General features: G+C 38.1%; 1 long non-coding RNA gene and 1 pseudogene across 2 annotated transcripts; one reads left to right on the top strand and one right to left on the bottom strand.

The window, feature by feature from the left end:
* Positions 1-38,523: 38,523 nt before the first annotated feature.
* Positions 38,524-39,739, bottom strand: LOC149154640 (uncharacterized). The gene is made up of 4 exons (XR_016263167.1): positions 39,337-39,739; positions 39,019-39,089; positions 38,670-38,764; positions 38,524-38,549 (listed from the first exon to the last, which is right to left on the bottom strand). It is a non-coding gene; the product is annotated as an uncharacterized LOC149154640 (long non-coding RNA).
* A 726-nt stretch (positions 39,740-40,465) lies between these two features.
* Positions 40,466-41,367, top strand: LOC149154639 (peroxygenase pseudogene; annotated as a pseudogene). The gene is made up of 2 exons (XR_016263355.1): positions 40,466-40,704; positions 40,881-41,367. The product of XR_016263355.1 is annotated as a peroxygenase pseudogene (transcript).
* Positions 41,368-72,089: the final 30,722 nt, after the last annotated feature.

Here is a 72,089-nt window from a genome sequence, read left to right as displayed (position 1 = left end):
TGTATGGTTTAGAGCTGTCACCATACAAACTGCCCAAATATTTTCCAAGGAGAATATTTTCCTTGGAATACACTAGGCAAATAATTCATTCAGATAACATCCATTTTGTGGTAGCTAAGAAGAAATCACAGTTCTGGATCAAGACACAAGTTAGGCCCTTCATCTGCAACAATAGAGCAACAGGAGAGGAAGCAGACCTCTTGCTGAAACAAGTGAACTTTCCTCTCAGTTTCACTTGGTCTTATGACCCATTTGGGGTAATTTCCAAGTTGGGAGTGGAACAAAAAGCTACACCATATGTGCACACTCAGAGGCCTGAAATAGAAAAGTATATGAACCAACACACTTGGGTGGAAAACACATTGCAGGAGGTCGAGGAGAAGGTACTTTCCAGGACAGCTTCAGAGACTCCAATACCCAAAGAGAAAATAGATAAGAGAGCAAGAGAGGATGATTCTCCAGTCACCGAAGTCTCAACTAAGGAATTTAAAATATATACTAAGAAGCTTAAAGTAGGCTTCGGTTCTAAAATAGAATTTCCATCACTGGAGGATACACAAGGCACTATTGTGCTCTTAGGTTTGAAGACTTTCAAGATGGACAGTGGTACTACATAATATCCATCATCTTCCTCAGTTACAAAATATATTCTAGCTACTGTCCCTCAAACACCAAAAACATCTATAGAGCAGAGACAGGTGGAATTTTTTTAGAGATATAAGGAAATCAAGCAGAGGAATGAGGCCATTCATGATAACATATCAACTCAGTTAAGAAAGAAATCCTCCTCCATTCAGCACATACTCATCTCAACATATGATATAGAGAAGGGAAGAATGCATATGACATTCTTACAGGCCCAGGTCTCTCAACCAAAGTCAGCAACAGATTTCAAACATACCACTTTTGAATTTGAGAAAAAGGATGTCCATCCTTTGGATCAAATAGATATGCACAGGCAAGAAGGAGAGATCATCGTTTTCTGATAGAGTACTGGAAGCGACTAGATTTGAATTTGAAGGAGAGAATAATTTGCAGATTTGGATACTGTCGGTTCCTCTTCAAGCTGTAGTTGAGGTTTAGGTGCTATCAATTCCTCTTCAACAACCCTCTAGGCTCATATACTGCATGAATTAAGTCCTGGTAGTGTAATTTACACACATCTTCAATCTCAACTTCCTTAATTGGTTGTGCACTGCAGAACAATGTTTTCAAACCATGAATTTGTTGATCGTGCACCGCAGAACAGGGTTTTCAAAGCACGAATTTGTGTGCACCACAGAACAGGGTTTTCAAAGCACGAATTTGTTGATCGTGCACCGCATAACTGGGTTTTGGAGAGAGCTAAGCAATAATGCCACCAAACCATAACTCGATTTCGGAGAGAGTTAAGCCAAACCATAACTAGGTTTTGGAGAGAGTGTCAAACAACAAAAGATATAGCCAGATGTCGAGTAAGAAACCATATGCCAGATGTCAATAAGAGAATGAAAGTGTTGACGACTGAACTCATTCAAAAGGAAGGCCTATCGGCCTAATTATATGAGTTTTGCAAATTAAAAGTTGGGTCAATTGGTACATGGCCATTGTATCGATTTTTCCATGGAGTGAGTGAGACATTTGAACCTTGTACCTACATATTTGAATTTAATGTAAAGAGTAAATATAGCCATAATTATATTAGTAAATGTGATTTATGTGTATTATTTTTCTCTTAATATTTGATCTTTCGATGATTGGTAGATCCAAAGTTAAGATGGATTTTTGTTGGTTTAATTATTAATTATAATTATAATATTAATTTATTGGTTTAATTACCCCTTTACAACATCTCTACCATACTAGCTAGAGAGCACCTCTCAACACAATGAGTTTTTTGTTTTATAAACCTACTTATCCATACAATGTTATTTGTTACTTCATAATTTGCATGGTAATTTCATAATTGTATTAGGTAAATGTGAAATGGTAAATGTAGATTTAAAGATGCAAGGTAGTTAATATTTGAAATTTCATTGTTGATGTAGAGGAGACGATGAAAATATGCCAACATCTTTTGTTTATGACCATAAGATAGAGATTTGGATTGTAGAGGAGACGATGTTAATATGCCAACGTCTTTCATTTATGACTATAAGATAGATATTCAGATTAAATGAAAGATTAATTTGCACACGTTTAATGGGGGACACCTATCAATGTAATTTTCCCTTAATGTGATAGCATTTTCAAGGAGCAGGAGAAGTAATCATTCATTCTTTCTTTCTCCCTATCTTCCTAACAATGCCTCATTTAAACCCTTCTAAGGGTTTCACCCACTCCTCTTTCAAAGCCTTCAAAGATGTTATCCACAAAACATAAGGCAATTGTCAATGGCTCAATAGAGCAAGGAGGTGATTGAGTTGGGGAGGATAGAGGGTTTGTGATACCTGTGAGAGATCTCTTAGTATGTTATTGTGTATATGTTGTGGTTTAGTGCAAGGATTTCTAGTTTACCATGGAATATGTTCGTTCTTTGTGCTTTTGGCAGCGATTTGATCTCCCATATCTTCGCTAGAAGTGTCTTCTCCTACATGATTTCATAGATTTTATGTTGATGGCAATGAATTTTTGATATTGTGGGGCTCACTTAAAGCCCTTGGAGCTCATTGCTTGTGTCGATGGTCGTTCTTTCCATATGGATAATGTCCTATGTGTTATGTGTAACGCCCCATTTTGGTCCTCATGATTACTATAATTAATTTTGTTGCTATCAAATGTATCAACATTTATGTGTTGTCGTTATGATGAATCAAACTAGATAACCTAGAAATAATTTGTATGTAATTAATTTCTTGTTAAAATGTTGAACAATTGATAGGAATGCAAGCACCAAAACGAACTATGATACCATAAGTGGGAACTGGCAAGGGCGTTGTGGGAATTAATCTTGCTTGCAGTTTACAAAATCCTCACCCAAAGCCATGTACCAAAAGTTTGAATTAAAAATGTTATCTTAGCTTCACACCCCCCCCCCCCCCCCCCCCCCCAACCTATGTCTCATTGAATGAGGAACCTAGTAGTTGATGTAACCAACTGCCACAAGTATGGAGATTGGATGGTAATTGAAAAGTTATTTCAAACTTCAATGAGTAGCATGGGCAAATACCCATCTCGAAATTCAAGGGTTGACACAATTTGTGCGGGGGAATGGGAAAAAATCATGGGGAAAAGTCAAGCATCCAATCATTTGTCCATATATAGATAGGAGGGGGATTCTCAAGCCTAGAGAAGTGAATTCATGAGTAGAGAGTTGGCATTCTCGGGGAATAGAACTTGAATTAGTTTCCCAATCTCATGGTAAAAGAAAGCATTCATGAGTTGGATCAATGCTTATGTGTCCTAGGCTTATATAGCCTAGTTTTTGCTTGTTAAATTCTTACAAAAGAACTATATAAACTAGTTGAGCTAAGGAGGTCATGATTTGATGTTTGATGGGCAAGCATAAGAGGCAAGAGGCAAGGAAATGACTGAGCGATTGAGGAGCACCGAAGGGATTTCCTCCTTTGCATTGCAAGCCAACTAACAGGCATCTTAAGATCACAAGGACTACAAACTTAGTTGGGAAGAGGAGGTCTATAAGTATATTTTGCATGTGAAGGAGAGTTACCTTCAAACGACCAATTTCTACAAGTTTGAAGAGTTCCCTTCGTGGTATCATGGCTCTATTAGGGAGTGACCAATTGTAGACAATTTGATGTGCAATTGAGCCCATCATTCGGTGAAAAAGGCTCACACCTTACTAAATTGACAACCTTGAAATTTCGATAAGTGTTCTCATTTTTCCTTGTCAACTCATGCAATGGTATTGATTACATGTCTTGAAATAGTTAAATGAATTTTTTGATGAGTAAATCCTCTATGTGCAAGAAGACTATTATGTTGATTGTACGTTGTCAAGTCATAAAGTGGACAAATGATTTAACATTTGTTTTGTCAAACCAAGGTAGGTAAACTATGAGGTGAAACACAATATGTGCAAATTGGCTACTTAGGTGTTTCCATATGCAAAAAATAAAGTACAAAGCAAGTACAAGTAAATCTCAGAGTTGAAACTAGCTTAAAATTGTTTTCATAATTCTAAGTTCAATTTTTTACCTTGTTGAAATGAGATTGCAGATTCATACAAATACATTACACTTTCACACTAAATGATCTTTTTTGAAATAGTAGTTGTTTGGTCAAAATTGGTTTAAGAATGTAATGGAAAAGAACTCTAAGTGAAATCAGTGTTGTAAGCTTATAAGCAAATTCACATCAATTAAACGACAATCACTCTTAAACCCAAAACTTGAATCGTTTCAATCATGTTTTCAGTCATTAACTTAGGCATTATTAGCTCTAGCTAATTCTAATAAATATCTTTAAAGTACAATAACAATAAATTTTTGGTAAAGATTGTCTTGTACCCATGTTCTGACATAAAAATTGTACCATTACTCGAAAACAAAGTATTAATTATGAGGAATTATGTGTGATTACAGGATCACTACAGTAAATTACAGGAAATTCTGGAAAATTACAGGAACTTCTGTGTAATTACAGGAAAATAGAGCATGCGTATTTTTAGATATATATAACAAAAATGGCCAACAAAACCAACTCAAGCATAACAAAACTAATCAAATATATGACAAAAATCATCGCAACACATACCAAGGGGGCCTCCTAGGAAATGTTGTCAAAGAAAGCACTTAGAAAGCTAAAGTAAAATATGCACCATATCATAGAAAGTCCTCCTTGTATTAATCGTAGCTCATAAATTTGGTACAAAGAATTAACTTGTATCCAAAATTGTATCCAAAACTGCATCTAAAATTGTATGACCCTGTTGTCTTATATTGCCTATGTTGCCTAAATAAGGAGGTTTAGATTAGTGTTTGATGTTGTCATGTTTCTTATCTTTGCCTGCAAATTTTTTAGTCTTACAATTAATTTTTTGTTGTGTTTGATTTTTCTCAAATTTTATTCATACAGGTTTATATACGTTTTCCTAAGTGTCTTTCATTTTTCCTTGTTCTTAGCATACTAATCTTTCAATTTTGCATTCTCGTCCTTCACTGCCTTGTTTACCAATTCAACCTCATACAATTTTTTCTTCAACTTCTTTATCTTTTTGTTTTTCCTCTTTAACTTAGCCACTAAGGTATTTATGTGTTAATCTTCATGTGCAGTTTATGCTTCTATGTACTGGGTTTCTTCTTGTAGTGATTGTTTTTCAAACATTTCCTGCTTCTCATAAAATTGGTGGCTTTTTTTAGTGTAAACCCCTTGTTCTTCCTTAAATTGAGGAGATTGTTCAGTATAAACTTCCTCCAACGCCTCCTCATAGAGTATCTGACTCCTAGTCTTGGCTTTCTTAGGTGATTCTTTTGGTTCTATAGGGTTAGAAGTCTCCCTGTAGGCTTCTCTTAATGTATGAGTCATTCTCCTTGCCATTTTGCTATAAGTTGTTGATGGAACTCTATAGCTAGCTTTTCTCTTTCTACTAGCAGAAGTTGAGCCAACAATTTTCATACAGGGTGGTGATCCTTCGTCCTACTGCAACTCTTGTTTTCTTTTCTCTTCTCCCTCATTTTCTTCAAATTGTTGTTGGATTGGGGAATTCTGTTTAGTTTCAACATTTTCTTGTACTTTAGGAGTAGTCTTAGGGTTTACTGGTGTTTCAGGGCTATTTTCTTCAACATGATCTTCTTCATTGTCAGGATTTTCCTCGTTACGGTTTTCAATTATCTCCTCTTCAACCCTAAACTCATTCCTCTATAAAAAGTCATCCCAAGTTTGGTTTAACTTTCTCAATTTGTACAAAACAAGTAATTTCACTAACCCCTAGTGGTAATGTAGTCTCTCCTTGTTTGAATGAAATTTTTGGACCACAATTGTCATTTTCAATAAACTCTTATTGTCTGCCGGATAAGTCATTCTTGCGAACAAGACCAGCCTCTCTAGTATCTAATGATATCTAGCAACAAGCAAACCAAACAAATTCTATATTTCTCTAAATATGCAATTTATAAATAAAGGCAAACAAGTGTTTTAGGCCTACCTTGGGTCCAATGCAAGTTTGTGGAAGCCATGCTCCGTTGATCCAAATGAGCTCCTTTGTAAAGAATCTGCAAACACAAACAAGCACACAAATTAAATAGCACCTGAAAAGCCAATATAATAAAGCATATTCATCATGATGATCAAGGAATTCTTGAAACAAATCACATAAGACAATTTGTTGAGAAAAATGAATCTGATTGTATTAACATTAATCAAAGAAGAACTTTACAACCTTGGTGCCTTAATGCTGTACAAGCTCCTCCCAGGGTCCAGCAGGAAGTCTCCTCTACTTTGACAAGTTTCACTCTCTTCCCAATGAAGCCAAAAGGTATGTAATCTTTCCTCTCAAGCTTAACTAGGAAGTCTCAATTCCAACAGCATTTACCCTAAAAAATATTCACCTTCTAACCTCCCTAGCAACCAGCCCAATGCCTTAATTTATAGTGCAATGGAGGGAAGTTACCAGGTCCACCTTCAAAGTGATAAAGCCCTCCTTCAAAGGGATAAGCTCCTCTCATCAAGGGATTAGCTCCTTCAATTTTGGGATGCATGAACCACCTAGGAGCGAACCATCCACGTAAAGATTCCTTCTAGAATCATCCAAAATTAACCACAAGTGAGTTTTTAAGAATAAACTTGTGCCTTTTTTACTTTCACAGGGGTCCGCACCCACTCCTTTACACACAGAGCGGGCAGGTCCGCAGGTAACATGAACAAGGGGTGCGGGACCGCAGGTAACAGTGAGAGAAAGTTCGGAACCAGAGCTTTATTGATTTTCAAAGTCTTTCTCTCATTTTTAAAGCTTGACATGAAGAGCTAAGGTTTGAGACTTGCTTAGGAGGACAATATGAATGATGATAGAACCATACTGACTGCAAATAGTCATGGTGACAATATTTTGTGTAACTTTCCCCCTAAAGTGCGAAGTCTTTAGTAGATGAGGATTTCATTTATCATCTAAGAAGAGTGAAGTACTCTATCATTTCGAGGATCATCTTGTGGAGAGACCGGTTGGAACCTATAAAAAAAATTCAATGCAAAATATATATATCAGATCATATCATCGCTGAGGTAGGCATTCCCATACTCAAATTAAAACTAACTAGAAAACTAACTACTGCTCTGATATAGGAATGATCTTGTAATACATCACAAGTATAGACATATGTAGACACAGTATGGATGCAGCCATCTGTTTATGAATAGTCCACTATATAATGAATACAAAATTCCTCGCAGCCTGGATGGTGGAAACTAGATCCAGGGTCTTGATTTGTACTTTCTGAAATAGTACGATTCTATCCATGAGAATGAATGTGTCGAAGTCGAACATGGTAGAAACCACTTGATTACCAGTCAATGATGTAAACTGTTAACAAGTGTGAGATAAACCACCATTAATGTCAATGGTTCTCAAAGTACTCAGTACAATGCATGAGATGTGAATAGATGTATTGATGTCGAACATGTCACAGAATCCTTTGATCGAAGGTCAATGATGCAACCTATCGTCGAAGGCGAGAAACCTACCATTGAGGCATGTAGATCCCAAGGTACTGATGATTTCTAGATCATCTTTCTAGATAATGAGCTGAAGTCGATAGAAAGCGATCCGTTGTAGGCAAGCCCACAACACGAAATCATAGATCAAGTTTGAAGAAATTTAGTTGCAAGGACTGACTCAGGGATGGTCAATATGGATGACAAATATTTTTCAGATGAATGGTTTATTTGCATTGACCTCTTGAACACATCACGACACAGTAGATGGTTTGGTGATAATTGACCCAAAGTTAATACCTAGAAACCGGCTGAAGACTTTCAATATGTTTTGATTAACTGTTAGGCAAAGGATTTCCCAACCCAGGTGAATAAAAGTGTCGTGTTCAAGAGTGGTTACAAAGTATGACAAACAGGCTCATTTTTCTCTCTTTTGCCCCACCATTTCTGGCAAGTACCTCTTTATTTTTGACAAGCTTGAGGAGGATAACATTTGCTTGATTATAAGCTCATCCTTCGGATGAGTCCAACTTAGTTTAAATTCGAACCCTAAGGAGTGATTCGTTCCTGTTTGTAATTGAACAGTTCCTGTACTGTTAAATTTTAACGAGTCCAGTATAGGAGAAACTCAGCGTTTTTCAATTTTAGAGAGTCTGAAAAAACTTAAGAAAACTCCATGGTTGTCCATTTTCATAAATTTGTGTCTCCCAAGCCCGAAAAAGTATAAAATAATACTTGAGAGAACCGCTTGACCATTACAATCAAGGCGTACTTTTCATAATTAGTGCTTCTGATCCGAAAAAGTAAAAAAGTGATCAATGACACGTCGTTTTATAACCAATATCGAATTTGAAACGACAAAAATCCTGCAATCTTTTCATGTTTTTACGGTCAAAAAAGAGTTGTAAGTGGAGTGTCTTTTTAGTTCCATTTTAACGAGCTTAAAAAGAAAAACTCGGCAATATTTTCATGTTTTAGGAGTCAGAAAAGAGCTTAAAGGTGACGCTAATGTTTTTTGTCGAAAATGACCAATTTTGCCTGAAAAATCCATTATCCTGCACAAAAACTCAATCATTACTCATACCTGTTTAAAATAGATAAAAATGCTTCAAAAGTTGCCTCCTTACAGTGAAAAATAAACAAATTAAGAACTCATTTATTCAAAAAAGCTTATAAAAAGGGATTTCGTAAATTCATCTTTACCGTTTGACTTCAGATTGAGAAAAGAGAGCTTTTGGTCAGAAACTTCTCGTGAAGATTGTGGAAAATCCGTCCGTTGGAATCGAACGCCGTCTCCTCCAGGTAATATACATCATCCTACTCTTTCATTTCATCTGTTTCAAATTTGTTTTTAGGTTTTGATTTTGTTTTTAAAGGAATTTTTAGGTTAAAAACCCGCGCGCGGTGTTCCATAGGCATAGCACAGGTAACCTGCGGACCCCGACTTTTTCGTAAAAGGAAAAAAGTCAGGGGTCCGCACCTGCCATGAAGGCAAAGTGTAGACCCATGGCCTATCTCTAACAGAGAGGGTGCGGTCCCCGCAGCAAAGGTTTTTAAACCTAAATTTCTCAAATTCCACCCAAAAAATTTGATTTTAGATATTCTAATTTGGCTTTCTATTGTATGTAGGGTATGCATCATGCTTGATTGGCGAGAACGGGAACACGAGGATGTAGATCTCATTACGATAAATCATCAACCTTCGATTGATGCATTGAAGGCATGCAGCTTATACAAATTCTGGGCCATACCTGGCATGAGGGCCCAGGTGGACTTTTTGCAGTGGCTGGTAGACAGGTGGAACATATAGGACTAGTGCTTCTTCATTGGTGGTCACCAGCTTGAAATGGAGCCGGAAGATATTTAATTTCTGATTGGTTTGCCTAAAACAGGTGAACATTTGACTCTATTCGGGACTAGGCCAAGTGGCCAGTCTGTTGATAGCCTCCGGCTAAAGTTTTGTAATGACCAAACTAGAGACAAAGGGATAGATATCAAAACCATATCCTGTCCTGAGCTGAAAGTGATTGTGTTTACTGTTACCAGGCTCTTCGGAAGCGCAGCACTACATGTAGCCACTGGATCCCAAATGCGGATGGCAGTTGACTGCTTTCGAGGCACCATCTTCAACTGGTGCGATGTTGTGTTGGCTAATATAAAAGGCCAACTGACTAGAGCAAAGAACAGACAACTGAAGACCTTTGGATATGGTGCTTTAGTTGTGAGCTTTGGTCTGGAGAGGGTTCCAATGTTGGTCCCACAACATCTCACTGTTGGAGCTGGACTTCCCCGAGAGCCCAAACTGATGCGTTGGGTTGCAGTTATGGCCCGTCATCCTGAGGAGGGGGCAGAAGTCATTCGATTCACTCCTGAGTATTTTCATTGGTTGGAGAACCAAGTTTTTTCTATTTAGGACTTTCCTTATGCTGGGGTAGATTATCGTGATGACCCAGACATGGCTCTTCAACCCGGAGAGTAATGGGATGACTCAGGTAAAATCATTTTCAACATTTTCTAATTTAATTTTCTTTTTGTTTTTTATATCATCCCAAAATCGATAGTAAAAAGTTTCAAATGCAGATGTAGGTCCACGGTGACCAGCCACTCTCTGGCCCTATGAGAGGAAACAACCAGCTGCAGCAGCACCAGCCCCACAGGACGAATCTACAGAGACCTCGGCCGATTTGGAGAGTCATCTAGAGCGTTTGATAGCAGACATTCCGAAGACCAGCATAGATGACATTCCTCTTAGGCTACAGCGCTATGTGATTGGGGTCCCAGGACCTTTCAGGAGGTTCTTTTGTAGGGTGGCCCGCACAGTGGTTTCTTATCATGATCATCACCAGTGATAGGATGGTCGCCTGTTGTAGACACATATGACATTTTTTTCTTTTTGTACTATCATTTTTGCCGATCATAAAGTGTTTTTCAACCTATGATCGAAGACGATGTATATTTGAAACAATTTTATGCTATACTATATCACTATTACCGGCTTATCTTGTAAAACATGTTATGGAATGTTTTTAAATTTACTTATTTGATTATTGCAAATGTCTACTTAACATTCGAGAAGCAATTGCATCTACTAATGTATTTAAATATATTGGAATATGCTGATATTCAATATATTCAAATTCACGTTCCAAGAGACGAACTCTCAAAAATAATCTCAATAACACTGGATTTCTAATGGAATATACTCTATTAAGTTGTAATACAACGAGTTCAGAATCTAACCTCACTATCAAACTCCGAATCCCAAATGAGATGGATGGTAGACAGGTGGGACATACAGGACCAGTGCTTCTTCATTGGTGGTCACCAGCTCGAAATGGAGCCGGAAGATATTTACTTTCTGACTAGTTTTCCTAAGAGAGGTGAACATTTGACTCTATTCGGGACTAGGCCAGGTGGCCAGTCTGTCGATAGCCTCCGGCTAGAGTTCTGTAATGACCAAACTAGAGACAAAGGGATAGATATCAAAACCATATCCCGTCCTGAGCTGAAAGTGATTGCGTTTACTGTTACCAGGCTCTGCAGAAGCGCAACACTACATGTAGCCACTAGATCCCAAATGCGGATGGCAGTTGACTGCTTTCGAGGCACCATCTTCAACTGGTGTGATGTTGTGTTGGCTAATATAAAAGGCCAACTAACTAGAGCAAATAACGGACAACTGAAGACCTTTGGATATGGTGCTTTAGTTGTGAGCTTTGGTCTGGAGAGGGTTCCAATGTTGGTCTCATAGCATCTCACTGTTGGAGCTGGACTTCCCCGAGAGCCCAAACTGATGCGTTGGGTTGCAGTTATGACTCGTCATCCTAAGGAGGGGGTAGAAGTCGTTCGATTCACTCCTGAGTATTTTAATTGGTTAGAGAACCAAGTTTTTGCTATTCAGGACTTTCCTTATGCTGGGGTAGATTATCGTGATGACCCAGACATGGCTCTTCAACCAGGAGAGCAATGGGATGACTCAGGTAAAATCATTTTCAACATTTTCTAATTTAATTTTTTTTTTTTTTATCTCGTCCCAAAATCGATAGTAAAAAGTTTCAAATGTAGATGTAGGTCCACGGCGACCAGCCACTCTCCAGCCCTATGAGAGGAAACAACCAGCTACAGCAGCACGAGCCCCACAGGACGAATCTACAGAGACCTTGGCCGAATTGGAGAGTCATCTAGAGTGTTTGACAACAGACATTCTGGAGACCAGCATAGATGACATTCCTCTTAGGCTACAACGCTATGTGATTGGGGTCCCAGGACCTTTCAGGAGGTTCCTTTGTAGGGTGGCCCGCACAGTGGTTTCTTATTGTGATCATCACCAGTGATAGGATGATCACCTGTTGTAGACACATATGACATTTTTTGCTTTTTGTACTATCATTTTTGCTGATCATAAGGTGTTTTTCAACCTATGATCGAAGACGATGTATATTTGACACACTTTTATGCTATACTATATCACTATTACTGGCTTATCTTGTAAAACATGTTATGGAATGTTTTTAAATTTACTTGTTTGATTATTGCAAATGTCTACTTAACATTCGAGAAGAAATTGCATCTGCTAATGTATTTAAATATCTTGGAATATGCTGATATTCAATATAGTCAAATTCATGTTCCAAGAGACGAACTCTCAAAAAAAATCTCAATAACACTAGATTTCTAATGGCATATACTCTATTAAGCTATAATACAATGAGTTCAGAATCTAACCTCACTATCAAACTCCGAATCCCAAATGAGATGGATTCAGATAATAACTCAATCACTGCACTATACTCGACAATGTTGTTCGTTGTTTGACAGAGGCTTACCCCATGCATAGATACCAACTCGTCAAAGGGCGAATAGATAACCCAAGCTGCGAAAGAAATGTTCCGTGTATTACGACAAGCACCATCAGCAAAACCAATGTATGTTTGGAGAGGCATCGACATCTGAAATATCAAGAGTAAAATCAAGATAAGCAGGAATAATGACAAAAAACACTCTCTAAGCTAAGCACACTTTTTTAATCTAAAACACACCAGCTAGAAAGAAAGCTTAACCTAACTAAAAATCTCCACACCCAGATTTAAGCATAATACTTCTTCAGGTAAAGACCATTTCTGGGTTTACCTAAAGAGACCCCGTCAAAGTCTACCAATTCATAGGCCCCTTTTTCCAGCTTTCGCTTAACAACATAAGGACCATGCCACATGGGTACAAATTTTCCAGCGCCTAATTTATCATTTGCTTGATCGTACAATAAGACTATGTCTCCTTCCGAAAAATTACGAGGGGTAACATTTCGATCATACTGAGCTTTAATACGTTTGGCATGAGTTTCGATTGCTAATGCAACATCACGTCGATTCTCATCTAGCTGAGCCAAGTACAACAAACGTTTTTCCTCTTCGGAAGTGGCTGGAAGTAATTCGATGGCCATTTTCAATGACGGGATTTTTCATTCAATGGGTAACACAGCTTCCAGACCATAAAGTAGTTGGAAAGGAGTGAAACTGGTTGATGTTTTTACTAAGGTTCGATACGCCCAAAGTGCTGAAAATAGCATGTTATGCCAATTCGACCTATGAATCCCAATGATTCATCAGACCATGATGACTAGAACTTTGTTGATGGCTTCAACCAGACCATTAGCCTGTGGATAATATGGAGTTGAGCTATCGTGACGCAAGCCAAGTTGGTCTGTAAGTTCAGTCATCATAATATTTCGAAAATGACGCCCATGATTAGTGATAATCACTTGTGGAACACCAAATCTAGCAATTATATGATTGAACACGAAAAACACAGCAGTTCTGTCGTCTGCCTCAAACGTAGGCATCGCCTCGGCCCACTTGGTAAAATAATCTACCGCAAGGATGATATACGCATGCCCCCTGGCTGAGTGAGGGTTACATGTAATAAAATCGATACCCCATTTCGCGAAAGGACCAACGGCAATTATAGGGTGGAGAGGAGTAGGTGGAGTGCACATCTTTCGATCAAAAATTTGGCAGTTGTGGCATTTTTGGACCGTGTTAATACAATCTTTAAACAAAGATGGCCAGAAATAGCCAGTGCGTAATATCTTTTGGGCTGTGGCAAACCCAGACATATGACCGCCACACGCTCCAGAGTGACAGTCATTTAGAACCCTTTCAGCTTCCTCATGAGTTAAACAACGTCGGAAAACAGAGTCCGCCCCACGATGATAAAGTGTATCTCCAATAATTTTGAATTGTTGGGACTGGAATTGTATTTTCCGACGTTCTGATCTTGAAATTTCTGGCGGAAAGGATTGGGTTTGGAGATAGACTATGATATCCTCATACCAAGGATCTAAAGTGCTGATTAGAAACGAGGATTCATCCGCAATGGGCTCCTCTGCCACAGTTTCTGTGTCAGCACGCGGGAAGTCACACATCAACTCCGCAAAAACTAAAGATTTCTTTGATTTAGACTTTTCAAATTCCAAGTCGCACTCTTGCAGGATCACAATCCATTTAGAGTACTTGCCCCCTAGCAATTGTTTGGTCAAAATATAGATCATAGGGTTGCAATCGGAAATTACTGTAGTTTTGCGTATTAAAATGTAATGACGAAAACGTTGGACAACTTGAACAGTTTCCAATGCCAATTTCTCCACATGTGAGTATTTTAGCTCAGTTGGATTTAAAGTGCGACTAAGCTAATATATCACATGTTCAGTACCGAATTCATCTTCCTGAACTAACACCATTTCGATGGTGGAATGCGAAGCGGCGAGATATAAGAAGTAGTCCTGGCTGTAGTTGGGAGCATGCAATAACGGTGCATGGGTCAACGCGTGTTTTAGTGCATCAAAAGATCTATCAGCTATCTCATCCCAAAAGAATGGAGTATTCTGTTTCAACAACCGAGTAAAACCCTTTGTGATCTCGGCGTAGTTAGGAATGAATCGACGTAAAAAGTTTGCTTTCCCCTGCAAACTTTGGAGTTGGCGAAGACTCGAAGGAGGAGGAAATTTGACAATAGCTTCAACCTTCGAGGGATCGATGCGAATGTCGGCTTTCGAAACAACAAACCCAGTAACCGACCCATTTTTATACAGAAAAAACACTTCTGTGGATTCAACCTAATCCGATAATGCCTACACCTCATAAAGATTGCTCGTAAATGGATGAGATGATCAGCTCGATGTAATGAATAAGCAGGTAAATCATCGAGATAGGGTTGCACAATGTGCTTGATGTCATGAAACGCGTAAGACATGGCTCTTTGAAAAGTTGCCCCGATGTTCTTGAGCCCAAAAGGTAATTTGCAATAAGAAAATATCCCCCATGGACAAATGAAAGCCATTTTTGGTTGATCAGCAGGTAGAATATTTATTTGATTGTATCTAGAAAAACCATCCATGAAGGAGAATATTTCACTTCCGGCACAATCATCAATGATTTGATCGATATAGGGAGTTGGGTAATTGTCTTTTGGACAGGCTCGATTAATATCCCTATAATCGATACATATTCTTATTGTTCCTTGCTTTTTGTTAACAGGAACAATATTCGATACCCAATCCGTTAACAGAATTGGATAAATGAAACCTGCTTTAAGTAATTTTTCAACTTCTGCTTTAATAGCAGCAGCTTTTCGCAGGTGGACCTGATGCAAACGTTGCCGGATGGGTTTAGCATCCGAGTAAGTTTTGATTTCATGAACAACAATTGCTGGGTCAATTCCTGGCATTTCCTCATATGACCAGGCAAACACGTCGTGGAATTCTTGAAATAGGGCCTTATATGTTTGAAATTCATCTTCCGTACAAGAGGCACCTATATGAATGTTTTCAACAATTCCAGGCTTAACCGAAATGTTAATAGGAATAGTTCGAGAAATGTTTCCCAAATTTAACTGAGAATCAGGAATTTTCATTGGATTCTGAGGTTCCTTGACATAATTAGTCATAAAAATAGATGAAAAATCATTTTCAAAGTGATCAATCTTAGGTAAAAACGAAGATCTATGATGAAGATCTTCCCATGGTAAATCATCAACACATAGGATTTCACGAATTTGCTCATCAGTGTGAACAAGTTCGGAAAACGTTGTTGAATCTGAGTTTGATGTTGAAAGTGATTCTTCATGGACCACATTCATTAAGTCAATTTCGATTGAAGAAGGGTCGGAAAATGACTGCACGACCTGATACGCAATTTCATATGGACTCAAAGGCATAACATCACCAAATGAATCTATCTCAGATTTGGAAGGTACGATCCTAGGATCATCATAAACAATAGTATCTGATGAAATCATATGAATGGTTGCAGTAGAAGACGATGCATTGATAGGAGGAAAAGGAAAAGTTCCTAGTAAACTAGAATCTTTAACTCGTCCTACTCCGACATCCTTATAAGGGATAGTTGTTTTGCCGATGTGCTGGATACTTTCAGAAGAGGTTGGGTCGGATGAAAAGTAAGTTGGCTAGTCTATAGTTACGATCTTTCCATTATGAGGGAACTTTATAAGCCGAAAGACCAATGAGATAACAGCAGTCATAGCGTAAGACCAACTACGACCTAAGAGAAGGTTGTAATCTAGAGGGGCATCAACCACCTCCACATCCAAATTAACAATTTTGCCTTCAACCCCTATAGGTAAATCCTATAGAATGCCAAAAGGATGGAACCCATGGCCATAAAAGGCCTTTAGAATCATCGGGGATTGATTAAGTGTAGGAGAACCAAGTGATCTCCAACACTGGATCGACATAATACACGTTGAAGCTCCCTCATCAATCACAGTCCTATAACAAGGTCTATTTTTTACTAACACTGGAATCTGGAAAGCCATTTGATGAGGTAAGTGAGGTGTACTATTTTCTAGATTGAAAATTTTAAGGTTCGAGTCCTGAACGTCAACAGCTCCTATAGCTGACAATAGCAATTTACGCTGTGCTGGACATGATTGCAGCACTTCCAAAGCCGACATTGCTGAAGGTGAAATAGCCAAATATTCAACAATGTTATAGTTCTGAGTCGCTCTCGCATGTGGATTGAAAGCTGACTTTCGAAGTATACCCTTGGCGGGCAGTTTGATTACTAAGTTTGGGTTAGGTTTCTTGATCTATAGTGGATCGGAACCGGGAGTTGAAGTTGATGGGTTCGAATGAGAAGATTCTACTTCCTTACCACCAACAGGACTTTTACTTCCATAATCTTGCGATCAAGTCGCAATCCTAACATGGGAGATCATCATTATGGGTTCTTTAGAGGCATTTGAGGAAGAACCTATCATCTTACTGTCTTGACTAGGAAAAGGATCCTTCAAAACAACAGGCGTTTGGGAACCTTTGACGATTTTCGCAACCTTTGCACGATGAGGGCAGTCTCTTGTAAAATTCTCTTTGTCACAAATGAGACAAGGATAATGAGGTTTGCGTTTCTCATCAGTTGATTCTGTTTTTCTGGTTTCTCCTTCGAATTTTTATCTGTTTTATTTTTCTTCTTCCCCTTCTTTTTACCGCCGGATTTTGATTTCGCCGTAGATGACTCCACAACATGAATATCGGCAGAAATTTCTACAGAAGAATCTCCTGACGGGGAATCTGGTAAAATTATGATAGGAGAAGAATTCTTGGAAGATTTCTTCTTACTTTTGGTATTAACCGTACCAATCATACCATCCGCGGCATGAGACCCTGAAGGAGCTGCAGTTATTTGATTTTGTTTAGGAAGATCGGGGATTTTATCGTGTAACGTACCAGACTGCGTATAATCTAAGTCAAGGTATTGAGCTTGAGCAATTACTTGCTCTTCAGTAATGACTCTTGCCTTAGCTACATCCTCAGTGATTTTCGGTAATAAATATTTTACAAACCATTCAACTAAGATCTGATCCAGAATAAAAACCTTCACTAAATGCCGTCGACGTCTCCATTCATGAATGTGATCTGAAATGTAAGTGGATGTTGACTGTTTTAATGAAGTTAGTAATTCCGTGCCATTGTCATATCTGACTAGCAACTGAAAATGAGTTAAAAACGAAGTAGCTAACTGACTAAAGTTATAAAAAGTGGCTCGCGGTAACTCAATGTACCAGTTGGCCACAAGACCAATTAGAGTGCGTTGAAAAAGCCTTAAACAAATTGAATCATTTGAAATGGAGTTAGACACACACCAGAGGTGATAAGTCATCACATGGTTCGACGGGTCCTCTCCTGATTTGCCTTCAAACTTAGGAATATCACTAGGCAACTTATTCGGCATTGGTGGCCAAAACGGAAGATAGTTAATTGGATCGTTCATAAGGCGTGACAAGTCAGGCAAGTCCAAAGTTGCAATGAACGGTAATTGACGATTAGGGTCCCTGAAACTCTCGGTCATGAGACCAGCCTCAGGAGGAGTGTTGGCATTATGATACATATGTTGTACTTGATGGCAACCCACTCATCTCAGATAATAAATTATAGTGTAGAGAAAAGTTCACGCACTTTTATGCAGAGAAAAATTTATTTCATGTAGAGAAAAGTTCACGCACTTTTATGCAGAGAAAAGTTTATTTGATGTAGAGAAAAAGTTCACACACTTTCATGCAAGGAAAATCGCGTATATGTTGGAGAACTTACCTTTGGTCCATGGTAGTTAGTCCTTGGTATTTGAACCTATGAGGAAAAGCGCGTATATGTTGGAGAACTTACCTTTGGTCCATGGTAGTTAGTCCTTGGTATTTGAACCTATGGTTTTGGACCATGGTACACACTTTCATGCAAGGAAAAGCGCGTATATGTTGGAGAACTTACCTTTGGTCCATGGTAGTTAGTCCTTGGTATTTGAACCTATGGTTTTGGACCATGGTACCTCGTCAAAAGTGTTGATCTCACGCAATTTCATGGTTGGTTCATGGTATTAGTCCAAAAGTTTTTGATCCTATGGTTTTGGCCCATGGTATTGCATCCAAAAGTGTTGATCTCACGTACTTTCATGGTTGGTTCATGGTATTAGTCCAACAGTTTTTTGATCCTATGGTTTTGGCCCGTGGTATTGTGAAAGGCCTAAGACTATAAAAGAGGAAGGAGATCATTTGGCAAAGCATCTTCTGAATTATCGAATATCTGATAAAGTGCTAGATCTGGAATATTGTGATTGGGTTTTGGTGCAGATCTGGATCTGAATGAAGAAGGAACCTGAGCGTAAGGAGAAGGATAAGTTCTATTGATGGGTCAAAATCTTAAGGCTGGAATAGTGGTATCTCTATATGATTTTGATCTGTGATATGTGGCATACGCTTGATCTATAAATCTAATAATCTGGGTCTGAATTATTGATGCATGTTTTATTTTACACATGTTATGATCTGGGTATGTCTGATGTAACAACTGCAAAGTTATAAGGAAATATTTGGAGATCTGTATGCGGGTTGGCTTTGGTGAAATCAGAGATTGATGGGTTTTTGATGTTCTTGGATCCAGTTTGAAAATTTATGAAAAGTGGTCCTTGAAAGAAAAGAAGTAGGGGGTTGTAGCTCCCTTCCAGGAGAGACTAGAAAACGAGAGAGAGTTGTAGCTCTCTGCAGGTTGCAGCCTGCGTACTGGTAAATGACTGCACCAGTAAAAAACCATTGTAAAAGGAGTTTCTAATTTGAAAGAAGATAGAGACATATTGCAGCAGGTGGTTTTCACCCACATTGGGTTTCCACCTTACATCTTGTGTTCTTTGGTGTGACTATATGTTTTCTTTGTTCATGCTCATTATTTTATGGTACTGACATGCAAAAATAATTCAAAGAATAAATAAGGAAGATTTATTAAAAGAACTTGATAATACTGATTCACCCCCCCTCTCAGTATTATTTCCAACAATTGGTATCAGAGCAGGTCCTTCAGAGAAGCTTGATCGCTTGAAGGAAGATCATTCATCATGAGCAACTACGAGAGGGAAGCATCAATCAGGCCACCAATTTTTGATGGGACAAACTTCAATTATTGGAAGGTAAGAGTTACTGCCTATCTTCAATCTCTAGGTACAGAAGTTTGGGATATCATAGATACAGGCTACACTTTTCCTTCAGCTACTCCTACAGATACGGCCGAAAAGAAGAAATATGAAACAAATGCTAAAGCAGTCAATACTCTGCTGGGATGCTTATCTCAAATAGAATTCGTGAAGGTTATGCAATATAAATCCGCAAAAGAAATATGGGACAAGATTGTCTTGAGCTACGAAGGAGATGAACAGGTAAAGCGTGCTAAACTTCAAACCCTCAGGATTCAGTATGAGAATCTCAGAATGTATAATGATGAAAGTGTGGCTAACTATTTCCTTCGGGTAGATGAGATTGTTAATTGCATGAAAAACTTGCGTGAAGAAATAAAAGAGGGTATTGTGGTTGAAAAATTTCTAAGATCATTGTCCCCCAAGTTTGAATCTAAAGTGTCTGCAATAGAAGAAAAGGAAAATCTACGAATTCTTACTATGTCTCAGGTGTCTCAGCTACACGGAATTCTAAATGCTTATGAAATGAGAAAGGGAGGTCCATCAGATAGAAGAGAAGCTGCTTTCAAGGCTTCAGGCAAAGGAGACTATTATGAAGCAAGTCACGTGCCAGAAGAAGAAGAAGAAGAACCAAATGTTGTCAGAAATCTTCAAAGGGGAGCTGGAAGGTTCAGAGGTAAGTTACCTTTTAAATGCTTTGCTTGTGGAAGAGTAGGTCATTATGCTGCAAAATGTCCTCATAAGGATAAAGGAAAGGAACCTGCTAGATGGAACAAGAAACAGATTGCAAATAAGAAAAGCTACTACACTCATGAAGATAGTGATGGTCTATCAAATAGTGACGAAGATGAACGAGGTAATGACTATAAACTCTTAATGGCATTTGAAGATGATGATTACATGGATGCTATAGATGTGGATAGCTTTTGTGAAGAAATTTCTAGACTCAAGACATGTATAGAAGAAAAGAATAGGATCATTGATACTCTACAACTTCAAATTGATGAAAAAGAAAAATATCTTGAAAAGTTAGAAGGCGAAATTGTTGGTCTTAGAAAAGAGATTGAGAAAACAAAGGCTATTAATCTTAAGTTTGTCAAAGGATCTGAAACTCTGGATGAGATCATCAATGTACATCGCTCTCCTCTAAACAAGACAGGTCTGGGCTATAATGGAGAAACTTCTCAACCATCCACCTCAAAGAGTTATCTTGATGCAGCAAGAAGGAATGAGCAAAAGCACAATGGAGATCACCAAGTAAAGCAGGGACCAATTACAAACAAAGACTATCAGGCAAATCAGGGGCAATTTGTCTTAAGGATGAACAAAAGCTACGACCAGCCATAGGTAAAATCCTCTCAATTTGCTTCAAGAATGAATGACAATAGAAATTACAATCGTTTGGCCGGAAGATTTGATAACTGCAGAAATTTCTTCAATGGACAATGCTTTTCTTGCCATAACTTTGGTCACAAAGCAGCTCAATGTGTTTCATATAAAACGATCATGACTAGAGAAGCTCAAAAACAAAGAAGTATGACCGGGATTACAAAAATGACCTATAACAACTTTTCGGTTCTTGAAAATGAAGTTGAATGTTCTATTTGTAATAACTTTGGTCATGAAGATTCTGAATGCAGGAGCAGGTTTCAACAGACAAAGGAACAAGCCTCAAGCACCAAAACATGGAGAATAAAGGAACCACAAACAGAAAGATGTGGGATAGCATTTTATGCAGAGGGACAGGAAAATCTATGGTACATTGACAGTGGATGTTCGAAGCATATGACAGGTGATAAAGAAAAACTTGAATCATATTCTGCTCTAGAAAAAGGAAAGAAAGTTTCTTTTGGAAATGATACTCCTGCAACTATAAAAGGAAAAGGCACTGCTCAGTTAAAAGAAAAGGTCAAAGCTGGAAATGTTTTGTATGTTGATGGATTGAAACATAATCTTCTAAGTGTCAGCCAGATGTGTGATCAAAGAACCGTGGTGATATTCAGATCAAATGAATGTCTTGTTCGTGATCTTGATACAGGTAAAAAAGTGATCAAAGGTAAAAGAACTCCAAATAATCTATACATATTTGAAGAAGGACAATAACAATGCTATCTGAGCAAGGATGATGAGCACTGGTTATGGCATCGGAGGTTGGGGCATCTAAGCTTTTCACAAATAAGGAAAGCATGCAAATATCAGGCAGTTCGTGGTCTTCCAGATATCAAAGTTCCAGACAACACCATATGCAAATCATGTCAGTTTGGAAAGCAAACCAGAACTACCTTTCCGGAAAAGGAAGGATCAGCTAGCATGCCTCTTGAGCTAGTACATACAGATACATTTGGTCCATTCAGGAAAAGGACACCTCGAGGAGAAGAATACTTGATATTATTCATTGACGATTTCTCCAGGTTTGTCTGGTTAGGACTTATGAAGCACAAAGATGAAGCATTCGAAAAATTCAAATCCTTTAAAGCCTTGGTTGAAAATGAATCAAGATACAAAATTAAGTGTCTTAGATCCGACAGAGGTGGGGAGTTTACCTCAAATGAATTTTTCGATTTCTGTGAAGAACATGGGATAAGTTCAGAGAATTCTCTACAGCTAGAACTCCTCAGCAAAATGGAGTGGTGGAAAGAATGAACAGAACTGTCCAACAAATGGCTCGTGCTATGCTTGATGAATCTGGAACTCCTGCAACTTTCTGGGGTGAAGCAGCACATGTTGCTTTTATTATTCTCAACAAAACAAATGTCCGAGTGAACAACATTCAAACCCCTCATGAGCTCTGGTATGGTGAGACTCCTTCGGTAAAGCACTTCAAAATCTTTGGGAGCAAATGCTATATTAAAAATACTGATGAGCAACTTGGCAAACTTGAACCTAGAGCAAATGAAGGCATCCTTCTTGGTTATTCTCCACACAGCAAAGCATACAAGTGCTATAATAAAAGACTTGGAAGAATTTGTTACAGCATTGATGTAGTGGTTGATGAGAAGGGATACATTCCTAGGCAAGTAAATCATGAAGATATCGAAGAAGATGAAGGCCATCCTCAAAGACAGAATGATGAAGAAGAAGAACCTCAAGAAGAACCAGAGGAGTAGATAAGGATAGAAGAGAAGACTCCATCCAGATATGTTCAGAAGAATCATCCAGAATCTCAGATTTTGGGATAGAAAGAAGCAGGTGTACAAACAAGAAGAACAATTGCAGAAGCTTCAAGCTATTTGGCATTACTATCTTCCACTGAACCACAAAATGTGAAAGAGGCATGCAAAGATGAATGTTGGGTCAAAGCAATGGATGAAGAACTTGAGCAGATCGAAAAGAACAACACTTGGGAGCTGGTTCCTAGACCAAAGGATAAGAATGTTATAGGAACAAAATGGGTCTTCAAAAATAAATTGAATGAAAATGGAGAAGTAATTAGAAACAAGGCCAGACTTGTTTGTAAAGGGTATGCGTAGCAAGAAGGAATAGATTTTGAAGAAACTTTTGCTCCTGTTGCAAGACTTGAGGCCATCCGAATGTTCCTTGCTCTCTCAAGCTTTCAAAACTTCAAAGTATTTCAAATGGACGTGAAATCAGCCTTTTTGAATGGAGACTTGGAAGAAGAAGTATACATTGAGTAGCCAGATGGTTTCATTCTTGGAAATGATCCAAATCTTGTATGCAGATTGAAAAAGGCTCTCTATGGCCTCAAACAAGCTCCAAGGGCTTGGTACTATCGTTTGGACAAATATCTTCATCAACAAGGTTTTTCAAAAGGATCAGCAGACAGCAATCTTTATATAAAAGTTGAAAATGTCAAATTGCTGATACTTGTTGTGTATGTAGATGACATTATCTTTGGCAGCAATGAAGAAGCTATGAGTCAAAGCTTTGCCTTGGTGATGCAGAAAGAATTCGAAATGTCCTTGCTGGGAGAACTGACATATTTTCTTGGTTTGCAAATCCAACAAAATGAAGGAGGGATCTTCTTGTCTCAAACCAAGTATCTCAAGTAGATTTTGAAGAAATATGGTATGGAAGAAGCAAAACCAGTATGTACACCCATGGTCACAGGATGTAACCTCAGTGCAAATGATGAATCAGCAGCAGTGCATCAACCAACTTACAGATATATGATTGGAAGTCTACTTTATTTGACAGGTACCCGACCAGACATCATGCATGTAGTGGGAATAGTTGGAAGATTTCAGGCAAATCCAAAGGAAACTCATCTTCAGGCAGTAAAGAGAATCTTCAAATATCTTCAAGGGACTCAAAACTATGGCTTATGGTATCCTAGAGATACAGATCTCACACTTCATGCTTATACAGATGCAGATTAGGCCGGAAGCGTGGATGACAGGAAAAGCACAAGTGGTGGTGCATTCTTTATGGGTTCCAGATTAGTATCTTGGTTCAGCAAGAAATAAAGTTCGATTGCCTTGTCTACAGCTGAAGCAGAATATGTTGCTGTTGCATCTTGCTGCACTCAACTCCTTTGGATGATGCAGACCTTGCAGGATTTTCAAATCACTTGTACACCACCCATCTCCATCTTATGTGATAATACAAGTGTAATCAGCATTTCAAAGAACCCAGTCATGCATTCAAAAACCAAGCACATACCAATCAAGTATCACTTTCTCCGGGAACAAGTGCTTGAACAAAAGGTCAAGTTGGAGTATGTTCCTTCTAAGGAACAAGTTGCTGATATACTCACCAAACCATTGCCTAGGGAGACCTTTGAATACCTCAGGCAAAAGCTGGGGGTTGTTGATGCATCATCTTGTTGTTGAAACTCTTCTGATTGTTGGTTGTACGCAAGGTTCATTTGAAGTATATGCGTACATGTGCTGGGTTGCGGATTGGTCAAAGATCGAATGGCACAGGTTCAGGGGGAGCATATCATGCATTGTTGGCATTATGGAGGAAGTACAGAAGGAGATCATGGATGTTGGTCTGAATATTGCTGCAATACGTCTCTATCTCTTTCATGGTCATGGATTATGGTTCTTCTTTGCAGATCTGGTTTATAGTCAGGGGGAGCATGTTCTTAGGGGGAGCATAACCCTTTGCCCTTGATGTCAAAGCGGGAGAGTGATTGGTTGTTGTTGCCATCAAGTCCAAAGGGGGAGATTGTTGGCATTATGATACATATGTTGTACTTGATGGCAACCCACTCATCTCAGATAATAAATTATAGTGTAGAGAAAAGTTCACGCACTTTTATGCAGAGAAAAGTTTATTTCATGTAGAGAAAAGTTCACACACTTTTATGCAGAGAAAAGTTTATTTCATGTAGAGAAAAAGTTCACTCACTTTCATGCAAGGAAAAGCGCATATATGTTGGAGAACTTACCTTTGGTCCATGGTAGTTAGTCCTTGGTATTTGAACCTATGAGGAAAAGCGCGTATATGTTGGAGAACTTACCTTTGGTCCATGGTAGTTAGTCCTTGGTATTTGAACCTATGAGGAAAAGCGCGTATATGTTGGAGAACTTACCTTTGGTCCATGGTAGTTAGTCCTTGGTATTTGAACCTATGGTTTTGGACCATGGTACGCACTTTCATGCAAGGAAAAGCGCGTATATGTTGGAGAACTTACCTTTGGTCCATGGTAGTTAGTCCTTGGTATTTGAACCTATGGTTTTGGACCATGGTACCTTGTCAAAAGTGTTGATCTCACGCAATTTCATGGTTGGTTCATGGTATTAGTCCGACAATTTTTGATCCTATGGTTTTGGCCCGTGGTATTGCATCCAAAAGTGTTGATCTCATGTACTTTCATGGTTGGTTCATGGTATTAGTCCAACATTTTTTTGATCCTATGGTTTTGGCCCGTGGTATTGTGAAAGGCCTAAGACTATAAAAGAGGAAGGAGATCATTTGGCAAAGCATCTTCTGAATTATGGAATATTTGATAAAGTGCTAGATCTGGAATATTGTGATTGGGTTTTGGTGCAGATCTGGATCTGAATGAAGAAGGAACCTGAGCATAAGGAGAAGGATAAGTTCTATTGATGGGTCAAAATCTTAAGGGTGGAATAGTGGTATCTCTATATGATTTTGATCTGTGATATGTGGCATACGCTTGATCTATAAATCTAATAATCTGGGTTTGAATTATTGATGCATGTTTTATTTTACACATGTTATGATCTGGGTATGTCTGATGTAACAACTGCAAAGTTATAAGGAAATATTTGCAGATTTGTATGCGGGTTGGCTTTGGTGAAATCAGAGATTGATGGGTTTTTGATGTTCTTGGATCCAGTTTGAAAATTTATGAAAAGTGGTCCTTGAAAGAAAAGAAGTAGGGGGTTGTAGCTCCCTTCCAAGAGAGACTGGAAAACGAGAGAGAGTTGTAGCTCTCTGCAGGTTGCAGCCTGCGTACTGGTAAAGGACTGCACCAATACAAAACCATTGTAAAAGGAGTTTCTAATTTGAAAGAAGATAGAGACATATTGCAGCAGGTGGTTTTCACCCACATTGGGTTTCCACCTTACATCTTGTGTTCTTTGGTGTGACTATCTGTTTTCTTTGTTTATGCTCATTATTTTATGGTACTGACATGCAAAAATAATTCAAAGAATAAATAAGGAAGATTTATTAAAAGAACTTGATAATACTGATTCACCCCCCCTCTCAGTATTATTTCCAACAATATCCTCAGTGATTTTCGGTAATAAAGATTTTACAAACCATTCAACTAAGATCTGATCTAGAATAAAAACCTTCACTAAACGTCGTCGACGTCTCCATTCATGAATGTGATCTGAAATGTAAGTGGATGTTGACTGTTTTAATGAAGTTAATAATTCCGTGCCATTGTCATATTTGACTAGCAACTGAAAATGAGTTAAAAACTAAGTAGCTAACTGTCTAAAGTTATAAAAAGTGGCTCGCGGTAACTCAATGTACCAGTTGGCCACAAGACCAATTAGAGTGCGTTGAAAAAGCCTTAAATGGATTGAATCATTTGAAATGGAGTTAGACACACACCAGAGGTGATAAGTCATCACATGGTTCGACGGGTCCTCTCCTGATTTTCCTTCAAACTTAGGAATATCACTAGGCAACTTATTCGGCATTGGTGGCCAAAACGGAAGATAGTTAATTGGATCGTTCGTAAGGCGTGACAAGTCAGGCAAGTCCAAATTTGCAATGAACGGTAATTGACAATTAGGGTCCCTGAAACTCTGGGTCATGAGACCAGCCTCAGGAGGAGGATATCCAGGGTAACTAGGAATTGGAATTGCATTTGGGCTATTATATCCTCCCGAAAAACTAGGATTAACCGGACCGTACTGGGGTTGTTGAGGTTGTTGATATGTATACCTAGGGTACGGTTGATACTGATAGACTAGCTGCTGCACAGCAGGACCGAATTGGTACTGTCCCTGGTACGGTTGATAAGTAAATTAAGGTTGACTTGTGACAACCGTACTTGGACCAGGTTGTCCTACAGGCATTTGAACCGAAGTCTGAATCGTGGATCTAGACTGAGGTAAAGATGCTTGAGGAGTTGATATAGGAACAATAGAAACCGGAGCTGTCGATACTCCAGAAGTAGGTGGGGTAGATTGAATAGATGTTATAGTAGTTGTAGCAGTTGTTTGAGGCGGAGTACGAGGCGTACTAGGCCCAGGATGAGAAACTACAAAAGGTGCAGAAGTTTGAATAGTAGACTGGACAGGTTGCTGGGTTGAATCAAAAACCAAGGGTTGTCCAGATTGAGATGACAACTGCACATTCGGTTGCAAGATATGTTGAGATTGAGATGGATCCCACACTAAATTCATTCCGGGGTATGGACCCATAGCAGGTTGAGAATATTGAGGACCATAACCAGGTTGAGGGTAGGGTTGATAATTCAAAGGTGCATTTCTAGCTCCTTGGACAAATGATTGACCAAAAGGTGGTTGGAAACCTTGGGTTGGGTACTGACCTTGAGGTTGATAACCTTGAGGCACGTACTGATACTGGGGTTGACCTTGAGGTACATATTGATACTGGGGTTGACCTTGAGGTACATACTGAGTCTGAGGTTGACCTTGAGGAATGTATTGTCCTGTAGGTATGTACTGTCCTTGAGGTTGCCCCCCAGGCGGTAATTGGGTACCTTGAGGTTGCCCCCCAGGTGATAACTGGCCACCTTGAGGACTTTGAGGTTGCCCCCCAAGCGGTAACTGGCCACCTTGAGGTTGCGGATTAGGAATAGTACCTGACATCATAAGAATATCTTCTACACTCAACGGCTTAGTTCCATTATTACCAGTTAGTAACCCTTGTTCAATAGGTTGAGGAGATGCTCCCGAAAAAGTACCAGTAAGCGATTGATACCCAGAGGGAACAGAAGGACCACCGTTTAAAAAGGTTTCTGGAGATTGAGAAAACATGGACGACTGTCTTGACATATTTAACGGAGGATAGTAACCCCTAGTTGTTGGGTGAAAAGGAATGCGAGGTGGTGAAAAACTTAGTCCCGGGTTTTCCAAAAAATTGGTCAATGAAAGATACCAAGCGCTGCTCCTAGGTGGACTGTAAAAGATCGATTCACGCTCCCTAAGTTCTATGGCTGGTTGATTTTCAAGGATAGGGATACCTTCTTTCGGAGTAACAAGTTCTTCAATAGAAAAAAGTCCAGAAGGAAGATTTTGGGTAATGACTCTTTCTACCCTGGGTGAACCGGGACCACTAGAAGTTGGAGAGGCAGATCTCGATGTTGGAGTAGCAGCAGGTTCAGTTTCAGGTTCAGATATTTCAGGTTCCTCAGCTAAATCACTAGTAGATGAAAAACTACCAGTAGCTTCAGAAAATGAAATAGATTACGGATTATAATCTGTTACTAGAGCTTGATAATCAGGATGTATAACCAATGAAGACTCTCCTTCTTCAGGTGAACCAACTCTACTGTCTCTAGGAGTTACAAGAGCTCGTAGCCCTTCAGGCTGGCTTAGTGAAAACTCAGGAGGTTGGCCCCGAAGTCTATGGGACTTCCTCGGTAATTCAGCCACGATGAAATATTTTAACTACTTCACACGCAAACAAAGAAAAATTTCAATGAAAACCACCTAAAGCCTCTAAAGAACCAAACAATTTTGAATCACACGCCTAAAGAATCTAGGAGGTCAAACCACACACAAACAGTAACTTTCCATACCAAAAACACTAGTTGGTGATGAAATCCAACGTCACAGAATTCAATACAGAAATGACGGTTGGAATAGTTACCCCAGCAACCTGCTTAATGAATAGACTGGCACAAGTTTCTCCACTAAACCGTCTCGAGTGAAGAGAACCCCCGAGAAAATCCAAGTGAGTCTAGCTGATGTCTGCTCCAGGTACAGTGGGATCTTCCCTCCACCATCACCTTTGGAAAGAATCCTATAGAATATGGTCACTATGGTTACCAACGGAAACAAATATACCTGGGGGAACAGTCTACGATCCGATATGCACGCAAGGGTAGAGTAACAAGCTCAATCCCCTTGAAGGCTCCTTGACACAATCCAAGGTTTACCAACAAGTGACCCCAGGCTCCTCGACAATGGTTAATCCGAGGTTTACTATTTTTAATACGTGAATATCTTGTATCGTTTCCCAATGAGGAAGGATTAATTACCCCACTAGTTCGGACATGATCTCGTGCTTCTCCTTTAAGAGGAGCTTTCCCAGAGCATAGATGTAACAATTGGAATTTATCTCCTACCGCAAGATACAACTACTTGTTTATTTTACTATCTTGGAGAGTTAATTACTTCGTACTCCAAGATACTAGCCTAAGCTATGTTGGTGATATAGAGCCCTGGAAATAAAAAGATTACTAGATAGATTTTACTTTAAGCGTTATTTTTATTGGTTTTTTCTTAAGTCAAAAGGTGCAGAGATGAAACTTATGGTGTGAAGACTCAACTCCAAATCACTAAAAAATGCACTTAAGATGATAAGCAATCTTTTCCCTTCAATGAATTTCTAGCTAGAAAAGAGTTGAGAGTGCAAATGCTTGTAAAAACAAATCTTTCCTTAACAAACAAATCAAAAGAAGAGCTTTTTGTCTTTTCCAATACACTCAAAAACGAGACAATTAGTTATGCTCATAAAAATTTCCCTTTTCTTTCAAACACTCAAAAATACTAAAACAAACTTTTTCAAAAGAGATTTTTATTTTTATTTTTATAAAACACTCAAAACTATGGAAAAAACTGATCCTGAGATCTATAAATTCTAAAACTATTTGAAGTAAAAGCTTACAAGGTTCCTTTTCAAGGATGTTTTACTTAGCTATAAGCAAACTAAGGACTAATTTGTCCAAAATCACAAATCAGTCAAAAAACAACCAATTTTTGTTTTCTTTTCTAAAAATGAAATCCAAAACTTTCAACACAAGTCCTTTCGAAGTTTCGCAAAGAGAAACACAAGATGGATTCCTCAACAAAGGCAGATTATGCAAAATGGTCAGACTCATAAAAAGGCCAGTAAAAACCAAGGTGATCTGAGGCTTCTAAGGCTTCTAAGCTCTGAGCTACTACATGACCAAAATGAAAATCAAGCCCGGCAACCAAAACTTCTAGGAATTTCACCTAAAACCCTAATTCCAATGGAATGAACCTAAGAAAAGTTCTTGACAAGTCACGTGCAGATCTGGGCAGAGGCTAAAAACACTTAAACAAATCCTAAGCTAACTGAAAGAGAAAATCTTAAGTTTTTCAAAATTTTGATAGGGTCCGCAGGCTCCCAGTTTACCCAGGTGTGGGACCGCTCTGTGTGTAAAGAAAAAGTGCGGATAGGTCTGCACTGTGTTACAAGAAAAGGGTGCGGTCCTCTCCCAAAAGTATGAAAAACAAAAAATAATTCAAGATCTACTAAACCTACCCAATCCCACACTCATCAAGCCAAAAATAGAAACAAAAACACAGTTTCGCAAGTCAAAGTAAAAAGAAAGGACAAATCGAACATTCAAGTCCCCAGTGGAGTCTCCATTTTGTTGGTCGGATAAGTTGTTCTTGTGGACAAGACCGACCTCCCTAGTATCTAATGGTATATAGCGACAAGCAAACCAAACAAATTCTATCTTTCTCAAAATATGCAATTTATAAATAAAGGCAAACAAGTGTTTTAGGCCTACCTTGGGTCTAATGCAAGTTTGTGGAAGCCACGCTCCGTTGATCCAAATGAGCTCCTTTGTAAAGAATCTACAAACACAAACAAGCACACAAATTAAATAGCACCTAAAAAGCCAATATAATAAAGCATATTCATCATGATGATCAAGGAATTCATGAAACAAATCACATAAGACAATTTCTTGAGAAAAATGAATATGATTGTATTAACTTTAATCAAAGAAGAACTTCACTCTCTTCCCAATGAAGCCAAAAGGTATGTAATCTCTCCTCTCAAGCTTAACTAGGAAGTCTCAATTCCAACAGCATTTACCCTCAAAAATATTTAGCTTCTAACCTCCCCAGCAACCAGCCCAATGCCTTAATTTATAGTGCAATGGAGGGAAGTTACTAGGTCCACCTTCAAAGGGATAAGCTCCTCTCATCAAGGGATTAGCTCCTTCAATTTTGGGATGCATGAACCACCTAGGAGCGAACCATCCACGTCAAGGTTCCTTCTAGAATAATCCAGAATTAACCACAAGTGAGTTTTTAAGAATAAACTTGCGCCTTTTTTACTTTCACAGGGGTCTGTACCCACTCCTTTACACACAGAGCGGGCAGGTCCACAGGTAACATGAACAATGGGTGCGGGACCGCAGGTAACAATGAAAGAAAGTGCGGAACCAGAGCTTTATTGATTTTGAAAGTCTTTATCTCATTTTTAAAGCTTGACATGAAGAGCTGAGGTTTGATACTTGCTTAGGAGGACAGTATGAATGATGATAGACCCATACTGACTGCAGATAGTCATGGTGACAATATTTTGTGTAACACTTATAGAATAAAAAATGAAAATTGGTTCTTCTACCACTATATTTCACATGTGCAACCAAACAAATATGGTAAAGGAATATGATACTATACCTACCCTTGCAGGTTATATACTTTTGCAAAAAGTATACGATCTATGCCCAAGGTTCTTTAAGGCACCATCTAGGAACTCCTTTTGACCAATAGGGATTCTGTTAGGAACGTTGCCCATTTTTTATTATCTTCCCCTTAAACCACTTTTCCCTAACTTGCTGTAATTTTGTAATTTTGGCTAGGGTTTCTTTTGAAATTGAGTGTGGTGTCCCCAACACTTGTGGCATTTCCATTGAATGTGTTAGCAAATGCCTCTATTATTACTATGTTATGGCCTTGGAATTTTTCAAAAAATGATAGTAACCCTAATATATGGAATTGTATACGACATGCAGGAAATATTTCCAAGATAGCGATGCCATGAGGTTCACTGCATACTACCCCTATGGTTACCATGTTTACTTGTCTCGCAGAGAGCTTAGTTCAAGCCTTAGTAGCACTATATGATAATAGAGTAGGAAAAATTTGGTTTTCAGGGTTTAGAGCAATGGTAAACTAACAACGAAAACCATTCGAAATGACATTGGTGTGCTGATTGAGATATTTGCAACAAAAGTAAAAATATCACATTGCTTTAGAATGATAGAAATGTATGGTGAAACTCAAATGTAGTCAGGTAGACCACTATTTCATAAAATGCTAGAAGTATGGCTTTAGGCATAAAGGGTAATGATTTTGTAGAAGTACAAATACAATTATAGGTCTGAATTCCGCACCTAAAGTAATAATGATGTACGAATTTTAAGAAAATATGTAGCACATGTTTTTTTTTTAAAGTTTAATCAATCATTTAAAAAGAATATTCTAAGTTTAATAAATGAATATAACGTGAAACATTCACCTCATTGCCTTTTTGGAAAGAGTTTTGAATTTGACTTGTCATCACCATCAATCTCTAGTTTTTAGGAATGAATTAATGATTTCCTTGCTAAAACTGATATTGGACTAACCTTTTTCATAAGCTTTTATTTTAGGAATTTTGAACTTTCTATTACATGAATATAAAAACTTCATTAACAGAATTTGAAAAGTGTCCTTCTTGGTCATGTTGACTAAAGTTTCTTTTGTTGATATTGATGCAGTTTTTTCCTTTGATGTAATCACTAACTTGCGTGATTATTTAGTAAAAATAACCTTGTTTGAGCAAATAACTGAGAATATCCCTCTTCGGGGAATCCTGTAATTACAGGAACTTACAAAAAAAATTGTTATGAATTCTGTAATTACAGGAAATAATTCACATAATTTTATTGTGAAAGAAAGAAACCATTACTAAGCAAGATCACTTTCTTGCTACTACATACTATCAAGCCATCTTATTTACACTTTCTTTTTATGACACTATCTTGTGGATTTTTATCGAGCACAAGATAGTTAATTCTCGTTGATATTTTCAATTTAATGAGTCTGAAAAACTCAAAGAAAACTCCAATAATATCTTGTGGATTTTTCTCGAGCCCAAGATGGTCGATGCCCGCCGATATTTTCAATGTTAGAGAGTCAAAAACTTAAAGAAAACTTTGTTAGGGGGGGGGGTTCCTTTTATGTAATTAATCTACCAAGACCGGTTAAAGGGATAAACCTATTTTTGGTAGTTGTCCTTCTCATAGTTTAATGATTGTAAGAAAGAAATATATGATCCATTTTGCGGTATTAAGTTGACTATACATTGTTTAAATTTTTTGGTGTTAAGTTAACCTTAGGTGTAGCCATTTATTTATTTGATTTAATTTTTTTTTTTTCATAGAATTCCATTGGGTATGTTAGAGGTAAAATTAGGTTAGAAGTTTGAGCCCTACATGGGGCAATGGCATGATGCCACGACCTCGCCTCCCCATACTTCATTCAAATATTCTACACAGGTTATTAGGGGACTCTTTTACAACTGAGCATTATTGTTTATTTATAATTCAATCAATTTATACCATCTTCAATCCCCACCCATTCAACAACCCTTATCAAACTACATCTACGCCCTACCTACTAAATTGGTGAATTAAGTGAAGGCATTGGAATTTTGAAATAATTTGTTTCCATGTTTGGATTTCAAGAATTATTATATTTAAAAATTCGAAAAACTTGTAGTTTCATTTATATTTATGATAACTCGACGTCTTTATACTTGACAAGTGGAATTTCAATATAAAATGTTTTCATGTTTGAAATTTCAAAAAATATTTTTATAAATACTCGATAAACTTGAAGTTTTATTTATATTTATGATGAGTCTACATGTTATTTGATCCATCATAGATATTTGACAAATTATAGGCACAAAACATATTTACCATAAATAACAATAATGACTTTTTTGTTAAAGGTATTTATTTAAAAGAATAAAAATAAAAATTCCACCTACATGTCTTTTTAAGACTTACGAAAAAGCAAATACTAAGTATTGTCTATTCGCAACACTCAACATAGAGTGTGCTACTTGTGTGTAAGCTATGGATGGTGAAGGGTGAATGTATAACATGTTGTAAGGGTTACATATGTCATTTTTCCAATGTGAATATTAGTACACAAAATCGATTCCCAAAGATACAAACATTAATGCAATATATTCGAGCGAAATTGATGTGTCTCAACTTTATTTCATTATTGGAATCGATGAATAAGGTGCCTCATTGAACGGTTTAAGACAATTGTCTCTCAATGAACTCCATTCATAGGCTCCACAAAGATAATCGGGGTGTAAAAAGCACTGTGTTTAATGACATAGTTAATATTTTAGCCAGATCGAGAGACAAAGTAAAGGGGTTTTCACTAGCGGAGACAAATGCATAGGAAGCACCTGGTCAGGGTCCATATGCAGATCCTTTAGTCACAAATCCGGAGTTAGATCTGGTGCCATATTTTATCGATCACGTAGTAGATTCTCCAAGAACATATCAATATTGAGTTTAAGTTTGAAAGCCATAGCTTAGGCACCTATCTATTTTAAGAACTAGTGAAAGAGAGAGGGAGTAGCACCTATGTAAGGTAGTTATTATCATCTTGCTACAATGCAATAAGGGATAGGAATCGAAGATTGGGCAAAGGAAAGCTAGTGACTATAGGGAAAAAGGAAATCCTTTTGGACCTAGATGATCTCCATTCGAACCTAGGACTAGAAATGTGTCTAGGAGTTCTGATTTTTTGGTTGAAGAAATGATTGGAATTATATATGCTTTAGGTGGATCTATTGTTGGAATGCTTGCTCATGTTGATGCTACTGAAATCGGTGCATAGGCTTAGTACACTCAATCCCAAACGGGTAGTGATGCCAATGATGGCGATTCAACTTCAATTGTGGATTATGGGTAAACAATACCAAGAAGCCTCAATACCAAGATTCCATCCCAAGTTACAGTTTAGCATCCCTTTCCAATGTTAGAAATGATTTAAAGGTGTGTACTACGACTGAAATTAGTTTAAGGTTTCTTACTTGTGGTAATTCACGAGTTTGATCTATAAAGTAAGGTTTGTTATGTAGTAATGTCATTATATAATTGTTTTCCATGTCATTTCTTTGTTTGTGGGTGCAAGATCAGGGCAGGAACTCTATGGACAATGTTTAAAATAGATAAATTTTCACAAGGCATAACTGATTTAAGCTTCAACCAGTTCACATCTCACATTGAACCTATGTTAAGTCATACAATTGATGCCAACTTTGAAGAGGAAGATGTTTTAAACGAATTACCAAGGTTGCACATGCATCTCATAATGAGGATGCTCATAACGAGCATCCTTTCGTTATGGCCAAATTATCTGGTAATTTGTTTGGAGATTCTCTTTAATTTGATAATATCTACAATTTATGGGGATACTAAATAATCACAAAGTTTTTATAAAATAGTGATAGTGAAGGAGCTAAATAGATTAACTTATAGACCTGGATTTCAAGAATGTTCTCGGGATTTACCGTGGAATGGATGTGAGTAGATTTTGCACATCCATGTTTAAACAGAGCTCAAAGACACCGGATTAATGAATTTGCAAAGGAAAATGAGTACTTTTTTGGTGGCAGGTTAAATGTTCATAGTTCATATACTTAAGTGGCTGTTCCAAAATGGTATGCTCTCCTTATTTTCTTGCAAATTGTTGTTATTGTAATATGGTAGCATGCTAATATTTTTTTTTGAATGTGTCATATATTTCGAGAACTGAAATTCTGGAACTGATTAACAGTGGATACTTTTCAATTTTTTTATTATATGTAGGGATTGACAAAGGCTAGCCCTGAAGTAACATGTACCATATCCATTTGTATGAAAAAGAAAATCAATAAGTCTCTTGCATTATTTTTCCCCAAAAGTTTACAAGATGAATTTTTCCTGAAAGTTTACAAGAGGAACACCTACAAGGAACAACAACGGGACTATAGCCAAAAATGAACTGGGATTGTGAACTATTTCTATTTTGATGTAAATAGGTTTGGTCATCCCTTGCATTATTATTTTTTAAGTATTCAGGAGGATTGGTCACTAGGAAATGGCAATAGATGTTAGATAATAAATTTTTTTGTTTCTTCCCTGATTCCACTGAAATTTCTATGACATTGTTTTAGTGAATCTATCCACAACCTTTCACTAGTGGATATTTTTGTGAACACAAGACCTTTAGATATATTTGATAAGGTAGATTAATTAGAGTTAGAAGATAACAATCTTGGATTTCGAAAGGTTGACTATCATTGTCATGTACACCATCAACATGATTCAATGATTAATTAGAGTTAGAAGATAACAATCTTGGATTTCGAAAGGTTGACTATCATTGTCATGTACAACATCAACATGATTCAATATATCCCCAAAGCAAGCAAATGATTGTCTAGTGACAAACAAATATGAATTGCCCTATCCTCTATACGTTCTGCGTTCGTCACCCCCAATGGGGAAAAATAAAAATAAAATTTGAGTAATGTACATTTTAAATTTAATTTTAAAATTTAATAACAATGTAAACTTGAAGTCTTAATATAAACTTAAGTTTAATAAAATTTAATTTATATAATATGAACTTAAATTTAGTTTTAATACATAATTAATTAAGGTTATATGAAAATATAATTATAAACTTTACATAGTATATATTTAAGTTATTTTTTATGATATATATATATATATATATATATATATATATATATATATATATATATATATATATATATATATATATATATATATATATATATATATATATATATAAACTTTCACTAATACATATAACTTTTTAATTAAAACCTTTAAGACAAAACTAATACCCCAATGCACAGTTGGAAGAGAGAGAAAAACCTAGGCAAATGAGACCCAATATAATTTTGGTGGTTGAGGTGTTTGGGATGGACAATTGATCTTTGTATCAGGTCAAAACAGGGTAGTTAGTTAACCTTATTCGTTTGACCCAGCGTATGAGTCAAAGTGTTAAAAGAGTATGCCATATTGCGTTTTATTATTCTCGCTGCAAGCCATATCTTAACTTGGTATGGTGTCTCTTTTTAGTCCCTGCCATCTTGGCAATGGCCAGGGACTATAGTAATCGATTTGTAGCGATTTAGCATTACTTTAAGCTGCTTATCCTACTAAATAACCATTTTCTATCGCGAATATCCAAACTTTTTAAACCGTACTCCATTTCATCGTATTATTTGGCCTCTTTTCGAGGCATGGAGGCGGAAAGCATAGGTTATATGATATTTTTTCATATTTACAAATTCGCTTCAAACTAATGTCGTTCGATGTTAGCATTAAATCCCAAGCATTTTATGTTAAGATTAATTCAAAGCTCATAAGCTTCACGGCAAGGTACTTTTTAAACTTTTTAAACCGTACTCCATTTCATCGTATTATTTGGCCTCTTATCGAGGCATGGAGGCGGAAAGCATAGGTTATATGATATTTTTTTCATATTTACAAATTCGCTTCAAACTAATGTCGTTCGATGTTAGCATTAAATCCCAAGCATTTTATGTTAAGATTAATTCAAAGCTCATAAGCTTCACGGCAAGGTCTGGCATGTCCGCCACGTACCACCGCTTCAATCTAGGTGCCATTCCATAGACTAGAACAATTGTCCCTTTCGCCAGATTGCATAAGAGAGTTTTCTTATAAGCCAAAGTCTTTGAGTAGTCTTTGAGTCTTCGGAGTCCCTGAGTCTTCTGCGCTAATAGTCTGATGAAGCCTTCTGCATAATAATGGAGTCCAGTCCCTTGCTAATACTTTGGCTGTAATCCTGTGGGCTGTTGGAGCAATTGAGGCCACCAGCGCGTCTACTGATCGAAAGTTAAACAGGTAAACAACACACACTCACTCAGAAGAACACTCTTAAATATATCTACTGTAAAATGTTTTTAATGTGCAACATCAAGCAAGTGCAAAACGCATTTAAAAAACTGATAATTTTTATTGCCAAAAAGAGAAAAATCGCAATCTGGGGAAAACTGTACCAGGGACTGTAATTGTTGCGGCCAAACAGGAACATGAAAATGAATCACCAGGGCGTGATTGAGGTTGTAACAAATGACTATCCAATTTCTGAGCGAAAATTCTGTGTTGTTTACTTGAAATCTTCTTCGTCGAAATCTTAGTGGCCGGCACTGAAATTGAATTTAGCCGAGCCGCATAGGTTGTCACAGATTGTAAAGGCTTCCCTACTTAACAAATTTATGAAAACAATTTAAAAGCATCGCAAATGTTTATGAAAACAATTTAAATGCATGTCAAAGAAAAATGGTTGTGGTGTCAATTTGTTTGATTAAGAAATAGAAAAATTGCAAAGAATTTCTGGACTGAAAACAAAAATTAATGGGAAATTTTTTTTATGTCCATATTTGATAAATTCGAAAAAGAAAAAACAAATGCATCTTCCTTTTTAGCTCTTCTTGGTGGCTGTTGGCAATGGAGGAAAACCTGGAAATCGATGCCAAGGAGCCCTGCGGTGGATACCCATCCATCTTCGTGTCAGCCGTGTCACAACTCCTCTGCAGAAGACAAAGGCAAAGACTCCGTTAGCAGTAGGAAAAAAAATGTGTGGGAAAACAGGTTCGTGGTACAAATATGTATACAGCCAGATGTTGGTCAAGCTGGGCCTGAAGGTATACATGTTTAGCACCCGCCTGAGCCGTGCTAGTGTAGGTGCTGCACTAGGAAAGCCCTGGTCCGAAAACTGTCGCTTGCTATGCTTTAAAGATTAAGACTGCAAACAAAAATTAATGGGAAATTTTTTTATGTCCATATTTGATAAATTCGGAAAAGAAAAAATAAATGCATCTTCCTTTTTCTCTAGAAATAAAGAAATTTGGGGACTGAGATTCTTTGAATTTTTTAATTTTTTTTCGAGAGTCTCTAAATTGCAAGGAAAAAATTAATAGAATTTTTTTTATATGCAATTTTTCACAACTTCGAGAAACAACACGCTCTTCTTGGTGGCTGTTGGCAATGGAGGAAAACCTGGAAATCGATGCCAAGGAGCCCTGCGGTGGATACCCATCCATCTTCGTGTCAGCCGTGTCACAACTCCTCTGCAGAAGACAAAGGCAAAAACTCCGTTAGCAGTAGGAAAAAAATGTATGGGAAAACAGGTTCGTGGTAAAAATATGTATACAGCCAGATGTCAGTTAGGCTGGGCTTGAAGGTATATATGTTTAGCACCCCCCTAAGCCGTGCTGGTGTAAGTGCTGCACTAGGAAAGACCTGGTCCAAAAACTGTCACTTGCTCTGCTTTAAAGATTAAGACTGCGAGAGAAAGTGGAGTGGAGATCAGACAACCTGTGCATGCGAGAAACCCTCGGCGGTGTGGCCGCAAGGACTTTTAACATGGGGATACCATAACTTGGCTGCCCATGCTAGTGCAGTGACAGCACCGAGGAAGAGCTGGGGCGGAAACCCTGGCTTGCTGTGGTTTGGAATGCGATGCTGTGGAAGAAGTGCAATTTCGAGAACATGCTATGCTTGGCAGTAGCGATGGGAGGTGCAACTGTGGAAACACTGGACACCTTTAGTTTCATTTGGTCATCTGCCATGGCTGCAGGATAGAAACGGCTCCCTGTGGTGGTGAATATGCGAAGTGCAGTGTGTTGGTGAAACCTTACTTGTGGCCATGATCATTAATTTACCATTCCACTTGTTGATCACCATGCATAGTGCCATTTGTGTGACCCACCTGCATGTATGACACATGTCCCATCCTCTTATTCTGCAGTGTATACAGAAATGTTTGCTTGATGTGGAAGAAGAAATGAATGAGCACCGCTAATAACCAACTAAATGCCTTGGGTTTTTTCTTGCAGCGTATTCTGGAAATTTAAATATTTGTTGTAAGATATTAGATATGCGACTCTAAACTTACAAGATTTTCATGTTTAAACTCGCTTCTCCATTTACTAGTTTCACGGATCACTTTTCATTACCTGAACGAGCAAGACCGGCCTTCCAGCGTTTTTAGCTGAGCGTTTCAAAGGACAAATGAAGATCTGTCTTTAATCTGTTTTAACGATTCTTATATTATTTTAACTTCCTTAATTTATTGCAAATTCATTTTTGTTACTTCGGCGAGGTCAATTCTTTGATTTCGCTATTATCTCTTAAATTCTAAAATATTCTTAAACTTTATTATAAAAATAAATTCAGCATCTAATCACCAACCTATTTTATTCCATTGCAAACATTAAAATAATTTCATACTTTTGTCTTACCCAATTCTTCTAACGCTGACATGGTTGAACCTGCAAAGGTTTCGTGCCATAGGGTTTAACGTCATATTGAGCTTGGTGGCAACAGTGGTTATCCACGTAGCCTTCATCTACTATACTCTTCCTGTAAGTATATTGTTCATTGTAATGTTTACCAACAAAACTCCAACCTATTTGAATTATGATACTCCCTCATCTACTTTTTATGTGATGTTGGTGAGCAGGGATGGATACCATCTCTGAAACTCCCTATATACATTGACAACATCCACAAGGCAAAGCATGGAAGCGACTCAGAGACGTACGATACTGAAGGGAGGTTCGCTCCTGAAAAGTTTGATGCCATCTTCAGCAAATATGCCACAAAACACCCCAACAAACTCAATTTCATGGAGATACAGTGCATGCTCAAGGCCAATAGGAATTCAAATGACTTTCTTGGATGGTAATGGCAATTATACTTTTTCTGCGGATTGAATCTTGATGGTAGATTTCAAGAATGTATATAAAAAATTAATGATATCAAATTTCTAATTTATCAAATTTTGAAATATTTTTTAAATCTACAACCAATAAGTGAACTAATTTAATTATAATATATAACATTTTTGGATTGCCCAGGGGCGCAGCTGAACTGGAATGGACGTTCCTGTACCTTATCGGCAAGAACAAGGAAGGGTTTGTTGAGAAAGAAACGATAAGAAGAATATTTGATGGGAGCTTGTGGGAAATATTGGCAAAACAGAATTCATCTCGCAAAAGACGCTAAATGTCTACTAATAAAAAAATAACAAGGTCATCTCTAGACCAAGAAATAAGGGCATGTTGGAAAGCCAAATGTCCTCCGTTCCAGCAGGCTGCCAGGACGTAGGTCGAGAAGGGAAAGCACGCTCGTTGGCAATGGCCCACAATCCAGAAATACTACTGACATATGGGGGCGAAAGTAAGTCGTTCGGGAAGGTAAGGTCAGGCAATGCCTAGTTGGTACAGTCCACATTTCATTCTGAAGCAGATCACGTTGGGCCCAAATATCACGGTTGGCAGTGTTCATAGTATCCCTCTCTTTTTCTAACAACTTCTGCAACAGCTACAAAAACAGGAACATAAATAGCGGCCGGAAGGAAACACCAACTTATCCGGAAACTATTTTTCTACAATTTTACAACAAAATTAAAATTGCACTCTCAGGCAGGGACTTGCTGCCTCGCAGTTTCCCTTGTTTAAAACAAGAAGTATGGTTGTTGAGCAACAAGTCCATGCCGAGTAGGAAGTGTCCCAAACAACACTTGAATCTTTGGCCATTCCCTAATAAATTCAAAACCATATCAATTGGCATTTGGTCGCCTTTTAGTGCTACTTGAACCCGAATAAGGTGAGCCAGTGGATAGCTAGCAATAGTGGGTGAGATGGGATAGCTAGAAATAGTGCTTTTGGTATTGGTGTGAGTAGTTTTTTAATTTATTTTCCATTAAATTTTCATTAAATATTACATGGAGAGCGAAACCATATTTTTTTTAATTACATGGAGAGCGAAACAATAGTTTGGAGCAAAATCGTTTTCCTTCACATTTATTGAATTAATATTTTAAATTTCATTGTTAATAACAATTAATTTACTGTAGGAAATTTTAAATCGTTCATACTTAATAATTTTCCAAAATTACAAAGTTTATTGAATTACAAATATCTGCAACGTGTCACAAGTGAATATTCCAACTCATAGGAAAACTAATAAACTCTCGTAATAAATATTATTATTATTTATTTTGTATTGTTTATTTTATATATGTTAAACTTGCATTCGGCCTGGAGTATGCCGTAAAACTGCTTCTGCTTGGCTAAGAGCTCGTCTTCCTCGGACGTAAGGAAACAGGTTAACGGCCCAAGACCCAGAGGCATCTGGCAGAAGTGAAAGCCTGCTCCCTTACGGACCACCAGCGGGTTATTACAGGTGGCGTGGTTTTCCTTGATAACAGTGATGAGTCAAACCGACATTCGCGGATAGCAGCCAGAGATGGCTGTCCTCACTGTTGGTTTGACACCTGAGTTTGATAGGTTTTACCACCTTCAGAAAAAAAAAAAAAATGTTAAACTTGCATGGGTGCACGTGCCTCTTTTCTACAATAAATGTTTGTGTTTTTCTCTTACTCCCTAGAGCCAAAAAAGAAAGAGCCATATGTCTCCTAGCTTGGAGATAGGGAAAAGCCTCTGCAAAAATGCCGAAAACTCTTGATTTAGCTTCTCAAACAGGCTGGATGCATTAAAATTAATTTTTGAGTTGAAGAAGGGGGATTCTGATTTTTCCAGGGTCGCAATGTCGATGGATGGGAAACGATTTTCTCCATGCGAGTGCGCAATGTCGATGGATGGGAAACGATTTTCTCCATGCGAGTGCGCAATGTCGATGAATGGGAAATAATTTGCTCCAGGCGAGTGCAGGCGAGCTAGTTTTTTCGTAAGTGTGTGTTCTTCCCAAGAAAGCTAGTAGGAATATTTCTTGCCATACAGTAAAGAAAGCCCATATAACCAGGAGAGAATCTTCTTGCTGAATCCTGTTCATCTTGTTTTGGGCTATCTAGTCCAAGGGTTTCTTTTTTCTTTCTACTCACTGAAATAGTTAACAGCCATGGCAAACCAAAAATTTGGTGGATTGGGTATGATGGTAGGCTCCTCACATGCAATTGTAGCAAAGTTATATTCCTATTGTTATTTCAAAATCGTTTCATTTTTGCTTCTTGTTGCTTCCTTTTCTTGGGGAATATATGATACTTTAAAGGAATGTGTTGTAATAAGCAAATCAGCTCAGGACTTGGTGTTCCAGTGCATAAAATTTGTGCAACCACTAGGTATATCCAAGGAACAAATGGCACATCGAATGGTATTTTGCCGTTGTTGAGGGTACTCAAAGATATTGCACATTATGTTATGCATAGCTTTTTGAGTTTTGGAGCTGGACAAGAACCTTCCTTTCGGAGTTGAGAAAGATTTTTGTTTACTTTTTAGATATATTGGCAAAAATCCATTTATAGTTGTGTGCTCTTTATAGTTGTGTACTTTATAGGCAGAGAGCGGAGCACACTATTTATTTTCTGTGCCTCTTTTTACATATATTGGCAAAAAATCCTTTATAGTCGTGTAATTTATAGGAAGAGAACAAAACATATAATCTCTTTTTTCCACTAGGGTTTAAGGAAATTCTACATTGACATTATTTTGTCCCAATGAAGTTTATGGGCTTGCTGATGTCGCGCTGAAGAATTTGAAAATCTATGCATGAAATACGAGCCAGAGGTGTGCATTGTTTTTTATATTTATTGTATTTTTTGACACAGTCAAAAATTGAGTAATTGATTAATTATTATTATTTTTTTTCCAAAGTAAGGTAAAAATAAAAAATTTGTTTTTCCAATGGGCAAAGCCTTTGTGCCCTTTCAGAGAGGAATACCTGAATGGGTGAAAAGTAAGTATAGTTAAACGTGAATTGTGTATGCATATTTCTGAATTTTGTATGCATCTTTTTAAATTTTGTTACCATTGGCATCTCTCGATAACTCGTAACTAGTTCTGTAGAAACCTCCAATATGATTCTTGTGCTCCTGTAGCTTTCTGTTGCACTACATTAAATTGTTGGGTTGTGTTATTCTTTCCACGACTAGCCCACATATGGTTTTGTGCATGATTTTCGCACATGGTTTTGGACGAGATGGTTTTCCGTCCATGGTTTTGGATGTGATGTTTTCGGTCCATGGTATTGGATGCTTCGGCATGTATAAATATGTATTGTAACATTGAAAGGAAAATAATGAAAAATCAAGTTGGTAGTCCCGGTTTTGGGATCCAGGGGAAAATCTTTGTGTATATGTGTTTTATGTGTTATGATCTCGCATTGTTTATTTTCTGTGTTTAGAATTCGTATGCAGGGAATTTCTGTACAGGGTTAAAAACTACACAAATATGGGGCACCGGGACAATCTTTTGGATATTATTAAGCACCAGATTATTTACCTTTGTTTCATTCTGAACTCCTCTCGTATTTCTAACAGCTAACTAGTTGCATATTTTGTTCTGTGCATGTTGTTGTTGGGAAAAGTATCTATTCAGAACGCGCCTATCCCACTCTAAGGTGTGACAGTGCCTTAGCAACAAACAAGGAAAACTACTTTCGTATTCTTCTTTATGAAATGTAAATGGAGAGGGAGGATGTAACTAACTTGTGTCTTTCGCTAGTTTGTTGATCCAATCGCTCTCCTCTTTGTTCGCTTCCCGCTACCTGCTCCCTTTCTTGCTCAGCTTCGTCAAGTTCCTGCAAGATCATAGAAGAGGAAAACTCCACAAAAACATAGATTTACATTCATAAATAGCTTAGGATCAGATTTAAGCTAAACATGCAAATATAACAAAGCATCATTGATATACAAGCATATAGGAGAAACTCAAATAGTTTTATTGATATGATAAGAAAGTCCAAGAGGAGATACAACCAAGTGAGTCCCGATCCAGCATCTACCTCCCAGCAAAGGAATCCCTTCCTCACCTCCAACAAAGCATAAATCACCCAATGCACTAATCTCAATCTCAAACCAACAGCAATTCTCTGCAAAGTACAAAATTCCAGCCTCTGGATCTCTGGGATGAGGGATCCATATATAGATGTAAGCAGAGAGGATGAGTCAGCTTATGTTTTGACTTGTGGCTTCTCTCTGTCAGTTCTTGTTTCCACTTGGAGGCTGAGAGCCTCTTACTCATCCTTGGTCGAACTCAGTGAGGCAAGTGTCATTGAGGAAGATTCTGGAAGCTTCCATTGTCTGTACACCTCGCGGAATGACACTGCCATTTGGCATTTCTCACTCAGCGCACCCTGGTAGTGCATTTAGGTGCGTTGCAACGCACCTAGCTAGTGTACTGGGGTGCTTTGCAACACAGGCAGCTAGTGGAGCATCAGAATTGATCCTGAATTGACTGATTCTGAGTAGTTTTTGGTGGAGAACTTCTGGGGGAAGCTGTCATTGGTTGACCTTGTTCCTTTAGGGGCAGGAACAACACTTTTAGGGACTTTGGATCCCTTGGATTATGGACATTTCATGCTCAAAGCTGTAAGGCACAAAAATGTCTATAACAGTTGCCCCCTAAAGTATGAGGCCGTTTATCGGGTGAAATGCTTTATTAGGAGGATCCGAAGTTCTTTCAATGCTGGGAGGAGACCTGTAATAAGATACAATACAATACATCATTTTCATACTATTTTCATGATCTAGCTGAGGCGGGCATTCCCATGCTCAGCTTTATAAATTCATTTTTATGTACATAGGACAGACAATCGTCTGATGGTAGACTGATGATTCTGATGAAATCATCATCCTTTTGGTAGGATGATTATCTATGCTGTAATGTTGTACATGTCAATGTCTTTATTTTTCCTGAATATATATCGCATCCCGGATGGATGAAACTAGATCCGGGGTCTTCAATCTCGTTCGATCTTCACTCTAAGTACAAGTCGATCCATGTGAGAAATGTTTTGAAGTCGAACATGGAGGGACATCGCTTGATTACCAGTCAATGATGTAAACTGTTAACAATCGTGAGAGGAATCACCGATAATGATAATGACCCTCAAGGTACTGCAGTACAATTCACGTGGTGTGAATAAAGGACTTGGCGTCGAACACCACGCAAAATCTTTCGGTCGAAGGTCATTGATGTATACCTGTCGCCGGAAGTGAGAAACTTGCCATTGAGGCATGCAAGCTTCAAAGTACTGAAGGGGTGTTCCTAGATCAACTTCTTGGATAATGAGCTGATGTCGACAAGAAGCGATCTGTCAAAGGAGGGCCTTGATGTATCCCACATCAATGACACAGAACGGAGAAAATGATTTTGATGGAGGTGAAAACGATCTGATGATATATGGTTCAGGGTGGCGGTCATGAAAGAATGAAGTATAATGTATGGTAGTGGATGGGACACGGGTGACTTCTCTGGATGACTTCTCTTGAACATATCGGCGACACTTATGTGAAGGATTGGTAGCATTTACCCCAAAGGTGGATGGTATGGTGAGACCATGGTGATGTGACCGGTGAATGAAACAACCCAACCCGACTCAGGCACGGAGTGGAAGTGTCATGTTCAAGAGCGACCTGCTACCAATAAAGATTCTTTGAGTTTCTTCCCAATTTTTCCCCAGTCATTGCTGACCAGTACCTCTTTATTTTTGTCAAGCATGAGGAGGATAACATATGCTTGTTCTATAATTTTCCCTTCGGGCAAACCCATCGCTATGTTTTAACGAGCCTAGCGATAGTGAAACTCGTTCTCGTCTAAAGACAAGTTTGTCGCTATTAATCTTTTTAACGAGTCTAAAGACAAAGATAACTCGGTCCTTTTCATCTTTAGAGAGTCTGAAAAGGTACGTAAAGATAACTCTGGAAGTCCTTTTTCGTCATCTAATCCCTTAAGTCCGAAAAAGTATAAAACAATACAGAAGGGATGAATTTTCGATAGTTTTAATGAGCCGAACAAAACAAGCGCTCGATCTTTTTGTGCAATAATCCCTCAGGTCCAAAAAAATTAAAATCTAGAGGAGGGATAGCACTCCCGGTCGCTTTAACGAGCTGGAAGGCCAAAACTCGGCAATCTTTTCATATTTTACGAGTCAGATGAAAAGAGCTTAAATAAGACTCGTCTTTTGAGGAACGAGTGATAAAACGGGTAGCCGCTGATTCCAGGTAAGGGTTGGAATTTTCCAATCACGGCAGTGTCACAAGGATGGCTAGTGAAATCACTCTTCGCAGTTGTTCCTCAAAATGGGTAAACAATCAAATGGAGGTGAATGATCGGCCAATGGAAAAGTGGAGGTGACGGTGCAAACACGACCAAGGCTTTAATGGCTGATAATGTTACATTCATGGTGGTTATTTACCGAAGGATAGTTCATTTTTTAATGAGCTTAAATGTGGGTCGAAACACTTGCTCGATCTTATGTTTATTTTTTAATGAGCATGAACTATGTGCTAAAACTGCTCGATTAAGTTTGCATGCCCCCAGCATAATAACGCAAATCGAGGTGCATAAGTTCGCATGCCCCTAGCATAATAACGCAAATCGAGGTGCATGCCCCCCAAGCTTCATTGCATTCAACTTAGTGGTTGGAATGAAGGTTTACCTTTGAGATTTGGAAAGGGGGTTTGTTTCATTTTTTAATGAGGTTGATACAGTAAAAGAACTATCCTCATGATTCCTTGTTTCATTTTTTAACGAGGTTGACACGAGATAAGAACCGTCCTCGGAGTCCAAATCCATTAGATATAGAAGGTTTCATATTCCACTGTGGCCACTTCCGCCAGATTACTCAGAGGCGGTAGGGCAAAAGTACCCATTAAGGCAGGGTCTTTTAGGAGACCTACTCCGATATTTTGGAGCGGATGATTACTTCCATGGATCATTGGAATGCTTCCCGTAACTTGTGAACTGTTGGGGAGAAATGTTTGTTGGTCGATGATTGTAATCCCTCCTTGGAAGGGAAATGCAATCTTCCTGAAGTAGGTCGACACAACTGCGGCCATGGAATATATCCAGGGTCTTCCCAATAGGATGTTGTAATCAAGGTTTCCGTCGATTACTTCAACATCAATTTCTACTGTTTTCCCTCCTAGTTCAACTTTCAAGTTACTTAGGATACCATATGGTGTATATGTCCTTCCGTCGAATGCTTTTAATGTCATCGAAGATTGCGACAAGGTTGGAGATCCTAAAGTTTTCCAGCAACTCATCGACATAATGCATGTAGATGCCCCCTCATCAATAATTGTTCGATGAACAGTTTTGTTGAGGGCTTTCACTTGAATAAGGAAAGCTAGTTGAGCTGGTAATTAAGGGTCGTATCCTTTATGATCAAAGGCCACAAGATTGGAATCCATTGGGTCAATCCCACCTATTGTTGATAATAAAGCTTGCTCTTGGGAGAGGCAATTTTGCGGTACCTCAAGTGTCGACATAGCGGACGGCGATTAGGCCAGGTCCTCTATTATATTATAATTCTGTGCTATTTTTGCACGAGGATTAAATGTCGATTTGTGCACTACTCCCTTTGGCGACTTTATCATTTGTTCAGGAATGATGGGTGGCACAACTTTGGTCAAAGTTGTTGTCGAACTACTAGGTTGTTCATTAGCCTTGTTATTCGACACCTGTGGATTCCCGTAGTCTTTATTCCTTGCCAAAGCATCATTTTGCTGCTTTGATATAGACAACATAAGCACTTGGGATCCGGAAGAATTTTGATTAGCAACCAGTTTGGTTCTCGGGTTTGGAAACAGATCAGTCAATACTACTGAGGTTTTTGAACTCTTAAAGAATTTCTTAAGCTCAGCTTTGTATGGACACTCTTTCGTCCAGTGATCCTCATCGCATATATGACACCCCGCAGGGGGTTTCCCTTTTCTCCCTTTCTTTTTCTTCTTTCCCCGTGGTTGCTTCAGTTGTTTGCCCTTGTCGGCCGACACGGAATTTACTTTCGAGGCAAGAAGTTCCTCATTTGCATTATGACTAGAAATCTTACAGGCCTTTTTAGATGTAGCCTTTGTTGATTTCGTGTCTGTCATGCCAATCACGCCATTGCCGGCATGAGAGTCATTGTTTGATTTAGGAGGAGGAGGAATTGAGAATTCCGGTCTAGGGGCGTCAGGTATTTTGTCATAGAGTGTGCCGGACTGAGCGTAAATCAAGTCCAGATATTGCGCATGAGCGATAACTTGCTCTTCTGTTACGACTCCCCCCTTTGCCACATCTTCCGTGATGGAAGGTAGTAATGACTTGATAAACCATTCAACTAAGAGCTGATCGGGGACGTACATTTTTACCATCATACGACGACGTCGCCACTCATGTATATGATCAGATATGTGAGTGGCCATTGTCTGTTTGAAGTTGGTAAGAAGTTCTGTTCCCGTTTCGTACCTTATTGGTAACTGAAAATGGGTTAAAAAGGTTGTGGCTAAGGTACTGAAGTTGTCGAACGAAGCTCTAGGCAATTCGATGTACCATTTTGCCGTCGGACCCATTAACGTCCTCTGAAAGAGGCGAAACCTTATCGAATCATCAATTAAGGTGTTTGATGAACACCATAGATGAAATGTCATCACGTGATTCGATGGATCTTCACCCGGATTTCCATGAAATTTAGGAATATCTGATGGAAGTTTATGGGGAATCACTGGCCACCAAGAGGCATAAGTAATTGGATCATTCGTCAGCCGGTTTAGATCTGGTAATTCTAGAGTTGCTACAAAGGGCAACTGTTGATTCAGGTTAGGCGAAGCATACCCAGGATAAGATGGAATCGTCTGAGCAATGGGTCTTTGCATACCAGCATAATGTATTTGATGTTGGCAACTTTGACAAGGTTGATGGGCATAACCATTATAATATGGTTGTTGATAATCGCTTTGGAAATGCGGTTGCCCATTACTTACAAAGACTTGTTGCTCATGTCCTTGATATGATTGTTGGAATGGCGGTTGTTGAGATTGAACCAGCACTGGTTGTTGGACCATTTGCTGTTGTCCAATACTGGATGATTGACCAAGATGAGAAGTCATAGTACTTGTTTGAGCCTGAGTCGCTCCAGATAAGGAGGCACTAACCTGAGGTTGTGATTGAGTTGTCGAGACAAGAGGTTGTTGTATTGCAACCTGAGAAACTTGGGGTTGACATACAACAGGTAGCGCTTGTACTTGCGACGCAATCACCATACCAGGTATAGTGGGAATATTCGACATAGGGTGGACTGGTTGCATTGAATATGCAACCCTTGGTTGCTGAGGTAGTATTAGTACCCAACCGCTAGATGTAATTCCAGTTTGACCTGAACTTTGTTGTAAAATCCCATATGGTTGTTCTCCGAGAGGGAACAATGAAAAGGCATACTGCCCTCCATATGGTGGAAATCCAGTACTTAAAGGGTATATTGGCCTTTGAAGACACATTGGATCGATTTGTTGAGTTTCAACATAAGAAATACCAGATGATAATCTAGATGAAGAAATAGGAACTGACCATGTTGTCGAAACAGTCTATGATTGGACTCCGGCTTATTGTTGATAACTTGCCGGGACAGATGATATACCATCGAACATCATTGGAGTAACAGCAGGAGGCTCTGCCGCTGCTGCATCGGATGACACAGCCCTGGATGTCGACGGTTGTTCAGACATATCTAGTCTATCCAAAAGATTTTCTAGCGATTCTACAAGAACTTGCGATGAAAAGAGACTAAATTCGAAGACCAACGAGAGAATGGTGATGATTATTCCATTTAAAATAAATTTTAGATGCTTTGACACAACTTGTTTTTTCAATTTTTAAGAGTCGAGAAAAAACAAAAGATGACTCTAGTCTCCTTCGATTTTTAATGAGCCTGAAGTGACAAGTGCTTAGATGGACCTTTTCCGTTAAGGAGTCTGAAAAGGAACGAAAGGGACTGCTCTGGAGATCTAGGTAGAGGGTGTGCCAAACCAATCGCAAAACCGTAGAATACTTTTTAAGGTACGGGCGGTCAATCTTCCCAAATGATGTGTTCAGTGCATTGCGATCAGTAGGGCGGCCGACACAGCTTCCTATGGATAAAGGTTTTATGCCTATAGGGGTCTCCCAATATATACTCGACGGTACGTGGGAACACAATCCGTACTGGCACTTATCGTCTCACAGTGGAGGAATCACCCAACCAACAGTGAGGACAACAGTTACCAGGCTTTACGACGCCGGAACACGTCTCTAGCCTAGACCTCTATGTTGTGCGTTAAGTTACAAAGCGTTGTTAAGCTCATTCAATTTATTTTAGGTTGATCTTTCTTAGAAGTTTGCCTTTTTGGATCACCACGAGATGTAGATATAATTCCTAACTGCAGTCTAAAGATGATAAGCAAGCTTTTATCTCTTTTCAACAATGAAAATCCTAGCTACAAGGGGAAAAGAAAGACACAATCTTTTCTCAAAGAGCAAAGAGCACACTGTAAATGCACTTTTCCTAAATCAAGCCATACAAACTGTCAAAATGCAAATGCACTTGTGCATGTATTTGTTTTTCACTTTCTTAATATTGATGCCTAAAAAGAAAGCTGTTGTACAAATTTGAATTCGATTTCAAGTGAAAAACACAAACAAGCTTCTTTTCGAAATCAACAAAGTAGAGACGGTTACGACACTTTATGATTTTGAAGTAAACACTTGTTTCGACACTAGAAATTCACAAATTCAAACCAATAGGCAAAAGTAAAAGCGCAATCAACTGTCAACAGCAAATAAACTTTCTCCTAAGATCAAAACGACACTTACGACAGGTCTAAATCTAAGGGCGACAGTATGATCAGTTTACTTTTGCAATGGGAAACTGTAAATGACGTAACAAATACACAAAAACAAATACAGTTTCTTTTATACAACTTAGGCGGAATTAAGGCAAAGAAAAGGGGTTTTCAGATAGGTACACACACTGATAACAGGCTGCAAAAAACAGAGATAAAACTGAACAAAATGAAGCAAAGAACCTCAGCTGCACAGGGCAAAGACTGATCAACGCACCTGTTGCACAGAGAAACTGAATTGCAGCGTAGGTAGCCCTCTCGGGACCTGCATTGAAATGCAGAACCTCTTCACAGAGCCTGCGCTGAAGCAGAAACGAGAATTGTCTCTGGGTTCTGGGTCATGGTTTGCAGTTTAATCTATGGTTTTTGGCCGGATAAAAGCTATCAGTAAGGTACAATCAGAGGGATGATTTAAAGGAGGACTAAGAGCTATCACAAAGGGTTGTCAGATCATTTGTGAGTTAAGTGTTCAGATCATAAACAGGCCCAGTGAATGGACTAGAGCAGCAGATCTCTACTTTGCATTTGTAAATGGCAAATGCAGTTCGATTCGCCACTCCTGAGTTTATGAGATGAACAACAATAGAAACACAAATAAACTAACTAGACACGCTCCCCAGCGGAGTCGCCATTTTGTTGTTGGGAAAAGTATCTATTCAGAACGCCCCTATCCCACTCTAAGGTGTGACAGTGCCTTAGCAACAAACAAGGAAAACTACTTTCGTATTCTTCTTTATGAAATGTAAATGGAGAGGGAGGATGTAACTAACCTGTGTCTTTCGCTAGTTTGTTGATCCAATCGCTCTCCTCTTTGTTCGCTTCCCGCTACCTGCTCCCTTTCTTGCTCAGCTTCATCAAGTTCCTGCAAGATCACAGAAGAGGAAAACTCCACAAAAACATAGATTTACATTCATAAATAGCTTAGGATCAGATTTAAGCTAAACATGCAAATATAACAAAGCATCATTGATATAAAAGCATATAGGAGAAACTCAAATAGTTTTATTGATATGATAAGAAAGTCCAAGAGGAGATACAACCAAGTGAGTCCTGATCCAGCATCTACCTCCCAGCAAAGGAATCCCTTCCTCACCTCCAACAAAGCATAAATCACCCAATGCATTAATCTCAATCTCAAACCAACAGCAATTCTCTGCAAAGTACAAAATTCCAGCCTCTGGATCTCTGGGATGAGGGATCCATATATAGATGTAAGTAGAGAGGATGAGTCAGCTTATGTTTTGACTTGTGGCTTCTCTCTGTCAGTTCTTGTTTCCACTTGGAGGCTGAGAGCCTCTTACTCATCCTTGGTCGAACTCAGTGAGGCAAGTGTCATTGAGGAAGATTCTGGAAGCTTCCATTGTCTGTACACCTCGCGGAATGACACTGCCATTTGGCATTTCTCGCTCAGCGCACCCTGGTAGTGCATTTAGGTGCATTGCAACGCACCTAGCTAGTGTACTGGGGTGCTTTGCAATGCAGGCAGCTAGTGGAGCATCAGAATTGATCCTAAATTGACTGATTCTGAGTAGTTTTTGGTGGAGAACTTCTGGGGGAAGCTGTCATTGGTTGACCTTATTCCTTTAGGGGCAGGAACAACACTTTTAGGGACTTTGGATCCCTTGGATTATGGACATTTCATGCTCAAAGCTGTAAGGCACAAAAATGTCTATAACACATGTGGCAACATTTCATGATTATGAAGGTTGCAACAAGTGTGTGCGAGTGGCAACATTGCATGATTATGAACGTGGCAGCAAGTGCAAACTTGTGGCAGCCTGGAAACAAGTGCAAACTCAAAACAACGTGGTAGCGAGTACAAACTCGTGGTAACAAGTGCAAACTCGAAACATTTAAAGTTATCCCAAGCATTATTAGATGATGGAAAAATAATTGGATAGTATACACTTTTAGCCTAAGTTTTTGGTAAATATGTGTCTTTCAACCTCGAGAAGAGGCCAAATAAAACCTCATAGTTTTTTATTTGTTAACAAGATATCATTTCAGTGTTTAATAGGCTGCGGAAAAAGTGAATAAAAACATGTACAACAAAACTTTGGATCGTTTGGGTTTAGGCATCTGTATTTTTTTGCCCCCCATCTCATATTCTAAGGCAATCGATTACAATAGTCTTTGTTGCCTTACGATGGGGACTAATAATACAAAGCATGTTTATGTGGTAAGTTATGTCGTTGAGGAGGGAGGATGAAAAATCTTCCAAATATATTTTTTAATTTATTTAATTTCATATTTTTGTTTATTTAATTTACTTTATTTTTTATTTGTATTTTAATTATTATATTTAATTTCTAACTTTTTAATTATTTTATTAATTCAAATATTTATTTTACAATTTTTATAATAATAATTATATTTTATGATTATTTATTTATATTAATGTTTTTAGTTTTTTTATAATAATAATTATATTTTATAATTATTTATTTATATTAATTTTTTTAGTTTCTTATTTTATATAATAATTATTATAATTCATAATGACTATTATAATCCTAATGGGAATGATTATGAATATCTTTGCCACAAAGATTTGGGTATGCAATTTTTGATGTAGGGAATATCATATGATGAGGGAAACACCAATACTCAGAATAATGGAAGACAAAACCCATAGAGGTAACCTAGTTCTAAAGAGGGTCAAATTCAGCTCCAACATATGCCTCCTACAGGGGATGGTGCCTCCTTGCAAGGCATCAAGAACTTCGGACTTGGTGCCTTATCCATTGGGCATGGAGTTAATTTACATTAAGGAAAAACCCTTTATTGGTTAATAAGGGGAGAAAAGGAAACTTTCAATGCACCAAATATAAATCCTAACCTATCCTAGGAAAGAGAATGAAAATCTTTACCTCTTGAAGTTTTAACTGATCAACAACAAGAATGAAACCAAGATTGATCATATGAGATCCTAGTATGTAAAGACTAATGATTTTAGTGGTTATTGACATATAAATCATTTGTTCATCTTTGTTGATCTATTAGGGTGATTATAATAATGATTTACAACACAAAATCATGATTTTATATGTTTCTCATCCTTCATCAGAATATTTGAAAACCAAATATAAATTATGCATGCTTATAATTATCAATTAAAGATTGCAAAAGTTATGGTACAAGTTTAATATCACAAGGATGACATTCATTTTAAAATAAAGTTCAATTGAAACCACGAAACTAGTTATCCAACTTTATTTCCCTTTTTGTTTCCAAAACATGAGTTTCTAGAATTAGGCATTGCTCCGTTGTCAACAAGCATCCATAGCCCCGATGGAGTCATCCACTATCTTGGTTAAGAAATTTCATCCCTTTTTCATTCACATATAAGAATGAAATGCAGAAGCTTCATTTTTCTTTCATTTATTAATAATGAGATGACCACATACTAGGATTTGACCCAATACCCCTTGCTCCGCTGTCAGCGAGCATCCATAGACCTGAGGAGGATGTTAACATTCCCCATTTTGAAGCAACTAATGGGATGATTACGCACTGTGGTGATCCAATACCACATATATTTCTCTGCTACTAGAGAGCATCTGTAGCCCCAACGGAGTTATCAATGTTCCCCATTGTGAAAAAAAATTAGTTTCAAGTAGTCAAGAACAATACGATGATTAGGGAAGGTCTCATGCATGGAGTATGAATGTAAATAACTAGTACAACAAGAGTTTCAATATCATTAGATTTTGTGAAAGTCAAACCTTTCATTTATAGTTTTAGCACTAATAAGGTAATGCAATGCCTCATAATATTTATGTGTAAGCATTGGAATAAGGATGTGGTCAAAGAAAATGCTTCAACATGCACTTTGAATCTATTAAAAAGATAAGGTTTGAGCCTTTTGGAAAAATAATTACGCTTCAACCTTCATACATGAACAAGGTCTTTAAAAATGTGCTCCAAACTCATCAATATATAATATAGTGAGGGGTCATAAATTCACATTTCATTCTGGTTATGAGGACTAAAGATTATTTAAGATGTAAAGATTTCATGTTTTTCTCTTCTAAACTAAACATAAATAAAGTATATGTAATCAAATATGTAATAGGCTTATTTATGTACAAAAGATATATACATGTGTCTTAATAGAAAACTTTATCAAAGAAATAAAAAATCTAATGTAACCAAGTCAAAAAATTATCAATGACATACCTTCTAGTCCGCGGCTTCTTGCTTATCCAAAAGGAAAATATTGGAAGTAAATTAAAAAAGAAGTAAGTTGTGTTAAATGACCTGCATCCCATAATAAAGTAGAAGTATGGGTGACAAGAAGTTGATGTTCTTTGAAATACCTTGTCCATCTAATTTCTCACGAAGTCACAATATTTTATGTGAAAATCCAAATGATCAAGCCTTCCCAGTATAAAGTTTTCTATAATGTTTTCATATGAGGGTCTTTCATAAATTCTCTTTTCGGTGCTTTCTAAAATTTCAACAAGGTTAGTCCCATGGCAATTCGAATTTTTGTGACATCCTTCAGATGATTCATGATAAAAAACCGCTAAAGAGTATTTTCCAAAATAATTTCCATATCTCAAATTAGAACCTATGGTATTGTAATCCAATTTCTCAATGTGTTGTGAGAAAGATTGTAAATTATGCTTAAGAAAATGAAGATTATCATTATCATTGTATAATTCAACATTCTCAAAAATTTTAGTAAAAATATCACTATCAGATTCAAGGGAAACTGGATTCTCTTCTTTATAATATTTATTATTTGAAACTTCTAAATTGGAACCATGATAATCTTGAAAACCATTACATTGATAATAGTTTTCATATTTAGGAAGAGATGAAAGGTAAGAAATGATACCATTAATTTCTTTTTCATTTACAAACTCGTATTCCTCATAGCTATCATAGATGGGTTGTTCTAAAGTATATTGCAAATATGTTGATTGAGCTATGTTGTCATAATCCTCATTTTGATAAGTATTAGAAGTATCTGAAGTGTGTTGAAAATAAGAATTAAAATATTGACTTGATTCATTATTCAATTCCTTCATAATCATCATAAATAGGTGGTTGAGAATAGTCAACATGAAAACTAGATGGAATGGAAGTAGAATGGTTAAAGATAAGTTTACATACTAGTATCCTTGTTGCACACAAAAAGGTTGAAGAATTGGATCAATTGACTGAAGAATATTTTTATTGATTATTTATTGATGTGCATATTCAGGAATACACAACATAATTTCTATTTGATTAGATATTGAGTCAAACACTTCAGATGAAACTTCTCCCCCATCAATATCATTATTGCTAACTTCCAAACTTGAAACCAAAGATAAGTTGGAATCAACAAGAGTTATAGAATCTTGAGGTTTCTTAGAACACAAATGCAATGTATGATATTATGTTAGAAAGGGAGTGTCTTCTTCATGACTTCCTCAATTTGATGGAAACATATCATGTTCATCAATACCTAAGACAAAATGTGATCTTTGAAGATTTCCAAAGTTAGATTCATCAAAATCACTTTTTACTTCAGATTTATTATCCATTTCATATTCTTTACCATTATCATCATGTTGATTTTCGATATTCTTATCATTATAACGTTGACGACAATAAAATCAAGCAACCTTGCATGATACATACATTTATAATACTCATGAAAGACTGTAGGAAAATCTTTCAACGAAGAGATTCCATCAAGAGGAAGTAATTTGTACCATTTTCGGGCATCACCTTCTAATGACATCATGAACAACTTCATGAGTACATCCTCATGGCGAACCCCCATCTTGGGAATGCAATCATGGAATTTGATAAGATGTTGTGCCAGATCATCATCTTCATCTTCTCGAAAATGGGGTAGGTGGGTATCCCATACCTCTATGTTTGGCATTTCATTTGGAAAACCTGTAATGTAAAAAAAAAATTAACAGAGGAAAGCATAGAGAAACCCATGAAAAATCCAATGAAATGAAAATAAACAATACAAATAAACTAAGGAGTCACAAGGTGAACAGATAAACAAAGAAAGACTTACTTGAAACCTTTTAAGGTGCATGCCAATGTCAGTCCATAAAATCAATTGATAACACCACCAAATTACTCCTTCATGCAAGTATCTTCTTCTCCTTGAAACACAATGGATAAATCTGAGTGATCCTACTCTGAAACTAGCTAGGGTGTATAGTTTCAACACTGAAACTAGCAACCAAAATGAGGGTTTCCAAAAACCATAGACACTTCCTCAAGAGCTCTCCAAATTTCTTTTTCTCAAGTGAGCAAATGCAAGAATGAGGAGAGACTCTTGATTTTCCTTTTTTATAACCCATTTTCCACTTTTGCAACCTTTTTACCATTTTATTTTAATAGAGTCACTTTAGTGGGTTTTCTCACTATAATTTAAAAGTGAATTTTCATTATCCTAGGACCGATGTCCCCTTTTCACCACTTTAGCTTTTGTAATGTTTTCTCCCAGACAAATTGTATTCCCTTGATTAATTTTTCCCATCCTAGCCTACGAGAACCTTATTAGGCCAGCAAATCCCCTTTTGTATGTCTCCTAAGTGGATGGGGACATTATAGTCCTCCTCACCCAAGATTGCTTGTCCTCAAGCAACTTTAGTCCCAGATGTTGGAGCACATGTTCCCCTTCCCATGTGGCATCTTCAACAAGAAAGCATTTATATTTCACCAAGTAGTCCTTAATAGTCTTGTTTCTTAGTTTTAGCTCCCTTACCTTCAGAATTTCCTCTAGAACTAGAATCAACTCCCCTTCCTTGTCTAGTAGTGGAAGCTTGGTAGAAGTGACTACATGTTATCCCTAGGCCTTTTTGAGGCTAGATACATGGAAAACATTGTGAATCTTACACCACTATGGAAGCTCTACCTCATAGGCTACTTGCCCTACACACCTCACAATCTTGTAGGGCTCACAAAATATCGACTTCAATTTCTATACCCATTTTATTTTGAGTGATGATTGTCTATAGGGTTGCAGATGGAGATACCCTAGGTCCCCAACCTCAAATCTATTCTCTATCTGATGCTTGTATGCATAGATATTATATTTGTTCTGAGCCATATACAAATTATCTTTGAGGAATTGTAGTATGTCTTGGCTCTCCTAAAATTTATCCTTAGCCAGAGAGGTTCGACTATCCCCAAATACCCAATCCATAAATTCTTGAGCTTCATATCCATATAGGGTTGTGAAGAGTTTCATTCCAATTGATAGGTGGTAAATGGTGTTATAAAAATGCTCTCCTAGGTGTAATCTATGACAACCCCAGTTAAAAAACCATGTAATAAAGTTAATAAATGTAAAATAAGACCAATAACACAGGACACATATTACAAGCTGAATGTTGGGAAAAACATCGTAGTGGGTGTTCATTTGGTTTATTATGGTTAAGGAAATTGGCAAAGGCAATGACAAAGGCATTGAAAAGGAAAAGAGGCATTAATTCACATTTATTTATGAAGATAATGGAAAATAGGAGAAAAGGAAGGTGAAAGGTCACAGGTTGCATGTGAGGAGGAAATTGAAGGAAAATTAAGGAAAATGAAGAAAATAGAGGCCTCATTGATAAAAAATCTTCTGAGGATCAATTCACAACATTTTTTCAGTTTAGTTTTGGAGCTCTTTCTCCCTCATACTCTTGCACACTTAGAGCATTCTTGGAGCACTCTAACATTGGAGAAAGGAAGGCAAATGAAGGACAAGAAAGCAAAGGAAAGTAAGGGTTAAGCAAGGAATAGTTGGATCAAGCTACTACAATGGGATTACTTGCAGGAATCGAGTTGCATGCATGATTTCCTTTCTAGTTTTGGCATGCATGGTACATGCATGTGTGTATTTGGTTCTCTTGTTGTCAATGGCATGGGTTTTTCCAGGTGTGATAGTGGTTTCAACTTTGCCTTGCCATTTCTGGATAGCCAAGGTTGTATAGGTGAGGGTTTCGGCCCTAGGAGTCCGTTGACTGGTTTTGGCAAGATTGCGATAAAGCCCTAGTTGTTTTGTTGTGAGTCCCACATTCATGCTTGGAATATGGAACAAGGGTGATTGATTGAAAGAAAGATTTTGTTTAACCCAATATATGGTTGGGAGGTATGAGGAAGTCCCTGAATTGGTTGGATTTGCATATGTTAATAAGAGCTCTTTTCCTCTTGCATTTCATGAGTATTTATACTTGTTATTATGTGGTTTTGATGGTTGCTCTATCATTATTATGATTTTGGTTATACACTGATTATAAGCATGGTTTTATAACGAACTTTAGTTATGGATATCATCATGCTTTGATGGGTAAATGAATGGTTAATGAATGTATGACCTGATATATGATGCAACTATTTTTAGAGGGCATCAGACCTTCTTGATGATTTTTAGATAAGTATGAGACCCCTATGTTCAAATATCTAATTATGACATGTAGACTACATGTTCACTATGTGTTTGACGGAATGCCTATCTTGGTTATGCCTTGTTAGGCTAGGATCTTGTCTAAGTTTTGCATTAATGTATTTTTCCTTGTGTCATTTATCATTCTGGAAAGTTCTATCAAGTTCTAGACAAAGGTCTAGATCCTAGCCCTAAAAAAGTGGCTCATATCTCAGGGTTGCATGCATAAAATTGGGTAATTTAGACTGCAGTTGCTGGGAGGCACAGATATCCATGCGACTGGAGTTTTACAGCTATTGGCTTGCCTTGTTATGCAAGCGACTAGGAGTCCATATCAATGAAAAAGCAGTCTAGCTCAGGGTTTGGGCACTTGTAGTAGTTGCTTAGCTTCCAGGGGGGTCTTGTAGCTCCTGAGGGAGGTCAGTAAAGTTTTGGTAGGGCGATTCCACTTCCTTAACTATACCTAGGAGGTTGAGTCATATAATAGTAACTCTTCATCACATATTTACCCCGATGGGCTGTTGAACTTGGGTAAGCATGGGAGGAGGGTGTTACATAACCACTTTACCCATGCTTTCTGCTGGCCATAAATATTGTTCTGAGATAACCCTCCAGTGACTTGTTGATTATCTTGGTTTGTCCATTAATATGTGGGTGGAAACTAGTAATAGGCATTAGCTTCGTCCCAACTAGCCTGAACAATTCCTGCCAGAATCCTCCCATGAACCTACTATCCTTGTCACTCACAGTGGTCTTCGACAACCCATGCAATCTGAATACCTCTCTGAAAAACAACTCTTCCACTTGTTCTTTTGAATATTTAGAAGGTATGATGAAGACGTGTGCAAATTTGTGAGCCCATCCACTATGACATAAATACAATTCTTCCCCCGCACCTAGGGAAATGTCGTAATGAAATCCATGGAAATGCTTTCCCATTTTCGTTCCAGGATGGGAAGTGATTGAAGAAAGCCTCATGGATGAGTACAATCTGCTTTGTTTTGTTGGAAGATGTTGAATTCTCTCGCAATCCTCATAACATCCATTTGAAACTCTCCTTGACCTGCCTATAGGTCTTAAAGTACCTCGGGTGCCCTGCTAAGGGCAAGCTGTGTGCTACCTACATGATATTTTCCTTGAGTTAAGACTCCAACACTAGGTAAATTTGGTTTTTGTAGAAAATAATGTCATCAAAGACATAGTACTTGTCATCTTGGATTGGCCCATCGAGGATCTTACAAGCGATTTTTTTTGGAGTACTCCATTAGCAAGAGTGACTTCCAGTCATCCGTAATCTCCATGAGAGAGAGAACGGATTGCATTCTAGGAAAGGTGTCTGCTACCACATTGCTCTTTCCCTTCACATTCTCAATCTCAAAATCATATTCCTGTAGTTTGTTGATCCACTTATGTTTCCTCTCGTGCAATTCCTTCTGCTCCATGAAGAATCATAAGCTATTATGCTCAATCTTCACTTTAAATCCGTTCCTCACTAGGTATTCTCTAAAATTGGCTAGTGCATGAATAATGACCAACATATCTTTATCATATACAAAGTAATGCTGCTAATAATCCTTGAGCTTTCGGCTCTGAAACACAATGGGTTGGTGATTTTTCATTAACATTGCACCTATCCTTGGCCCCTAAAGCATCACACTCAAGCATGAATAGCCGAGTGAAATATGGTAGTGCTAGCATAGGGCATGAACTCATTAGCTGCTTCATTCCCTCGAAGGTTTCCTATGCCTTATCATACCAACTAAAAGTTCCTTTCTTTGTGAGGTCTATAATAGGTGTTGTTAGATGTGATAACCCCTTAACATACTTCCTATAATATGTGCAAAGGCCCAAAAATATCTTCGTTTCAATCACATTTTTCTGGGTAGGCCACTCAATGATTGCCCTGATCTTATCCTGGTGCACTTGGAGCCCATTTTCTCTGATCAAATGCCCCAAATAGAGCATCTCAGTCATACCAAGCTCGCACTTGGCCCTGTTTGTGTATAAATCCTTCTCCTCCAAAATCCTCAACACTTTGCCAAAATGCCTGAGGTGATCCTCCCAAGTTTTGTTGTAGACAATAATATCGTCAAAGAGAACCACCAAATACTCTCACAACTATTTGTTGAGCACATGGTTAATGCAAAACTATAATTTTATAGGGGCATTGTTTAGCCCAAATGACATAACTAAAAGCTCATAGTGCCCATAGTGACACCTGAAAGAAGTTTTCGGGATATCCTACTCTTGAACTTAGATCTTATGGTACCCCAAGCGAAGATTTATCTTCGAAAAATATTTTGCTCCCGTCAGTTCATCCATTAGCTTATCAATCGTTGGAATGGGGTATTGGTTTTTTATTGTTCTTTTATTGAGTGCCTGGTAATCAATGCACATCCTCAAGGTGTCATCCTTCTTCTTAGCCATCACCATCGAAGAAGCAAAGTGGCTAGAACTAGAACGAATGTGGCCTAATCTCAACAACTCCTTGATAGCCTTTTCAATTTTTTCCTTATAAACCTTTTGATGACGATAAGTGCTAGTTATAATAGCCCAACTCTATCACGTGCTCAAATCCCCAATCTGGAGGTCTACCTAGAGAAATGTCATGATTTATTTATTTATATATATATATATTTTTATGTTTGCGGAGTAATACCTAAATGTCATCTGGATACTATTGAGGTGGCTCCAGATGCCTTTTGTTCGAAATGTAGTACTCTAATGCCCATTCTATGTTTCCATGTTGCAACACTGCCTCTATACTCTAACATGATACTATCTTGGGTGGATATTGATGCATGGCCCACAAAACTACCTTTTTGTCATCATGATCTGTAAACTCCATCTCCATCCTCCTCTGATCAGTGGTATATCTTCCTATGGAGTAAAGCCGCTGAACACCAAGTACCACATTGCTATCCAATATGTCCACCACAAGGAAGTCATTCATCAAAGTGTAGTTCCCCATGGTTATTTTTAGTTTGAGGATCCAACTAGTGTAGTCCATTTGATGACCACCTGGTATGACCACTATGAATCCATCAAACTCCTGTGTTTGAATCTCCCTTCGATCCACCATCGCTGCATCTATAAAGTTGTGGGTTTCTCCACCATCAATCAACACTATCACTTTCTGTCCTAACATAACCCCCTGACTTTGAATACATGATATATGGGAATTACTGACATGAATGCAATAACAAGTCCTTTAGCCCTAGCCTGTGATGACTCCTCCTAGCTACCAGATGTCCTTGTTCCTGTATTCGTCCCTTCCCCGACTCCCCATCCTCCTCATCACTGTCACTATTTGAGTAGGTCATAATGTAGTGTACCTTGCCATGTTTGTCCTTCCTTGTGCATCTGTGTCCTGGCACCCAAGGCTCTTAATAGATAAAACAAAGCTTATTCTTCCTCAACTCCTTCTGGGTCTCCCTCATCTAGATTTGATTTCTCAGTGTACTCCCTTTGAAAGGATTTAGCATCTTTGTCCCTTTGAGGAAATCATAGTTTGTTAGGAAATTTGTTCCTAGGAACAACATATTGCATATCTTTGGCTCTACCAACTACATCTAGTAGAGTGACAGGTTGATAACCCTTAACCCAACCATGTAGAGGCTCAGATAGCCCCTCAAAAAATAAAATCACCAACCCTGCCTCATATATGTCAATGACCATAACTACTAACCTTTGAAACTCTGAAATATATGCCTTTGGATTGCCAGTCTCCTTGAGCTGTGCCAACTCTCTAAAATGAATCTTTGGGTCCTTCTTGTTAAAGCAATCTATGAGTCTCTAAGTAAACTCAAAATATGAAGTTATGTTGCCATGACCCAAAGTCATTAACCCATGGTACTCCCACTCACGGGCCTCACCATCCAAATGTAACACAACCGATTAATGGAAACAACATCTATCATCTGATGTAGCTGGAACTATGTGTCCATATTTTGAACCCATAATCTAGCTGAACATTTTGATGATCCATCAAAACATGGGATGGTCACTTTCCCTAGAGTCTTCTGAAGTTCATGGTTTTGCATCATATCCTTATTATCTCCTTTAGGCTTGTTCCTCATATTGATGTTGCAGAAGTGTATAAAATTCATGGAAAATTGAAAGTATCGTCCCAACCTTCTATACTCCTCCAAATATTCCCCAAAAGGTATGTCCTAATCATCCTGCTGCTCATGGGGAACAGTTGCCTCATTTATAAATTTCATCATAGTGGGTCTAGATGACTTGATATATATGTGTGGGTTGCTTTGCATGGTTGTGCATGCCTAGTTGCCTTTTCCACTATTAGATCCTTCACAATTAATGGGACCCTTCTCCGGCTGGTCATCCCTTGAGACCTCAGTAGAACCTCCATTGTTGGCTAGTTTCCCCATCAACTCCACCATCACTTTCTGGCCCTTAGCCAAATCATTTATGATGCTAATAAAACTATTAAATTCCTTGTTCTCTCGTATCCCCCATGTCTCTGTCACCCTTTTCAGATTGTACCTCCTTCTCCCTTTCATGAGTTTCTTCTTCTTCTCCCCAAAGTGGAGTGGATTCTCTGCCTTGATAATTTCTCCTATAGGTGACACCCCTGGAGTGATAATCTTCAAAACTCATCAAATTCTGATGTATTCTTCCCTTCAAACCACACAACTATCCATGGCCATGCTATGATACCATTGTAAGAAACCCTCTTGGAATATCTCAAAATTTCCCACTAAATTTATTTATTTATTTTTAATTAATTAATTAATTTATTTATTTGTTTAATTTTTAATTTTTAATTTTTATTTATTTATTAATTTTTTTTTTTTTCACTATGGTATTTTGTCGAACAATTTGCATACAATTACCCATGGGTGTTCTCTTCACATGTTTAATTTAAAATAACATATATTGTGCCAAAAAAACATCACTAAAGTACTTCAGAACAATTGGTATCTATTTTTTATTAAATTTAGAGGGCATACTTACCATTGATATAAGTTTCACAACAAGATAAAGATATATGCATAACCACAAATGATAGTAGACTTACAAACACCCAAGCTAGTAAAGGTTTAGCGAACCCAACTGCATACTCAACCTTCAAAGGTCTATATCTCTACGCCTTGGAAAATGGAAATCAGCCTTCTAAAGGTAAATACAACCCAAAAATAATATCCCTAAGCAGACAACTTAATATCTGAGCTTTAATGCAGTGATAACCTTTGAAAATATACTCAGTGCATAGAAAATATGAGACCATGGAATGCAAACAAAAATGGTTTTCCTCTAAAATGAGAGGGTTCTTGGTCTGTAAAGGGACACGACCAACAACTCTTATGGTGATTCTCATCCTCCTACAAAATATGCTTTTGACCAACAATTTATAGATGACAAGCTTGACCCCACTATTATTAGAACTTGGCCCTCCTTTATGTATACTACTCACAACCTGTTGAAAACAAAGATATTCGATCAATGGATTAGGAAAATCAGTTGTATTTGAAGGTGGACTTGACCTAGAAATAGACTAGGTAACTCGACCCCTTTTTGTGGTGAGAATCGACCCTTTATAATAGTGAAACTTGAATAGCAGTAGGGAAGTAAGCTCGACCTCAAATGCTACAACCAGACTCTTTAACTTGACCCTCCAAATATGACCCCAAAAGTCAACTCCTTAATGGTTTTGCTCAACCAGTATAAGTGATATAGAATAGCAAAAGCCAGTCCATAAAAATCAATTGATAACACCACTGAATTACTCCTTTCTAGAAGTATCTTCTTCTCCATTGATCCATATTGGATCATTATATTGCTTTTCATCCATCTCGGTGCATTCAGAGTGGAAAAAGTGGAGTAATCAGCTCATGGGACCATTTTTACCTGCGAGATCCAGTTTGGAGAAACGAGGTCTGAAACCTTCCGGGAGTGATTTGAGGCATCAAACGACACTTTTTTGGGGTAAAAATTTGTTGCTTTCGCATAACACATTTTCATGTTATTCTACACAGAGATATTTCCAATGATCCAAGAAGTACATCAATCAGAGTCCGTATGAAAAAGTTATGCTACTCAAAAGTTGACCTTCCTGTTTTCACACTGATAATTCGAGAGGATGCCACGCCATCCCCCATTATTCATGGAAAAAGGGCTAGCCACTTGTTTATGATGTAAAAGACTCTAGAAGAGTCTATATTGTAACTCTAGTTAAGAGTTGATGTAGACAAACTTAACCATTAGTAGGCTATCGAGCTGTGTTATAACCAGGCCACTAGGAGGAAGAGGCATTCCATTCTTTTGAGAGCATTTTTTCCATAGATGAGAAACTATAGCCAAGAGGGATAAGAGGTAAAGCACATAGGGAGGATTTGCGCACTATATTAGCCCACCGGCCACAAGCCTTACTTCTTTGTACCTGTAACCTTATTTTCCAGACGAAGAAAGAGAGTGAAGCGACCTCACCTTCTAGGTAGTTTTTCTCCCGAAAAGGTTTCCGAGAGCATATCTTGTGTCTTATGTATATGTGTGAGCTTATCCTTTCATTCTTTACTTTTCTGCATAGTTTCCATTCACATGCATGCACGAATTACAGCTAAATTTACAGATCTCTAAGTTTAATAAAACTGTAATAGTGTAAAATTTTTAGAATTCTAATATATTATTATAAGATCTATTGTGACGAACGATCCAGTGGAATATCCATGGCAGTTTACTGATCATTTGGTATCAGAGTAGTTTTCTTTGGGTATTTTTTGGAAATTGTAGGGATCTAAATCGGTAAGGCCGAAAATCGTAAAACCCTAATCATGACTGACAAATTTGTTAAAAAACCTCATGATATTGTAGAGGTGAGGTTTACGTGGCTAGAACAACAAGTCACAGATATCAACCACAATGTAAGCCTCCTCATGTCGACCTTTAATAACAAGCCGAGGATATTTGGAGAAGATGGGGGTTCGAATGCAGAGGACAAATCAGAACGAGGATCAAAAGGTCAGGGAGAAACATAGAATTAACCAAAGAAAGAACCAAGTTAAGATCAAGCCAGTTCGAGTGTCGTGAATCAATCCCTGTTTAAAATAGAAGCAAAAATCGATATCAAGTTGTACCATGATGAGATCGATGCTCTAAAGTTGAACCACTGGTTGCCACAACTGAAAGTTTATTTCAGCATCCATCAGATCGAGGAAGGGAAAAATATCTCATTTGCATGACTGAAATTAGAGGGCCATGTGCTAACTTGGTGGGAGATCCACACAGAGACCTTCGGGTTGGAGGGAGAACCTCCAGTGATTAAGTGGGAGGATTTCAAAACCATCATTAAGTCATAGTTTTATCCCATTGGCTACGTGGAGGACCAGTGGATACGATGGCATTAGTTTAGAAAAAGGTTGGGCAAAAGCATGCAGGAGTACACCATAAAATTCAAAAAGATGGTTATAATGTTGGGTATCTTTCCAAAGAACCCAGATGTACTCCTCAAGTATATAGGGGTTCTGCACTGCCACTTGCGTGGGCAAGTGATGCTATTCAAGCCCAAATTGGTGGATGAGGCTTATGTACAAGTATAGTACTTGGAGAACGTAGACCTGAAGAGAGCGCAATCGGGTGGATCAAAGCAGAAGGAGAAACATGATGCTTCTAAGGAGGGAAAGAAGAAGAAAAAATGGGGAAAATATAAAAAGACAACATACACAACACACCAGTGCAAGGATCCTAGCAACCACTGTAACCACTGCAACATTAATGGCCATATAGAGGAGAAATGATGGAAGTTGCATCCTGAGCTAAACCTAAAGAACTAGAAGAAAGATAAAAAGTAGAAGAATATCATGGCCACAGATTCGAGAAACCAAGTTGAAAGCAACTCGGATGTGGATGAGAAGATCATTTGTACATAAGTGCAGAAGGAGGTGAATCTGAGTAGCCTTCAACAATAGGAGGAGAAATAAATAACCAAACAATTCCATATAACTATACAAGTTAACAAGATGAAGGTTGGTGCTTTGTTTTACTCAGGATAGTAGGCGAATCTCATTGCAACAAATCTAGTCAAGAAGTTGGGGCTGGAAGTTCATGATCATCCAAACCCATATCCACTGAGATGGGTAAATAAGGATGTAGAGCTAAAGATAACAAAACAATGTAAAATTAGATTTGTTAATAGTGTTGATTTTATTGATGAAGTAGATCTAGATGTGGTTCTCCTTGATGTATGATTGAGAATGATCCAGAAATATAAGTGGCCTTAAAAATAGCTCAAAATTCAAAGTCTTTAGATGAAAGTGAAACTAGGACCAATTGTTAGTGCTCGTCACCTTGATTGCAACGGTGCAAACGATACTCAAATCTGAGTTTGTATGGCCAAGTTATAGCTGGTCAAACTTTGGGTCAAAATTAGTTAAGTGGTAGGCTTAAGGAGGCAACAAATTTTCCAAGACATGGTGCATGGAATTCGGCCACCGGAGCAGGTGAATTTTTAGGATGGTTAATTTGTCCAATATCTATTATTTTCCAGTCGATGGTTTTTAACCAATAAGGCTCTCTCTCTCTCTCTCTCTCTCTATATATATATATATATAGTACATGGTGGTGGGCGGTTAAACCTCGCCACCGCACCCACAACATTTATACCATATGTAACAAAAAAATGATGGTGGGGCAGGCCACCCTTAGCGGACGTGCCCATCGAACCAACATTTATCACATAAGACGCAGGGAAATGTAATCGTTGCCAGATATGGAATGTAATTGCTGACAGTCAATGTAACTGCCAATCACGTATTGACCGTGCCAACAAACTGTTTGCCATTTAACAAACATTGTTCGCAATTATGGGTAGGCGGGGGATTCAATACCTCGACGTCTACTTGCCTAGTCGGCTCTGCCACCAACGAGCCATAGGCTTACTCCTTGGTGGCTCTGCTGACGCACAAATATTTAAACCCCAGTGATTTGCACAACGACCAACGAAGCTGAGGTGGAGGTCGAAACCCAGAGCTGCGGAACCACAATTTGGGTGGATCCATGAGCAGGCCCAGGGTTGGAACCCTGAGCGGAGCATCAACAAAGCTTCCTTGAATATTCCCTAGAGTGCCTGAGGTGACAGTGTTAGAATTGGGAAAGTTTATAGTCAATTTTGCATGTTTCCGTGCCAGCAATTCAGTGGTGATGTCTATTTCTCCATATGAGCTCTCCATTTTCAGGCCATCATCCAGATTGGAGGTATAAGGGTCATTTTATGAAGTTGCTTGTAACCTGATTTCTTTGATGCCACTAAATAAAAGAAGGCCTCCCCACTATTGAGCAAGGCCCAGAGAATTCTGTAATAAAATCGTTGTTTCTTGATCTCATGTTTTCTGCTTCTTTTTATGTGGTTTAAGTTTCATGGTTAATATGATTTGTTATATGCAATTCTAAATGCATCCTTGAAGTTAAAGATCTAGATCAATTTTGGTATCAGAGCCAGTCTTCTTGATGTGAGTTGCATGAGTGAATGTTAACCAGGAACAAGCTACAAAGAGGTGAAGGAAAACTTAAGTCCTTTGATCTTGAAGCAGGGCATGCACCATGAAGATGGAACATGGAAGATGAGGAAGCTCGATTTGAAGAAGAGTGAAACCATGGCAAGGTTTTCTACAACATGGCAGAGAAAGTTAACAAGCTATTTGCATAGTATGAGAAGACAATCAAGCCCAAAAAGGAAGATCCATATGACCATGCATCGGTAAATAATGGAGGCAATTGATTTTAATAGGAAAATTAGTGTTTGTTGTGCTAAATTCCAATTCTGAATAGTAAACAAAGTGCTTGAGGATTATGAGATAAATTGCAAGTTTTACATGGTTTTTTTTTAATGTGTTTTTATGTAAATTTCATGAGCAAATTAACATAAGTAAAACACTAAACAACAACATAACATTAATACACTCAGCAATTGATAAAGGAGTTCACCCCTCCTGGGCTACGTCTCCTTGGTCCAACTTCGAATGGCTTGACCCAATCTCATTATGCTCAAAATACTTCAGTGATAAAGAGTACATAAAGTGTGCTGACCAAAAAAGTGGCTAGTTTCCCCTTCAAGGAAACATTGATCTGCAAATAACTCTCACTCTAAAAACATGACAACCTACAGTTAGTCATGAAACAATCAACAAGAAAAGGGTTCTCAAATCAAGACCCCATACTCCATTCGACAATGAGCATAACAAGTACAACAATTCACTTGAAGTACTAAAAGAGAGCTTCCTCAAAGACATAATGAGAAAAGAGAAACATGAGCGACACCACAGATGTCTCAGTTGTTGCAGAAAACATATCAAGGCTGGAAAGCCCCCTACAAGGTCCTCTCCATACTCAAAATCCTTCAAAAAATGATTCAATCTCCTAGTTGATCATAGCACCCATAGACTTAAACCTACAAAAAGTCCCTTAAGAACTGCCCCAATGGCTTTGAAACTTGTTCCATTGGTTTCAGAAGACCCAAATATGATTGTCTAGCCTCTTTCTGCTCAATTGGATAAAAAAAGAAAGAGTTATGAGCTTCCCTAGCTCTTGCACTATTCACTCTACAAATTTCCCCAAATCCGGCATCGGTCCTACAATTTTGCCAAACGCTAGGCAAAATTGTCGAAGAGTTAATTTAGCCACCAAGGCCTTAACTTCGAATTTTGTGGCCACATGGGTGCGCATGGGACCAGGGGTCATGCTCTTAACCCCGCCCGCCCCAACCATTCCGCTAACCGTTGGACTGACCATTGTGAACCCGGTCACATGGGTGGTTAAGGTCAAAGGTTAAGGCACCGACGGTTATGGTGGCTTGGCAGTTATGTGTTAACGCCACGGTCTATGCCATGTCACATGGCAACGATTATATGTTGCACGTTTGGGTTAACACCATAGGAGTGGGCTAGGGCCTAGCCCCTTGCCCCACCGACCTGTGGTCTCATGGTGTTGGGGTGGCCAGGGGCTAGCCCTAAGCCCAAACCCCCATGCCATATGTGCCCATCCAACCTTTGAAATATATATTTTTGTTGTTGTTTAAACATGAACCATCATCTGGCATAGTGGTTAAGTCTAATGTTTGTGTTGGGCAGGTCTCAAGTTTGAAACCCATGGAGTGCAGTTTCGACTTGCCATAAATTTTGGTTGCCCTCGGGTTGCTACATGGTAGACCCTGGTTGGGCCACGTGGCAACTTGTGGTTGGTCACCAACCCATCAACCAAAAACTGACATATCAAACCAATGACAAGGTGCCACTTGGCACCACCTGATTCATTGGAGGAAACCTAGTTAATGCACAATCACCCTGCCATGTCAGGATCCCCGTCACCCTACCACATCAGTAGTACGGACCGATTTTGCAAAAATTCATATATTTTGAAAAACAAATAGATCTCGTTTCTGGGAGTATACGGAGTCTGTTTTGCGCGAAACAAGTTGTGTCGGATTCAAGACGACAAGCACTACACAATCATTCAAGTTCCACATCGATTCAACAACTTTTAATTTTGAGCAAATTGTGAGCTTCAAATCAGCGGTGGAGAAGAGCCTCCTCCCTCTCCATCTTCTAGTGACAATTCTTCTTCTGCTTCTTCTCATCACTCTAACAAGCATAAGAGGAATACATCTAAAGAGCCCTTTCTTAAGCTAGATGTCAAATTTGATTTACCTATTTTTAGTGGAGAATCTAATGCAGAAAATATAGATAACTGGATAAGACAAGTTGAACTGTATTTTCACATACAACAAATCAAAGAGGATGAAGTCAAGATCCAACTAGCATCCCTTCGATTGAGTGGCAGTTCTCTTGTTTGGTGGGAAGGAAAATTGCAGCAAGGTGGTAAGAGTAGTCATAAACTTCTTTCATCTTGGTCTGAGTTCATTTATGCTTTAAGAGGACAATTTTATCCATTAGGTTACAGATAGAAGGCCATGATGGAATGGAAACATTTGAAGCAAAGAAAAGGTCAAACTATTTAGAATTTTACAGAGGAGTTTAGAAAACAAGTATTAGCATTAAATGTTCCACTAGACACTTCTGAGATGTTGATGAAATATATTGGCTCTTTGCATAGTTATTT

Source organism: Pinus tabuliformis, chromosome 9 (assembly GCF_031772625.1).
Source record: "Pinus tabuliformis cultivar Carrire ecotype Pingquan chromosome 9, CPIR1, whole genome shotgun sequence".
NCBI classification, from domain to species: Eukaryota; Viridiplantae; Streptophyta; class Pinopsida; order Pinales; family Pinaceae; genus Pinus; species Pinus tabuliformis.
The sequence above is the reverse complement of the archived record's forward strand: the minus strand, read 5'-3'. Positions and strand labels throughout refer to the sequence as shown.